This window comes from Papio anubis, chromosome 12 (genome assembly GCF_008728515.1).
Source record: "Papio anubis isolate 15944 chromosome 12, Panubis1.0, whole genome shotgun sequence".
NCBI classification, from domain to species: domain Eukaryota; kingdom Metazoa; phylum Chordata; class Mammalia; order Primates; family Cercopithecidae; genus Papio; species Papio anubis.
Window position 1 is genome coordinate 78,365,954 of NC_044987.1, and position 72,089 is coordinate 78,438,042.

Genomic DNA, 72,089 nt, shown 5'->3' on the forward strand with positions numbered 1-72,089 from the left:
TTGTCAAGTCTGGCAGGGCAGTGTTTACTGTCAAAGTCACATCCGACTGATCAAGGCAGAGGCTTTTCCTCACTGCCTCAGTCTGCTTCCCGACAGCTTCAGGGTTTCCTGAACAAGTCTGCCTCCGCCTTCATCTACCTCAGCAGTGTCCTGCAGAGCCCTCTGGAGAACCAGCTTGAGGGTCTTCCCATATTGATACTGCCTAAAGGAGCCAACAAAGAAAGCAAATAATAGGGTTGGTGCAGCTGCTAGCAGGTCAAGATAAACACAATGCAATCAAAACAAAAGAATGAATTGACACAAATAAGAATATCAGCTACATCGTAATGAAATAAAGTGCCTGACACCAAACAAAATTAGAGTACCCCAAAAGAAGCTACAGTAGTTCCTTTCAAGGATGCTCAGCAGCAGGGACAGGACCAAGATGACACATATGGCAGCTGACTTCTGTCTCAGGTGTGGTAGCAGTATACCAGATGCACCACAGTGTGGACTGCAGTGCTTGGTGTTAATGGCACTGAGCAGAGATAGACTCATAATGTAGAAAGAGGTTATAGTGACATAGAAGTAGGGGATGGAGATGGAGATGGGGTGGAAGGAGCTGATGAGTTTCAGCAGGGAATTTATAATCTGGCAGCAGGAAAGAGGAAGTCTATGCTGGTTTTCATTTTCCTTCCAATTGACACAGATGTGTGTCAAATAAAAGGTGAAAGTCTTTTGGTTTATCTTTCCGTAAGTTATTGGGTTACAGGTGGTATTTGGTTACATGACTAAGTTATTTAATGGTGATTCGTGAGATCCTGGTGCACCCATCACCCAAGCAGTATACACTGCACTAAATTTGTTGTCTTTTATCCCTTGCCTGCCCCCACCAACTCTTCCCCGCAAGTCCCCAAAGTCCATTGTGTCATTCTTATGCTTTTGTATCCTCATAGCTTAGCTCCCACATATCAGTGAGAACATACGATGTTTGGTTTTTCATTCCTGAGTTACTTCACTTAGGATAATAGTCTCATTCAGGTCACTGCAAATGCTGTTAATTCATTCAAAAGGTGAAAGTCTTAATGAATCCTAGTCTCCAGAACCAACAACTTGCTTCAGTTCTTTTATTATGTTAAACTATCTTATTCTGATTATAGATTAATAATGTTATATATGAATGTATATTTTACTAGTTAATATAAATATTTGTATAGATTGTTAATATAGGTTATGTAAATATAGATTGTAAATATAGATAATTATAAATTTGAGCAGTACATTTTTTATTTCTATTTTTAAAGTTTACCAGCATTAATAACAGGATCAACTGACTCCCTGTATAAGATGTAAAGTGTTTAGGATATGATAGAGAATTTTGAATTATCAGATTGGAAATTTAAAATAACTGATTAATGTGCTAAGGATGCTAAGGGAAAGCGAACATTATGCAAGAGCAGATGAATAATATAAGCAGAGAGATGAAAATTCTAAGAGGAAATGCTAGAAATTTTAAAAAAAAATGCTGTATCAGAAATGTAGAAGTCTTTGATGGGCTCATGAGTAGACTGGACCCAACCTAGAAAAGAATAAGCCTGAAGATATGTCAATAGAAACTTCCCAAAAATGAAAAGCAAAGAGGAAAAAAACAAAAAAAATCTAAAATGAAACAGAATGTTCACAAGTAGGGGACAAATATTTAAAAAGGATAGCAACATACATATAATAGAAATACTGAAGAAGAAATTAAGAAAGAACAGAAAAAATATATGAAGTAGTAATGTCCAAGGATTTTTCTAAAATTATTGACAGACACCAAACCACAGAACAGGAAACTCAGAAAACACCAAGCAGGATAAATACCAAACAATCTATACCTCAGCATATGGTATTCAAACTGCAGAAAATCAAAGAAAATCTTGAATGAAGGCAGAGAGGAAATACCTTACCTATAGAGGAGCAAGGATAAGAATAACACTAGAGTTCTCTTCAGGATTCTGGCATGCAAAAAGGGCATGGCATGAAATATTTAAAGTGTTGAAAGAAAACAACCACCAACTTAAAACTGTACCTAGTGAAATCATCCTTTAAAAGTGAGGAATAAAAAGGGCTGTTTCAAAGGAACAAAAATTGAAGACATTTGTTTCAGTAGACCTGCCATGCAAGAAAGGTTAAAGAAATTCTTTAGAGAAAAGGAAACGGATACTGATCAGAAACGCAGCCCTACATAAAGGCAGAACTTTCAAGAAGGAATAAATGAAGGTAAAGTATTTTTGTATCTTCTGTTCTTAACTAGCAAGTAACAGTTTGTTCAAAATAATAGTAACAATATTGGATGATTGTAGTTTGTGCACTATGTAAGTGAAAAATGTATGACAGGAATGTTATAAGACAGCAGAGAGAGGAATTGAAAATATTCTATCATATGGTACCCACACTATTCATGAAGTAAAAGTGGACTTAGAGTCGTTGTGAATATATATTATAAATTCTAATGCAATCACTAAAATAAACTTTTAAAAGAAGTATAATTGATATGCCAAGAGAGAAAAGAAAATGGAATCATAAACTGCTCAGTTAAAACAAGAGAGGGCAAAAAAGTGGAAGTGGGGAGAGAAAGAGAACAGGGGCAATGAATATAATTCAATTACATATATGGTAGATATAATTCCAACTGTATCAATAATCACTTTAAATGTGAATGGTTTAAATATATCAATTTAAAGAAAGAGTCTATAAGAGTGGAAAAAGAGCAATACCTAACTCTATGTTGTGTACAGAAACCCACTTCAAATATAATGATACAATGGATTAAAATAAAAGATGAAGAAAGTGATGTCATACTAATACTAATCAAAAGAAGCTTATAGTAGCTATATTTATTTCAGATGAAGACTTCAGAGCAAGGAAAACTATCAGGGATAAATAAGGGCATTGGCCCCACAATAAAGGGATCAATTCTCCAATAAGATATAATAGTCCTAAATTCATATGTGCCTAACAGCATAGCAACAAAATATCTGTGGCAAAAAACTGATAGGAAGGTAAGGGAAAATAGATAAGTCCACTATTAGCATTGGAGCCTTAACACCTCTCTCTCAGTAATTGAGAGATCCAGTAGGCAGGAAATCATTAAGTATATATATAATTGAATTGAACAGCACCAACAAGCAACTGGATCTTGTTGACTTCCAACAGATTGATCCAATAACAGTAGAATGCATAGTTTCAAGTTTACATGGAACATTCAAGATAAATCATATCCTGGGCCATGAAACATACCTTAACAAAATAAAGAATATAAATCATACAGCATATGTTTTCATACAATAATACAATTAACCCAGAGATCAATAGCAGAAAGACAGAAAATCCTCACATTTGGAGGATTTGAGATTAAACAACACACTTCTAAAAATCACGTGGGTGGCTGCATGCAGTGACTCATGCCTGTAATCCCAGCACTTTGGGAGGCTGAGGTGGGTGAACCACCTGAGATCAGCAGTTTAAGACTACCCTGGCCAATATGGTAAAACCCCGTCTCTACTAAAAATACAAAAATTAGCTGGGCATGGTGGTGTGCACCTGTAATCCTAGCTACTCGGGAAGCTGAGGCAGGAGAATCGCTTGAACTCAGGAGGCAGAGCTTGCAGTGAGCCGAGATTGCGCCACTGTACTCCAGCCTGGCGGACAGAGTGACACTCTGTCTCAAAAAATAAAAATAAAAAAAATCACATGAATTGAAGAATTCTCAATAAAAATTTTAAAATATGATCAACTACATAAAAATAAAACATCAAAATGTGTGGAATGCAGCAAAAGCAGTTAATGAGTAAAATTGATAGCAGTGAAATCATGTAATTACAAAAAAAGAAAGAACTAAAATCAATAATCTAAGCTTCTACCTTAGGCAACTTTAAAAAAAAAAAAGAGCAGGCTGGGCGCGGTGGCTCAAGCCTGTAATCCCAGCACTTTGGGAGGCCGAGACGGGCGGATCACGAGGTCAGGAGATCGAGACCATCCTGGCTAACACGGTGAAACCCCGTCTCTACTAAAAAATACAAAAAACTAGCCGGGCGAGGTGGCGGGCGCCTGCAGTCCCAGCTACTCGGGAGGCTGAGGCAGGAGAATGGCGTGAACCCGGGAGGCGGAGCTTGCAGTGAGCTGAGATCCGGCCACTGCACTTCAGCCTGGGCGACAGAGCGAGACTCCGTCTCAAAAAAAAAAAAAAAAAAAAAAAAAAAAAAGAGCAAATTAACTGCAAAGTAAGCAGATGAAGAAAAAACAGATCAGAAATTAGTGAAATTAAAAATAGGAAATTGATAGAGAAAATCAATGTAACCAAAAGTTTTTCTTTGAAAATATAAATAAGATCGATATACCTTTTGCCAGCATAACCAAAGGGAAAAAAAGACACAGATTATTAATATCAGAAAGGAAAGAGGAGAGTATCACAAGTGATCCCATGGACATTAAAAGGACAATAAAGGAATACAATGAATGATTTTATGCCCACAAATTGGATAACTTGGATGAAATATAATTCATGAAACATGCATCTACTAAAATTCACACAGAAGAAATAGATACCGTGAGTAGACCTATATCTAGTTTTAAAATTGACTCAATAATAAACAACTTCCCAAAACATAAAGCCCCAGGTCCAGATGTTTTCACTGGTCAATTCCATCAAATATTCAAAGAAGAAATGATACTATTCTCTATAATCTCTCCCAGAAAATAGAAACAGAGTAAGTATTTCCTGTCTCATTCTGTGAGGCCAGCATTACCTGAATACCAAAACCCGAAAGAGACATTACTAGAAAGAGCATCTGGCTTTTCATCTTTATGTGTGATGTTAGTTGCTGATTAATCATGTTTTAAAATTTTTTCCTTCCTTTATTATGCTTTGACATCTCAAAACCATGCTGACCTGGGAGATACTGCCCCTCCCCAGGTTAGGTAATTCTTAGGTATAGAAAACTACTCCCATGAGAGCATTATTTTTATTTGTAAACCAACCAATCCTAAGCCTGTATCCCCAACCATCTCCTTTAAGAAGCTCCCACCCTTGAAGACAATATTCTTCTGCCTTAATCAACCAAGTCTAGATATTGGACAACATTACTAAAACTAAAATATTTGCTCTGCAAAAGACACTACACTCTTAACAGAATGAAAACGTAAGCCATGAACTGGAGGAAAATGTTTGCAAAATATATATCTGAAAAGGACTAGTATCCAGATATACAAATAACATTTAAAATTCAACAATAAGAAAATAGACAACACAATTTAAAATGTGCAAAATATCTCAATAGACTTATTACCAAAGAAGTTACAAAGATGGCAAATAAGCATGTGAAAAAATGCATACTATGATATGTCATTAGAGAGTTATAAACAAACAAATGAGATACTACTACATACCTATTAGTGTTTGAACCTGAAATTTGAAACACTGACAACACTAAATTCTGGGGAAGATGTGGCACAAGAGGCATTCTTACACATAGCTGGTTGGAATACAAAATAGTAAAGCCACTTAGGAAAACAGTCTAGAAGTTTTTAATAAAGACAAAGTTAGGCTTGTTATAAGATCTAGCAATCATGCTCCTAGATATTTATTCAAATGAGTTGAAAATTTATATCCACACAAAACTTACACAAAAATGTTTATGGCAACTTTTGTCATAATTATCAAAATTTGGGAGCAATCAAGATATCATTTAATAGTGAATAGAAAAACAAACTGTGGAATATTTATAAATGAAGTATTATTCATCAATAGAAGCTATCAAGCTATGACAACGTAAGGAAGCACTTTAAATGCCTATTGCTAAGTGAAAGAAGTTAGTTTGAAAGAGCTACATACTGCATAATTCCAGCTATGTGACATCTAGAAAAGGCAAAACTATGGAAATAGTAAATAGAACAATGATTGCCAGTGGTTTGAGGATGGCGTGGTGGGGAAGAATGAATAAGTGGAGTAAAAGTTGTTTTTAGGGCAGTGAAACTATTATGTACATTACTGTAATAGTAGATGCACGACATTCTGGATTTGTCAAAACTCATCAAACTGTACAACATAAAGAATAATCCATAATGTAAACTATGGATTTAAACTTATAGTAATACATCAGTCTTGGTTTATCAATGTTAACAAATATACCACACTAATTCAATCTGTTAAACATAGAAGAATGTATGGGAGTGGGGATAGGAAGAGGGAGTTTATGGAAACCATTTGTATTTTCTGTGCGTTTTCTTGAAAACCTAAACGTATTATAAAAAATACTGCATTAAAAATAACGGGTGGCCAGGTGCAATGGCTCACTGCTGTAATCCCAGCACTTTATGAGGCCAAGGTGGCCAGATCACTTGAGGTCAGGAGTTTGAGACCAGCCTGGGCAATGAGGTGAGACTCCATCTCTACAAAAAAATAGAAAAATTAACCTGGTGTGGTAGTGTGCACCTGTAATCCCAGTAATCCCAGCTACTTGGGAGGCTGAGGTGGGAGGACGGTTTGAGCCCAGGAGGCAGAGGTTGCATTGAGCCAAGATTGTGCCACTGCACTACAGCCTGGGCCACAGAGCTGGATCTTTTGGAAAAAAAACAAAAAAAGACAAAAGACATCATCAACAACATGCAACACGTTGGAATAGGAGGCTCTTGACTATCTCTCCTCCCACTGACATACTGAGTAAACACCTACATATGGATCAGTTCAGTTCAAGAGAAAGACAGAATTTAGTTGAAAGACTGCTACACACCAGAATACTGAGAAAATTCCCACATCAAATTTGATAGGAGAAGCAGAGATACACTTGTACACTAGCCCCACCTTGAGCACAGCACCTTACAATCAGGAAAGAATCTCCAACTCTTAGCTTCTTTCTGAGGGGCATGTGGTTGTACCACACATATGCTATACAACTTTTACAGTTCCTGTCTAAGGACTTGGCCTTTAAATCTCCTTGCTTGAGGAACAGTATGGAGGAAGATTTTCCTCAAACACAAAAAACAAAGCAGGGCTTTGAACCATGAAAACATTCCCAGCACCTGTAGTCCCCAGGACCAACACATTTTCCAAAATCCCCTAGAAAGAGTTGACTTCACACTTTTCTGGTAGTTCCCTGTGGTTCTGGCCTCTAACAAGCCAGTATCTTGGGGATTATGTAGCAAATAAAGAATAAACCTACTCCAGCCTAAATGGCAAGGATGGCAACTTGCACCTTCTTCCCTGGCTTGCTTCAGTGATAATTCCCTGCAATTCCTCATTGCAAGGAGACAGAGGGAATATCACCATGGCCTAAGGGGAAAGTGAGCACTCCCTACACCTTCTTCCCTGGATTACTCCAGCAATAATTCCAGCCCTGCAATCTCTCTGTGGAAAGAGAGACTCCGCCAACAAGAATGGGAAGGACAGGACTGCCTGTGCTTTCTTCCTCAGCTTGCTCCAGAAATATATCCCTGCAATCTCTCATTGGAAGAAGGCTAGGGAACCTCCCCATGCCTAAAAAGGAAAGTGGGCACCCCTTGTGTCTTCTTCCTTGGCTTACTTCAGCAATAACTGCAATTCAGAAGTCTCTCTCTGAAAGGAGGGTGGGAGCCTTCTGCTTGCTTAACCAGGAGAGTGGGCACTCCCTATGCCTTCTCCAGCTTGCTTCACTGATAACTTCCAGCCCTACAGTCTCTTCCTAGAAAGAGGTCGGAGGTCTCCACCAGCAGGAACAAGAGAGATGGCACTTTCCTTGCTTGCTCCAGCAAAATATCTAGATGTTCAGACTATCTCTGGTAGTATTTTCTGTGTGCATTCAGTGCCCCAAGTTTTATAGCTCCTAACCAAGGGACTGGATCCTAAATCACCTAGCCCTGGGAGTTGATGAGGCTCACACTCAGTCTCCTAGACCACAGAGAACAAAAAGGTATTTTCTAAACTACAAACATTCAGCATCTGTCTCCCCATGTTCAAAGTGAGCATTTTGAACAAGAGTTTTCGCATCTGCCACAGATCCTCTTTTTGGTGTACAGCAGAACAAGTGGAAGGTAAACTCTGGCACTCAGCTTCTCCACAGGAAAGAAGGAACTGGAACACACATCTAACACTCCAGCTTCTCCAGCTGCATCCTGAGGGACTGGATTTTAACCCACCTATCTCAAGGCAATAGAACCATTGGCACTCTGCAGTCTCTTGGGGCCACTAAGAACGAAGAGTGTGTTAGACAATCCCAAACAGTTTAGAGGCACTTAGAATCTCTGGCAGAGCTTACTGGGGAGGAACATACACATGAGACCAGTTTAACAAGACTGAGGGGAGCATCTACATGAGACCAGTTTAACAAGTCTAAAGAAGGTTATTGTCTTATCTAATGTGCAGACACCAACATAAAAAGTAAAGGAAAATGAAGAAACATGAAAATAGGTTCCAAATAAAAGAACAAGCTGAATCTCCAAAAGCCAACCCCAATGAAATAGAGATATATTCTTTACCCGGTAGGGAATTCCAAAGAGCAATCATAAAGATGTTTACTGAGGTAAGGAGAGCAATGCATGAACAAACAGAAAATTTCAACAATAAGAAAACCTAAAAAGGTGCCAAACAGAAATCAAGCTAAACAATACAATAACCAAATTCGAAACTTCAACACAAGGATTCAATAACAGACTAGATCAAGCAGAAGAAAAGATTAACAAACTTGAAGGCTGGTACTTATAAATCATCCAATATAAGGGGCAGAAAGGAAACAAATGAAAAAGTCACTTGTTTTGTACAAGGGAACATGTGAGACTATCAGTGGATTTTTGAGCAGAAACTTTGCAGGTCAGAAGGAAGTAGGATGATATATTTAAAAAACTTAAAGAAAAAAAATACCCCTGTCAATAAAAAATACTACACTCAGCAATTCTGTCATTAGAAAATGAAGAGGAGGCAAAAACTTCCTAAGGCAAACAAAAGCTGAGGGAATTTATCACCATGAGAACTACCTTATAAGAAATGTTGGGTGGAACTGAGACGGCTGAATCGAGGCAGCTCCTCTCTGCTTCTCCCACCAAGAAGGACAAAAACCGGGAGTGAACGCTGCATCTTCAATTGAGGTACCAATGTTCTCTTATTGGGACTGACTAGATGGTTGGTGTAACCCACGGAGGGCCAGCAAAAACAGGGTGGAGCAAGATCCTACCCAGGAGCTGCAGGTGGCAAAGGGAACTCATTCCCTCAGCCAAGGAAGATAGTGAGGGACTGTGCTTCCCCTCCCTGAAAACCAGGCTTTTCCCATGGATCCTGGCAACCTGCAGATTAGTAGGTCCCCTCCTGAGCCCCCGCTACCAGAGCCTTGGGTCCCAAGCATAAAGCTGTGAAGAATCATGGTGGCTAATTGGGTGGGCGGCGCTTTGAGCGGATACTGAGACACTGGAGTATTTGCATACTCTGGCTCTGGGAACTCCCGTGAGGCAGATCTGTTCACTCTCTTGGGGAGGGGGTTGAAGCCAGGGAGTCAAATGGCCTCACTCCCACGGAGGTCCACAAGCTAAAACCCACTGGTTTGGCATCACTGCCGGCCAGTGCACCCAGCTAGAAACTGCCTAAGAAGACTGAGGTACCGAAGGGAAGGGTGGCCGCCATCATTGCAGCTCCAGTCAGCCACTTTCTTTTGCCTGTGAGATAGGGAGGGACCTGGATTCACTCCTTCTCACTGGGAGGGGATTCCCTGTGGGAATCTCAGCATCCCCAGTCAGGGGTTTATGGATAGAACACTGATACCCCTAAGAAGAGCCCCTAAGAGGAGGAGGAGCAGCTGCGTATTCTGGATAAGCGATCTTTGTCTTTTCTGCCTGCTGGCTCTGAAGAGCCAGGGAAGCCCAGGTGAGGGAGATTTCCCCACAGCGCAGCGTGCCTGCCCTGCCAAGGGGCAGATAGACTGTTTATTTAAGTGGGTCTCTGAACCTCCTCCTTCAGACTGAGTGAGACCTCCCAACAGGAGTCTCAGACACCTTATACAAGAGCCTTCCTGCCTGCATCAGGCCAGTGCCCCTCTGGGACAGAGCTCCCAGAGGAAGGAACAGGCTGCCATACTTGCTGGCCTGCAGCCTCCACTGGCAATATCCCCAGGGCAGGAGGGACTCGGGTGACTAGGGGCTGGAGTAGACCCCAAGCAAACCACAGCAACCCTACAAGAAGAGAGGCCTGACTGCTAAAAGAAAAACAAACTGAATGCAACAACATCATGAAAAATAAACCACAAAAACCCATCCAAAAGTCAGCAGCCTCAAAGATTAAAGGTAAATAACCCATGAAGATGAGAAAGAATAAATGCAAAAATGCTAAAAACTAAAAAAGCCAGAGTGCCTCTTCTCCTGCAAAAGATCACAACATGTCTCCAGCAAGGGCACAGAACTGGGCTGAGGCTGAGATGGATGAATTGACAGAAGTAGGTTTTGGAAGATGGGTAATAACAAACTTCACCAAGCTAAAGGATTATGTTCTAACCCACTGCAAAGAAGCTAAGAACCATAATAAAACATTATAGGAGCTGTTAACCAGAATAATCAGTTTAGAGAGGAACATAAATGACCTGATGGAGCTGAAAAGCACAAGAACTTCATAATGCAAACACAAGTGTCAATAGTCAAATAGACAAAGTGGAAGAAAGGATATCAGAGCTTGAAGACTGTCTTGCTTAAATAAGGCAGGCAGACAAGATTAGAGAAAAAAGAATGAAAAGGAATGAACAAAACCTCCAAGAACTATGGGATTATGTTAAAAGACCAAACCTATGACTGATAGGGGTACCTGAAAGAGATGGGGAGAATGGAACCAAGTTGGAAAACATATTTCAGGATATCATCCAGGAGAACTTCCTTAACCTAGCAAGACAGGCCAATAGTCAAAATCAGGAAATCCAGAGAACCCCAGTAAAATACACTATGGGAAGATCAACCCCAAGACACATAATCATCAGATATCCAAGGCCAAAATGAAAGAAAAAAATGTTAAGGGCAGCCAAAGAGAAGGGTCAGGTCACCTACAAAGGGAGCCCATCGGACTAACACCAGACCTTCAAGCAGGAACTCTGCAAGCCAGAAGAGATTGGGGCCAATTTTCAACATTCTTAAAGAAAAGAATTTCCAACCTAGAATTTCATATCTGGCCAAACTAAGCTTCATAAGTGAAGGAAACAAAATTTTTTTAGATAAGCAAATGCTGAGGGAATTCAGCATCACCAGGCCTGCCTTGTAAGAGCCCCTGAAGGAAGCACTAAATATGCAAAGGAAAAACCGTTACCAGCCACTGCAAAAAATACACTGAATACACAGACCACTGACACTATGAAGCAAATACGTAAACAAATCTGCAAAATAACCAACTAGCATCATAATGTCAGGATCAAATTCACACATAACAATATTGACCTTAAATGTAAATGGGCTAAATGCCCCAATTAAAAGACATGGAGTAACAAGCTGGGTAAAGTAAAAATCCATCAGTGTGCTGTATTCAAGAGACCCATCTCACATGCAAAGACACACATAGACTCAAAATAAAAGTATAGAAGAAAATTTACCTAGCAAATGGGAAGCAGAAAAAAGCAGGAGATGCAATCCTAGTTTCTGATAAAATAGACTTTAAACCAACAAAAATCAAACAAGACAAAGAAGGGCATTACCTATTGATAAAGGGATCAATTCAACAAGAATAGCTAACTATCCTAAATATATATGCACCTAATACCCACATCCAGATTCATAAAACAGCTTGTTAGAGACCTACAAAGAGAGACTCTCACACATCAATAGTGGGAGATCTTAACACCCCAGTATCAATATTAGACATCATCAAGACAGAAAATTAACAAAGATATTCAGGACTTGAATTCAGCTCTGGATCAAGTAGACCTGATAGATACCTATAGATCTTTCCACCCCAAAGCAACAGAATATACATTCTTCTCAGTGCCACATGTCACTTACTCTTAAATTGATCACGTAATTGAAAGTAAATCACACTTCAGCAAATGCAAAAGAACTAAAATCATAACAGTCTCTCAGACCACAGCGCAATCAAATTAGAACTCAAGAGTAAGAAAATAACTCAAAACCACACGACTACATGGAAATTGAACAATCTGCTTTTGAATGACTACTGGGTAAATAATGAAATTAAGGCAGAAATCAAAAAGTTCTTTGAAATCAGTGAAAACAAAGAGATAACATACCAGAATCTCTGGGATACAGCTAAAGCAGTCTTGACAGGGAACTTTATAGCACTAAATGCCCACATCAAAAAGCTAGAAAGATCTCAAATTGACACCCTAGTGTTACAACTGAAAGAACTAGAGAACCAAAAGCAAACAAACCCCAAGGCTAGCAGAAGACAAGAAATATAAATAACCAAGATCAGAGTGGAACTGAGGGAGATAGAGACTTAAAAAATCCTTCAAAAAAATCAATCCAGGAGCTGTTTTTTGGAAAATATTAATAAAATAGACCACTATTTTATTAATAAATAGGCCACTAGCTAGACTAATGAAGAAAAGAAAGAAGAATCAAATACATACCATAAAAATGGTAAAGGAGATATCACCACTTACCCCCAAAATATGCAAACAACTATTACAGAATTCTATAAACAGCTCTATGTAAATAAAGGAGAAAATCTAGAAGAAATGGATAAATTCCTGGACACATATACCCTCCCAAGAGTGAACCCAGAAGAAGTTGAATCCCTGAATAGAGCAATAACAAGTTCCAAAATTGAAGCAGTAATAAATGGCCTACCAATCAAAAAAAGCCAATAACCAGATAGATTTACAGCTGAATTCTGTCAGAAATACAAACAGGGGCTGATTCCATTTCTTCTGAAATTATTCCAAACAACTGAAAAGGAGAGACTCCTCCCTAACGCATTCTATGAGGCCAGCATTATCCTTCTACCAAAACTGGTGGAGATACAAAAAAAAAAAAAGAAAAGAAAAGAAAAGAAAACTTCAGGCCAATATCCCTGATGAACATCAATGCAAAAATTCTCAATAAAATACTGGCAAACCAAATCCAGCAGCACATCAAAAAGCTTATCCACCACAATCAAGTTGCCTTCATTCCTGGGATGCAAGGCTGGTTCAACATATGCAAATCAATAAGCGTAATCCATCACGTAAACAGATCTAAAGACAAAAACCACATGACTATCTCAATAGACAAAGAAAAGGCCTTTGATAAAATTCAACACCTCTTCATGTTAAAAACTCTCAATAAACGAGGTATTGAAGGAACATACCTCAAAATAATAAGAGCCATTTATGACAAAACCAAAACCAATATTATACTGAATGAACAAAAGCTAGAAGCATTCCCCTTGAAAACCAGCACAAGACAAGGATGCCTTCTGTCACCACTCTGATTCAACATAGTTTTGGAAGTTCTGGCCAGAGCAATAGGGCAAGAGAAAGAAATAAAAGGTATTTAAACAGGAAAGGATGAAGTCAAATTGTCTTTGTTTGCAGATAACATGATCCTATATCTAGAAAACCCCATTGTCTCAGCCCCAAAGCTCCTTAAGCCAATTAGCAACTTTAGCAAAGTCTCAGAATACAAAATCAATGTGCAGAAGTCACAAGCATTTGTATACAGCAACAACACGCAAGCAGAGAGCCAAATCATGAATGAACTCCCATTCATAATTGTTACAGAGAGAATAAAATACCTCAGAATACAGCTAACAAGAGAAGTGAAGGACCTCTTTAAAGAGAACTACAAACCACAGCTCAAGGAAACCAGAGAGCACATAAACAAATGGAAAAGTATTATATGTTCATTTATAGGAAGAATTAATATTTTGAAAATGGCCATACTGCTCAAAGTAATTTATAGATTCAATGCTATTCCCATCAAACTACCATTGACATTCTTCACATAATTAGAAAAAACTATATTAAAATTCATATGGAGCCAAAAAAGAGCTTGTAAAGCTGAGACAATCCTAAGAAAAAAGAACAAAGCTGGAGGCATCACGCTACTGACTTTATTCTATAAGGCTACAATAACCAAAACTGCATGGTATTGGTACAAAAACAGACACATAGGCCAATAGAACAAAACAGAGAACTCAGAAATAAGATCGCACATCCACAACCATCTGATCTTCAACAAACCTGACAAAAACAAGCAATGAGGAAAAGATTCCCTATCTAATAAATAGTGCTGGGAGAACTTGCCATCCATTTGTAGAAAATTGAAACTGAGACCCTTCCTCCCACCTTATACAAAAATTAACTAAAGATGGATTAAGACTTAAATGTAAAACCCAGAAGTATAAAAACCCTAGAAGAAAATCTAGGCAATACCATTCAGGACTTTGGCATGGATAAAGATGATAAAATCACTAAAGGCAATTGCAACAAAAGTAAAAATTGACAAATGGGATCTAATTAATGAGCTTTTGCACAGCAAAGAAACTATCATCAGAGTGATATGCAAACCTACAGAGTCAGAGAAAAACTTTGCAGTCTATCCATCCAACAAAGGTCTAATATCCAGAATCTACAAGGGGCTCAAATTTGCACAAAAAAACCCAACAACCCCATTAAAAAGTAGGCAAAGGACATGAACAGACACTTGTCAAAAGAATACATTCATACATCCAACAAACGTGAAAAAAAGTTCAACATCACTGATCATTAGGGAAATGCAAATCAAAACCACAGTGAGATACCATCTCACACCAGTCAGAACAGCCATTATTAAAGTCAAGAAACAACAGATACTTGATATCAAAAACATAAATTGTGTGGTAGGAGTAAAAGTGTAGACATTGTGCAAATGATCAAAGTTAAGTAGTTATCAGGTTAAAATAAAATAACCTCTTATTAGTTAAGATGTTTTATGTAAGTCTCATGGTAACCAGTAAAGCAAAAATCTTTACTAGATACAAAAAAAGATATAAAGAAAGAATTCAAAGTATACAACTACAGAAAATCATCAGACTACAAAGGAAGACAGCAAGAAAGAAAAAGAGAAACAAAGAATTTATAAATTAAAAAATTAACAAAATGGAAGCAATAAGTCCTTATGAATAGTTACTTTGAATGTAAATGGATTAAATTATTCAATCAAAATGGCTAGAATGGCTGAATGGATTTTTTTTTTTTTAAAGATCAAACCATATGCTACCCATGAGAGACTCACTTTACCTTTAAGGACATACATATACTGAAAATAAGGGATGGAAAAAATATTCCATGCAAATGGAAACCAAAAGAGAGCAGGGTGTTGCTATACTTACATCAAAAAAAATATACTTTAAGTCAAAAACTTGTTTTTACTTAAAAACAAGTTTGTTTAATAATGCTCAAGTGGTCAATCCATCAAGAGGATATAACAGTTGTAGATAATCTATATTCAACATCAGCTCACCTAAATATATAAAGCAAAGTAAAAGATCTTATTGGAAACATAGACTGTAATATAATAATAGAAAACTGCAATACCGTACTTTCAACACTGGACAGATCAAACAGACAGAAAATCATTAAGGAAACAGCAGACTTGAACTACACTTTAGGCCAAATGGACCTAACAGTAATTTACAGAACATTTCATCCAACAGCAGCAGAATATACTTTCCGCTGGAGCATACCAGGAATATTCTCCCAGGATAAATGATGTATGTTAAGCTGCAAAGAAAATCTTAGTAAATTAAAGAAGATTGAAATCATGTCAAATATCTTTTCCAATTACAATGGCATGAAACTAGAAATCTGTAACAGGAAGTACCTTGGAAAATTCATAAATATGTGGAAATTAATGGGCTTCTGAACGGTCAATGAATCAAAAGAAAAAAGGAAAATTTAAAATATTTTGAGGCAAATGAAAATGAAAACACAATATTCCAAAACTTATGGGATGCAGCAAAAGTACTCTTGAGAGAAAATTTTATAGAAATAAATACCTATCAAAAAAGAAGAATGACCTCAAATGAACAAGCTAATGTTATACCTCAAATAACTAAAAAAAGAAGAAAGTAAACTCCAACTTAGCAAAAGGAATCATATAACAAAGATCAGTGCAGAAATAAATAGACTACAAAACAATAGAAAATATAAAAAACTAAAGTTTTTTGAAAAGATAAGCAAAATTGTTATATCGTTACCAAGACTAAAAGAAAAAAGGAAAGAATAATCAAAATAAATCACAAATAAAAGAGTAGACATTACAACAGATACCACAAAAATATAAAAGATCAGAGATGACCATAAACAATGATACATCAACACATTGAATAACCTAAAATAAATGGGTGTATTTCTAGAAACATACATCTACCAAGACTGAATCATGAAGACAGAAAAATCTGAACAAACCAATAATGGATAAGAAAATTGAATCAGTAATCACCTAAACCTCTCAACAAAGTCCAAAGACTTCACTACTAAATTCTACCCACTATTTGAAGAACTAACACTAATCTTTCTTAAACTCTTCCAAAAAATTAAAGATGAGAAAATACTTCCAAACTCATTTTACAAGGCCTGCATTACTCGGATATAATAGCCAGACAAGGACAGTACAGGAAAACAAAACTACAAGCCAATATTTCTGATGGACATAGATTGAAAAATTCTCGTAAAATACTAGCAAAGCAAACTCAGCAACATATTAAAGAGATCATTCACCATGATCAAGTGAGATTTCTCCCTAGGATGCAAGGATGCTTCAACATATGCAAATTTATAAATGTGATACCATATTAACAAAATGAAGGCCAAAACCTCACAATTACCTGAATAGATGCAGAAAAGGTTTTTTATGAAATTCAACATCTGTTCATGATTAAAATTCCCAGTCAGATAGGTATAGAAGGAATGCACCTCAACACGATAAAGTACATACATGGCAAGCCCACAGCTAACATCGAACTCAATGGTAAAAAATTGAAAGCTTGTCCTCTAAGAACAGGAACAAGACAATGATTTCTTTCTTGCCACTTCTATTCCATATAGTACTGGAAGTCCTAGCCAGAGCAGTTAGGCAAGAAAAAGAAATAAAAGGTATCTAAATAGGAAAGGAAAAAGTGAAAATGTCTGTTTGCTAATGAAATGTAGAAAACCCTAAGGATTCCCCCAAAACTGGCTAGAACTGATTCAAGATCAAAGTTTCAGGTTACAAAATCAACATACAAAAATGAGTAGCAATGCTATGCACTAATAATGAAGTATCTGAAAAATAAGAAAACAGTTTCCATTTACAATAGCATCAAAATTTAAAAAATTAGAAATAAATTTAACGAAGGAGGTAAAATTTTGTACATGGAAAACTCTGAAACACTGATGAAAGAAACTGAAAATACATAAATGGAATGATATCTCATGTTCATGGATTAGAAGAATTAATATTGTTAAAATGTCCGTATTTGTAGATCACCCAAAGTGATCTACAAATTCAATGCAATCTCTATCAAAATTCCAATGTTGTTTGTTACATAAACAGAAAAAGTAACCTTAAAATTCTTATGAAACCACAAAAGCCCCAAATAGCCCAATAAATCTTGAGAAAAAGAACAAAGCTGAAGGTATCAGACCCTCTGACTTCAAAATATGTTATAAAGCTATTGTAATAAAAACAGCATGGTACTGGCATAAAAATAGACACATCAACCAATGAAACAGGATAGAAATCCCAGAAATAAACCCAAGTATTCACAGTCAATTGATTTTCAATAAAATTATGAAGAATACACAATGGGGAAAAATAGTCTTTTCAATAAATTGTTTGGGAATACTGGATATCCACATGCAGAAGATAAAATTAGACAATTATCTCTCACCACATACAAAAATTAAAATAGATTAAAGACTTAAATATAAGACCTGACACTGTAAAACTACTGGAAGAAAACATAGGAGAAAGTTTCGTGACATTGGTCTGGACAATAAGTTATTGGATATGACCCAAAAAACACAGACAACAAAAGCAAAAATATACAAATAAGATTACATCATACCAAAAGCTATTGCATAACAAAGGAAACAACAGAGTGAAAAGACAACCCATGAAATGGAAGCAAATATATGCAAACCTCTCTCTATTGCAGAGTAGGATAACTAGAGTAAACAATAATGTATTGTATATTTTAAAATAACTAGAAGATACATTTTTGAATGTTTTCATCACAAATGTGTTCAAGGTGATGGATATGTCAATTATCCTAATTTGATCATTACACAATTTATATAAGTATTGAAACATGATGTTGTATCCCATAAATGTGTACAATTATTATGTGTTAATCATATGTTGAAAAAAGAAAATATTTACAAACCATGCATACGATAAGGGCTTCTTAGCCAAAATGTATAAGGAACTCAAACATCTCATTGGCAAGAAAATGTATAACTATAAAAATGGGCAAAGGGCCTGAACAGGCATTTCTCAAAAGAGGACATACAAATAGCCAACAGATATATTTAAAAATGCTCAACATCTCTGATCATCAGGGAAATGCAAATTAAAACCGCAATAAGATGTCATCTCACATCTGTTAGAATGGCTATTATAAAAAAGATGAAACATAACAAGTGTTGGCAAGTATGTGGAGAAAAAAGAACCCTCGCATACTGTTGGTGGGAGTGTAAATTAGTATAACCATTTTGGAAAATGAAATGGAAGTTTCTCAAAATACTAAAAATGGAATTACCATATGATCCAGCAATCCCACTTCTGAGTTTATATCCAAAGGAATTGAAATCAATATGTTGAAGCGATATCAGCAACCTCATGTTTATTTCAGCATTATTTACAATAGCTAATATATGAAAGCAACCTAAGCATTTGTTAATGAAGGAATAGATAAAGAAAATGTAGTATATACAGTGGAATACTATACAGCTTTAGAAAGAAAGAAGTTTTGTCATTTGGACAACATAGATGAAACTGGAGGATATTATCCTAAGTGAAATAAGGCAGGCACAAAAAAACAAATACTGGGCCGGGCGTGGTGGCTCACACCTGTAATTCTAGCACTTTAGGAGGCCGAGGCCGGCGGATCACGAGGTCAGGAGATCGAGACCATCCTGGAGAACACAGTGAAACCCCGTCTCTACTAAAAATACAAAAAAATTAGCCAGGTGTGGTGGCGGGCGCCTGTAGTCCCAGCTTCTAGGGAGGCTGAGGCAGGAGAATGGCGTGAACCCGGGAGGCGGCAGAGCTTGCAGTGAGTGGAGATCACACCACTGCACTCCAGCCTGGGTGACAGAGCCAGACTCCATCTCAAAAAAAAAAAAAAAAAACAAAACAAAAAACAAAAAACAAATACTGTATGATCCCACTTACATGTGAAATGTAAAAACGTCGGTCTCAGAGTAGAAAGTTGGTAATGAGAGGCTAGAGAGGGACAGAGAAATGGAAAAGGGAAGATGATTATCAAAGGATACAAAGTTGCAGTTAAACTGGAGGAATAAGTTTTTGTGATCCATTGCATTACATTGTGACCACAATTGATAACAATGAATTGTGTATTTCAACATTGCTATAAGAATAGATTTTTTGCTATTCTTATCAAACTACCAATGACATTCTTCATAGAACTAGAAAAAACTGTTTAAAAATTCATGTAGAACCAAAAAAGAGCCCGAATAGCCAAGGCAATCCTAAGCAAAAAGAACAAAGCTGGAGGAATCACATTACCTGACTTCAAACTATACTACAAGGTTACAGTAACCAAAACAGCATGATACTGGTACAAAAACAAGCACATAGACCAATGGAACAGAATAGACAGCCCAGAAATAAGGCCATACATCTACAACCCATCTGATCTTTGACAAAGCTGACCAAAACAAGTGATGGGGAAAAGACTTCCTATTCAATAAATGGTGCTGGGATTACTGACTAGCCATATGCAAAATATTGAAGCTGGACCCCTTTCTTATACCACATACAAAAATCAACTCAAGATGAATTAAAGACTTAAGTGTAAAACACAAAACTATAAAAACGCTGGAAGACAGGCTAGGCAATACTATCCTGGACCTAGGAATGGGCAAAGATTTCATGACAAAGACACCAAAAGCAATTGCAACAAAAGCAACAATTTACGAATGGAATCTAATTAAGCTTTTGCACAGCAAAAGAAACTATTAACAGAGTAAACAGACAACCTACAAAATGGGAGACAATATTTGCAAATTATCTGACAAAGGTCTAATATCCAGTTTCTGTTAAAAACTTAGACAAGTTTACAAGAGAGAAACAACCTCATTAAAAGTGGGCAAAGGACACTTACAGATACTTCTCAAAAGAAGACATACATGCTGCCAACAAGCATATGAAAAAAGCTCAATATCACTGATCATTAAGGAAATTCAAATCAAAACCATAATGGGATATCATCTCACACCAGTCAGAATGGCTACTATTAAAAAATCAAAAAAGAACAGATGCTAGCGAGGTTGCAGAGAAACGAAAATACTTGTACACTGTTGGTGGGAGTGTAAATTAGTTCAATCATTGTGGAAAGTAGTATGGTGATTCCTCAAAGAGCTAAAAGCAGAACTACCATTCAGCTGAGCAGTCCCATTACTGGGTATATACCCAGGGGAATATAAAGCATTGTATCATAAAGACACATGCATGTAAATGTTCACTGCAGCACTATTCACAACAGCAAAGGCATAGAATCAACCTACGTGCCCATCAATGACATTGAATAAAGAAAATGTGGTACATATACACCATGGAATACTATGCAGCCATAAAAAGAATGAGGTCATATCTTTTGTGGGAACGTGAATTAAGCTGGAGGCTATCATCCTTAGCAAATGAACACAGGAACATATAAGCAAATACCACATGTTTTCACTTACAAGTGAAAGCTAAATGATGATAACTTATGAACATAAAGAAGGAAACAAGAGATATCAGGGTCTACTTAATGGGGAGTGGGAGGTGGAAGGGGAGCAGAAAAGATAACTATTGGGTACCCGGCTTAATACCTGGGTGATGAAATAATTTATACAGCAAATCCCCATAACACATGTTTACCGATGTACCAAATGTTCACATGTACCCCCAAACCTAAAATAAAAGTTTTAAAAAATGAGGAACATATGCACCATGGAATACTATTCAACCATAAAAAAGAATGAGATCATGTCTTTTGTGGGAACATGGATGGAGCTGGAGACTATTATCCTCAGCAAACTAATTCAGGAACAGAAAACCAAATGCCACATGTTCTCACTTACAAATGGGAGCTAAATGATGAGAACTCACAACACAAAGAAAGGAACAACAACACTGGGGTCTACTCGAGGGCACTGGGTGGAAGGAGGGAGAGGATCACAAAAGATAGCTATTGGATACTGAGCTTAATACCTTGGTGTTGAAATAATCTGTACAATAAACCCCCACAACATGAGTTTATCTATGTAACAAACCTTCACATGTACCCCCTGAACCTAAAATAAAAGGTTTTTTTGTTTTTTTTTGTTTTTTTTAAAGAAGAAGAAGAAGAGATTCGTCCATGTGCAGTGGCTTATGCCTGTAATCCCAGCACTTTGAGAGGCTGAGGCAGGTGGAGCACTTGAGGCCAGGAGTCCAAGACCAGCCAGGTCAACAAGGTGAAAATTTTTAAAAATTAGCCGGGCGTGGTAGTGCATACCTGTAATCCCAGCTACTTGAGAGGCTGAGGCATGAGAATCACTTGAACTCAGGAGGCAGAAGTTGCAGTGAGCCAAGATTGTGCCACCGCATTCCAGCCTGGGAGACAGAGTGAGACTATGTCTCAAAAAAAAAAAATAGATGTTAAAATTTATTTTTATTTTTATTTTAAGTTATGGGGTACATGTGCAGGATATGAAGGTTTGTTATATAGGTAAACGTGTGCCATGGTGGTTTGTGTACCTATCAACCCATCACCTAGGTATTAAGCCCAGCATGCATTACTTAGTTTTCCTAATGCTCTCCCTCCCCCCACCCCACCCCACCCCCCGACAGACCCCAGTGTGTGTTCTTCACCTCCCTGTATTCACGTGTTCTCATTGTTCAGTTCCCACTTATAAGTGAGAACATGCAGTGTTTGGTTTAAAGAATAAATTTTTAACCTTCACATTACACACACACAAATAAGTTGGTAAGGTGATGGATATGTTAATTAGTTTGATTTAGTCTTTCTACAAGGTATACGTTGATCAAAACATCACATGGTGCCCCATAAATATATGTAATTGTTAATTAAAAATAAATAAATATGTAAAAATGAATAGGCAAACCACCAACTGGATAAGTATAATACACATAGCCACCAAATAAATCATTCAGCATATGAAAAAATATATACAAATTAATAATGAAAAGCAAATACTTAATAAAAATAGGCAAAACTTAAGCAGACACTGCCAAAAAAAAAGAGTAGCTAAAAACACATAAAAGATGCTCAATTTAATAAGTCATTATGGAAATTAAAACACAATTAGATACTACTTAACACTCATTACAATGACTAAAATTCAAACACTGGCAAAACTATGTTTGTTGGGAGCATGTGGAGCAACTGGAGCTCTCATACATTGCTGGTGAGTATGTGAAATGGTACAACCATTTTAGAAAATAGCTTGATAATTTCTTATAGAGTTAAACATACATCTTTCCATCATTCTACAATTTCATCCCAGGTTGTCTATACAAGAGAAACGAAAACATATATCTACAAAAAGACTTGAATAAGAATGCTTACAGCAGCTTTATTTAAAATAGCCAAAAAATTCATAAAACATCACACATGTCTGTCCATATGAAAATAGCTACACCATAGTACACTCACACAATTAAATAGTGCTCAGCTTTATGAAAGGAACAAACTACTGATATATGAGATACAATAACATAGGTAAATCTTGAAAATATTATGTTGAGCGCAAGAGCCAGAAACCAAAAATACACATATTATGATTCTAAAAAGATACAGTTAAAGGTCAGGCAAAACTAATACTTGTTGATGGAAATAGAAACAATGGTTGCCTCTAGGGGCAGGAGGAATGACTGGGAGGAGCACAGGGGAACTTTCAGAGATAATGAAAATATTTTGTCTTGAATAAAGTTTGAGTCACATAGGTGTATTCATTTAACAAAACTCATTAAGCTGTACATTTATGATCTGTGCATATCATTCTCTTAATTATACCTCAATTAAAAATAATAAAAACTTATTAAAAGATGCAGCATTTATAATTAGTATTTGATTTTGTGGAACACATAACTTTTAAAAATATGTGCAATTTAATTAATAAAATATATGCTCCGAGCTCTTTGGAATAAAAGGTAAATCTGACATAGAGCCTGTCCTCCAACAACATAGAGTCTATAAGACCATTGGAAACTTCCAGGACGAATTAGAGAGCCCCCGGAGAGGGAGGATTAGGGCGAAGGCAAAGGGGAAGGGATGGGAAGGCATGTAGCTGGGATTTTAAGGGATGGCATGTGAAAGGAAACCACAGGAAGACAGTCTACCTCAAACTTTAAATATGTGTTGACATTGATTTATCTAATTATAAAACTTAATTTCATGTTTGCAAAATTCAAAAGTAGTGAAAGCAATAAATTTAGACAGTTACTCAGATCTGGTAAAAAAAAAAAACTTTTCAGAGGTTTAACATAAAAATTAACCAGTTTGTTCATTTATTAAGCCATTTACTCAACAAAGATTTATTAAGCTAGGGGGATATTCTAAGGTCTACCAAAATGAAAGACGGCTGCTCTTTTGGAGCTAGATTTAAATTTAATTCTAATTTTGTTGAGACAGGAATTGTATGGAAGAGAAAAAGAAACTTATTAAAAATATAACATTCTTTGAGTCCCTATCAAGTGCAGTGACCAAAGAAATGTAGACCTTTTCTGCATTGCTTTCAGCCTTCTGTCAAAGGTAGGATTCATTAAAAGTGGGAACAGTTCTGGACCCCAGAGTTGGCAAGGCTCTCATGGGGATGTGGTGGAGGCCGGTGAGTAAGGCAGTTCCAGAGACACTGCACTTAGTGTTTGTTTCGTAGGCACAGTCTCACTTAATCCTCACAAGGACTATCTCAACTGTTTTAAGATCAGAGCTGAGAAAGTTTAGCAAATCAGACAGACAGGGGCAAAGTTGCCTCTCAAAGCCACATATATCTGATGGAAGTAGAGGCTGTCCATCTCTAAACCAGACTGCTTCTGGACATCTCCAGGGTGCCCTGACTGAAGCATCCTTCACTGTGATCCACCTCAGCAGTGTCCTGCAGAGCCCTCTGGAGAGCCAGCTTGAGGATCGGCTGCCGCAGCCGCCACTGCTTCCTAAAGGAGCCCACGAAGAAGTAAATGATGGGGTTGGCACTGCTGTTAAAAGATGACAGGACAACTGAAACTGGATGAATATGACAAAATAACACATCAGAATTCTTCCAGATCCATAATATTAGGAACCACTGAATGCCCAAGGGCAGGCCGCAGAGGAGGAAGATCAGCACGGTGAGCAGGATGGTCAGGTACAGTCTGGTCAGTGGCAGACCCCGGGAGCCACAGAGGATCCTGACCAGCAGGGCCAGGCTGGACCCACAGAGAACCACAAATAAAAACATCAGCCACGCTGCTGTGATGAAATCAAATGTCTGACACCAACCAGAGTCACCATCACTAAATAAGAAGCCACAGAACTTCCCTTCCAAGATGCTCAGCAGCAGGGACAGGGCCCAGAGCAGGACACACATGACCGCTGACAGGTGTCTGGGGCGGCGGCAGCGGTACCAGATGGGCCACAGGACGGACAGGCAGCGCTCGGTGCTGATGGCGCTCAGCATGCTCAGGCCTGCAAGGTAGGCACAGGTCATCACAGTGGTGAAGAAGCTAGGGAAATTGATGGAGATGAAACGGAAGAAGTTAATGAAGTACTCCAGGCAATTTATTATCTGGAAGCAGAGGAAGAGGAAGTCGGCCCCGGCCAGGCTGAGGACGTAGACAGAGAAGGCGTTCCTGCGCATGCGGAAGCCCAGGAGCCAGAGCACAAACGCGTTTCCTACCAGCCCTACCAGGGCAATGAAGAGGCTCAGGAAGACCGAGATCATGGTCTCCTTGCCACAAAACAGAAGAAGGGCTTGATCATTTCCATTCATTGTTGTACTTTCGGTTCCCCAGGCCGGGGTGGTTGGATCCATGCTCAGAAAACCTCCACTGGCACCCCTGGAAACAAAAACAAGACTTGAACACCTGCTGCATGTTCACTGATTACTACATAACAGGCTGATTATGACAATTACCTCCCCTGTTTTACAGGAGAGGAAATCAGAGGCTTGAAGAGATTAAGTCATTTATTAAAGGCCAGGGAGTCCTAGCACCTGGATTCAAACTCATTTCTTGCTGACTCTAAATCCTGGGCTCTTTCTATTACAAGATAGATCCTCTACTGATATGGGAATATTCTAAGGCCCAAACACCTGCACTCACTGTCACCATGTCATGTCTCCTAGAGGCAGGAGGAGAAAAGTCTAGGCAGAATATGTGGGACAGCAAGAGACAGGACTCTGAGTTCAGCATCCTTTTTATCCTGGCATACAGATTTCCTCTCAGGGGCCAGAAGAAATGACCCAGGCCATGACCCATGGCCACCCTTAATGACTGAGAGGGGTTCATCAACAGTTAGAATGGAGATCATGATTTAGGTCATAAAGGAGATGTGACTTCTTACTAAGTCAGGTCTGAGGATGGCCAGGCCTGTCAAGCTAGAAATGGCTCAGTGGGTCAGCTTTATGAAAACAGGAAGAATTTTTCTCTTATCCATTTCTGTGTCCTCAGTGCCTAGTTCAATGTGAGGGCATAGTGGACAGTCAAGAAGTTTTTACCACATAATGAATGAATGAATGAATGAATGAATGAATGCATAGGGAGCCAAGAGTAGTTGAAAATTTGGGCTAAATGGAACACCAACATTTTAAAATGAAATTAGTCACTAAAAAACACACATGTAAAGAAATGAAGAAAACATCACTCCTCATGTTTCCTTCTGGGAAAGCTCTGGTGTATTTGAAGGCATTGCTTTTGCCTGCACAGACAGTGAATAATGGCCACTGTCATATCTTCAATCCAGGAAGGGCTAGTATATGGCTTTTGCTCAGCACCCAAAAGAGTTTTAACTTCCAGTTTATGGAAAGGATTCAGGATTTATCTGAATTTCTCTGTATCTTGGAGGAAAAGGGGGCAATTTGGGAAAAGGAGAGAGAGGCGGCAATTCAGAGTGTCTAGTGTCTAGAGGTGACTAGAGGGTGTTGAGGTATGAATACATCTAAGGGGGGGACCCATTATTCCCACCAGATGATTTTGAGCTTTCTTTGCGAATTAAAGCATTTGTGAAAAAGGATCATTTGGGGAAGGGAGTGGGAAATTAGGAAAAAAGAACCACGTCTACACTGTGCAGGGCTTTGGGGGAAAAGGCAGGTGCTTATGTCAATTACACTTGGGAAGGAGCCCTTACTCACAGTGGGGTGCACAACAGCAGCTGGCTGAGCGCTCCTCAGGTATAGCCTCTTTAAATCCTCTTCAGAGCCCGGAGAAGTCAGTACTATTATTAGTCCCATTTTACATATAAGTAGATTAAAGCACAAATATATTGAGTACTATGCTCCAGGTGTCACAAACAAGTGGTAGAGCCTGCATTTGAACCCACAGATCTGTGTCAGCGGGCTTGTTCTTAACCAGCCTTGCAGCCCCATTGCAAGGGTTCAGTGCCGACTACACATTAAGAAAGGAGAAAAGCAACAAATAATGCTCATATCAAATCCAAAATGGAATGTCAAAATTGCAGTTTTTTTAAGCCTAGATTAAGCAACTTTAAGAAACAGGAAGAGAAATTAATCAAATAAGGAGATGAGAATAGAAGCCAACTGAGAATAAGCAACTGAGAATAAGCAACTGAATGCAAGAGCTCTTTCTTGCTTCAGAAAAACAGCTGTCAATCACTCCACACTGCAGAAAACTCTCATGGGTTGGAGGCCTCAAAGGGGAAAGTGAATGAGTCCTCCATGGGGGTACAGAATTGGCATCAAGGACTGAATGCATCCATCACATGCTGTCTTAGTTCCTGTAGCCCTGGTTGGCCTGATGAGGATATGGAGGAAAACCACTTCTGTTGTTGTCCCTCAGTGCAGGTTGGCCCTTTTATTTGTGGCACTGAACACAGTCTGCACCTGTATTTTTAAGTGTATGTCTGTTTTTTCTTTTATCTCCCTCATTAAACTCAACATTTTTGTTGTGGTTGTTCACTATTGCATCCCCAGCCTCCAGCACATGTCCCTTGGAGGCCATCGATTGTAATATGCTCTTGTAACAAAGAAAGAAAGACAGGCTTAATGTGTACAAAACCGTTTTCTGAATCCCATGATGAAAAGCAGGTCCAATACCAACTCCAGTCTCCTGGGGCCCTGTCCTGGGTTTATTTCTGTTCCATGCCTACATCATTCACTATTTGTGAGGCAGTCTTGAGAAAAATCTCCATTTGAGCACAGATGCTAAAAGAGAATCAGGGGCTATAGAGACTGCTAGTTGCCCCAAAAGCCATTCTCCTTTTCTCACACATAATAATTCTGAGTCTTAAATCAGAAAAAAGTCCATTTCTCACTTCCCTTTATGCTGATGGCACCACGTAACCATATGTGATGGTCAAGGGGAGGTGAGAGAAAGTGATATAACCAGCTCCTCCTGTACTCTTTCTTTCTTTCTTTCTCTTCTCTCAGGCTGGAATGCTGCTGCGTTTGGGAGCCAGGTAGGACCACGAGGGTAAGGGTATCTCTTTAGGGATGGGGAAATAGAAATTGGAAGGAACCTTGATGTTTGATGTCTTGGAGTCATCAGCCCAAATCTAATAAACATTCTTTTTGATTATCACTATAATAGGTTTCTTTTTAAATAAGCCAAAATCATAAACTTAAATTACTTATACCTGTGTATTTATACCTGGGAGTACCTATGTATTCCCAATCCCTTTTTTTCCAACCACATTCCATTCTCAAGGCATTTATGATGATGGTGAGAGACTAGTCCAAAGAAGTGACACTAGATGGGAAGGTCAAACAATTAAAAAAAAAAGGGAGGTGATAGAATGAGAAATTGATTCAATCACATTAATAGAGAAAGTCTCAGGAAATACAAACTGAGAAGAGGCTATGGGAAGAAATGGATTTTTCCTATTTGCCATTAGGATCTCATGTCCACCCTTCTCTACCTGCCTTTGCATCCTGGGAGGAGACATGTCTGTGCCTCATCAATGGGCTACCTGGCACTCAGGCTCCAAAGGGACACCTTGACAGGACATTGAAGGGTGATTTTTAAAAAATGTCCTGACTCTCTCCCTGCTCCATGAAGGGCTGTGAGTTGGCAGTGGCGGTGTTCTTCTACCTAAGGACATAGCCCTGTCTGGTGGCCGTTTCCTGTAGCCGCAGCTACAGTTACAGTTACAGCTACAGCTACCACTACAGTACATTCTGAGTTCTCAGAACCTCTCTTTCTCCTTATCACTTCAAACCTAGCAATGGTAACAGCCCTCCACTATCACTTGCCTTTGAGGGCTTCAACATTCTTTAAATATTTCCTTAATCCCTATTCACACCTTTGTAAACAGTCTCTTCACTAAACTCTTCTAAACTACCCCTTTAGAGTGTGTGATGTGTGTTTTCTGCTGAGACAATGACAGATATGAAGAAAAAACCTTTTGAATAACAAGAAAATCGGTGCAACCTGAGGTTATTAATAACAATTTAGCTTAGGGAAGAAATGCCTTCATCCTACCCTGCCCCTAAATTAAAATTAGCAAATTTTTCTCTCCATAGTTGCAGATTTGAATGGTTGAAGAAAAGGGGAGAATATAGGTAGATAGAACAGAAGTGGGACGAATCTCTGCCTGACCCCATTCGGATCTCCCACCATCTAAGCTGCCAGCATCCAAAGCTCCCTCAAAGGCGCTTCCTGTCTCCTTTTCCTGATGAATTCATCAGGATGTGGACCAAGGTAAAAACCAAAACTGCCTTTGAAAGAAGATGGTTCTTGAACAAACTCTTACCTTAACACCCTTCTTTCTACTGGAGTTGGTGAGTTGAGAAGTGCTTTCCTGGGACTGGCAAACAGCTGAGGATGGGGAGATGCCTGCAGGAGCTGGAGTGAAAACTGATGACTAAGTAAAGCTTATCAAGACGCTCAACAACCCTGTGATTTCCTGTGCAGAGGGTGCTGGAAAATAAGAGTACGACACATGAAACCACATGAGATGTTTCTCAGCATTTGCCCTGACTCCAATCACTTCTCTTGGTTTCTCCCCTACCCTCTCTGGCCCCACTCCCTGCAAGGAATCACCATCCTGAAGTCTTTTGTTGCCCACAAGGAGCCTCTGCAGGAAGCAGATCAATCAAGCAACATGAGCTTTCATAGCTAAAGAATAGTCTGCCCTCTTCTGGTTGGCATTCAAGGCCCTGGGGCTCACTTGATCTTTTAAAATCAGGTTTATTTCAAATGACACTAAGGTGTATAAAATGAAACGTAAAGTCTCTCCAAGTCTCATTCCCCAAAAGCAACCACTGCATACTGTTTCCATTCTTTTTTTTTTTAAAAAAAAGCTTTGCATAATAAAACAATGTTTCTATTTTTGATTTATCAATGTTAACAACTGGATATATTGAGTCTCCTTATAAATATAGGGGATTTAGTACATCACATGCACCATCTGTCACGTTTCTCCCTCTACATCATGATATTTATTAGCTAGATTATTTTTAGATCATCTAGAGCCAACCAATATTTTCAGCCTTATCTCCTATGACTTCCTTTCATGTGCCTATGCTGCAGCCAAATTGAGTTATAAGTAACAATTATGAAGCATTTAAGACAATCAGAAGAAACTATTCACTCATTTATTGATTCATTCAACACTGTTTATTGTTTGCCTATGATATGCCAGGTACCGTTGCAGGCAATGAAGACACAATGATGAACACCATACAAGATCATGCCCCTTTGCATTCCAGAGCAGCTGGGTGACCTCAGACAGGGAACATGTGTTGATTGAAGAGAGTTCTGAGACTCAGCATTTTCTTGTATTATACTCTGGTGCAGTGGGCAAAGCATGCATTTGTCCCCAGAAATCTGCTCTCCTCACGAGTAACACCAGGACCTTAGTAAGCTTTAACCTCTGTTACCGTCTAACCTACTGTGCTCTATTATTTTATTTTGATTCTGTTTCCCTCCAACAAATGATACACTTATTATTGTTTTAAATAGTCAATGTTTGTACAGGTTTATCCACATAATCACCAATGCTTTTGCTCATCCTCCCATTTTACATCTCATATCTTCCATTTCTCAAAACACATTCTTCAGGAGTTCCTCTTGTGAGAGTCTCTGCATGGTAAATGCCTCCTTTTATCTGTCTGAAAATGTTATTGTTTCACCCTCATCTTCTAAAGATGGTTTTTCCACTCATGACATTGTAGGGTGATAGTTACTTTCTTCCAGCACACTGAAGATCCACCTTCCAACTGCCAGTGTTACTGCTGTGGCCATCAGTATGGTTACTGTTGCAGCCGTCAGTCAGGTTGCCATTCACTTGTGGTGATCTGCTTTTTTTTTCTCTAAGAGCTTTTATTTTTCTCTGCTATGGTACAGTCCCACCAAAATGTATCTAGTGACTCTTTTTCAAATCTTGTTTGGGATTTGTGGAGTTTCTGAGATTTTACAATTATCATTTAACATTTTTAGACAATTTAATGCTGTAATCTCTTAAAATATTACATAATGGTGAAGAACACAAGACCAGGCTACTTGGCATTTCTCCTGTGGGAACTTAGCCAAATTTTCTAACTCTTGTGTTTGTTTCCTCATCGGTAAAATGGGATAACATTATTAGTCTATAGGTTTGCTGTGAAAATTAATAATTTAATGTATATAAATGATTTACAATAGGAGCACGTAGTAAGTACTATATAATTATTACCTCTTATGATCACTTTTAGTATTATCTCTTTCTGGAAGTCTAATTCAACATATGTTAGACCTCTTCTTCTATCATTCTTATTTCTTAACCTCTTCCTTATGTCTCATCTCTTTGTCTCTAAGGCTGCTTTCTGGGTAATTTCTTCAGATATATCTTACAGTTAACTAGATTCTTTCCATTCTGTCTAATCATCTGTTTAATCTATCCACTGAAGTTTAAATCCAATTTTTATATTACTGATTTCTAGAAGATCTATTTGATGTTTTAAAAATTATACTTTAAGTTCTGGGATACATGTGCAGACATGCAGGTTTGTTACCTATGTATACACACGCCATGGTGGTTTGCGACACCCATCAACCCGTTATCTACATTAAGTATTTCTCCTAATGCTATCCCTCTCCTCACTCCCCACTCCACAACAGGCATGGGTGTGTGATGTTCCCCTCCCTGTATCCATATGTTCTCATTGTTCAGCTACCACATGAGTGAGAACATGCAGTGTTTGGTTTTCTGTTACTGTGTTAGTTTGCTGAAAATGGTGCTCTCCAGTTTCATCCATGTCTCTGCAAAGAACATGAACTCAGCCTTTTTTATGGCTCCATAGTATTCCATGGTATATATGTACCACATTTTCTTTATCCAATCTATCATTGATGGGCATTTGGGTTGGTTCCAGGTCTTTGCTATTGTGAATAGTGCTGCAACAAACATACGTGTGCATGTGCCTTTATAGTAGAATGATTTATAATCCTTTGGGTATACACCCAGTAATGGGATTGCTGGGTCAAATGATATTTCTGGTTCTAGATCCTTGAGGAACTGCCACTGTCTTCCACAATGGTTGAACTAGTTTACAGTCCCACCAACAGTGTAAAAGCATTCCTATTTCTCTACATCCTCTCCAGCACCTGTTGTTTCCTGACTTTTTAATGATAGCCATTCTAACTGGTGTGAGGTAGTATTTCATTGGGTTTTAATTTGCATTTCTCTAATGATCAGTGATGATGAGCATTTTTTCATGTTTGTTGGCTGCATAAATGTCTTCTTTTGAGAAGTGTCTGTTCATATTCTTCACCCACTTTTTGATGGGTTGTTAATTTTTTCCTCGTAAATTTGTTTAAGTTTCTTGTAAATTCTGGATATTAGCCCTTTGTCAGATGGATAGACTGCAAAAATTTTCTCCCATTCCTTAGGTTGCCTGTTCACTCTGATGATAGTTTCTTTTGCTGTGCAGAAGCTCTTTAGTTTAATTAGATCCCATTTGTCAATTTTGGCTTTTGTCGCATTGCTTTTGGTGTTTTAGTCATGAAGTCTTTGTGCATGCCTATGTCCTGAATGGTATTGTCTAGGTTTTCTTCTAGGTTTTTTATGGTTTTAGGTCTTACGTTTAAGCCTTTAATCCATTTTGAGTTAATTTTTGTATAAGGTGTAAGGAAGGGGTCTAGTTTCAGTTTTCTGCATATGGCTAGCCAGTTTTCCCAACACCATTTATTAAATAGGGAATCGTTTCCCCATTGCTTGTTTTTGTCAGGTTTGTCAAAGATCAGATGGTTGTACATGTGTGGCATTATTTCTGAGGTCTCTGTTCTGTTCCACTGGTCTATATATCTATTTTAGTACCAGTACCATGTTGTTTTGGTTGCTGTAGCCTTGTAATATAGTTTGAGGTCAGGTAGCATGATGTCTCCAGCTTTGTTCTTTTTGCTTAGGATTGTCTTGGCTATACAAGCTCTTTTTTGTTTCCATATGAAATTTAAAGTACTTTTATCTACTTCTGTGAAGAAAGTCAATGGTAGCTTGATGTGGATAGCGTTAAATCTATAAATTGCTTTGGGCAGTATGGACATTTTCACAATATTGATTCTTCCTATCCATGAGCCTGGAATTTTTTCCGTTTTTTTGTGTCCTCTCTTATTTCCTTGGGCAGTGGCTTGTAGTTCTCCTTGAAGAGGTCCTTCACATCTTTTGTAAGTTGTATTCCTAGGTATTTTATTCTCTTTATAGCAATTGTAAATGGGAGTTAGCTCATGATTTGGCTCTCTGTCTGTTATTGGTGTATAGGAATGCTTGTGATTTTTGCACATTGATTTTGTATCCTGAGACTTGTAGAAGTTGCTTATCGGCTTAAGGAGATTTTGGGCTGAGACGATGGAGTTTTCTAAACATATAATCATGTCATCTGTAAACAGAGACAGTTTGACTTCCTTTCCTCCTATTTGAATACCCCTTATTTCTTTCTCTTGTCTGATTTCCCTGGGCAGAACTTCCAATACTGTGTTGAATAGGAGTGGTGAGAGAGGGCATCCTTGTCTTGTGGCATTTTTTAAAGGGAATGCTTCCAGCTTTTCCCATTCAGTGTGATATTTGCTGTGGGTTTGTCAAAAATAGCTCTTATGATTTTGAGATACGTCCCATCAATACCTAGTTTTTTAGCATGAAGGGGTGTTGAATTTTATCAAAGGCCTTTTCTGCATCTATTGAGATAATCGTGGTTTTTGTCACTGGTTCTACTTATGCAATGGATTACATTTACTGATTTGTGTATGTTGAGCCAGCTTCACATCCCAGGGATGAAGCCGAGTTGATCACGGTGGATAAGTTTTTGGATGTGCTGCTGTATTCAGTTTGCCAGTGTTTTATTGAGGATTTTCACTTCGATGTTCATCAGGGATATTGGCCTGAAATTTTCTTTTTCTTTCTTTTTTTTTGTCTCTGCAAGGTTTTGGTATCAGGATAAGGTTGGCCTCATAAAATGAATTAGGGAGGAGTCCTTCTTTTTCTATTGATTGGAATAGTTTCAGAAGAAATGGTTTTAGCTCCTCTTTGTACCTCTGGTAGAATTTGGCTGTGAATCTGTCTAGTCCTGGGCTTTTTTTGGTTGGTAGGCTATTAATTACTGCCTCAATTTCAGAAGTTGTTATTGGTTTATTCAGGGATTCAGCTTCTTCCTGGTTTAGTCTTGGGAGGGTGTATGTGTCCAGGAATTTATGCACTTCTTCCAGATTTTCTAGTTTATTTGCATAGAGGTGTTAATAGTACTGTCTGATGGTAGTTTGTATTTCTGTGGGCTCAGTGGTGATATTATTATGTCTTTTTGATTATTCTCCTTTTTCTTCTTTATTAGTCTCGCTAGTGGGCTATGTATTTTGTTAATCTTTTCCCAAAACCAGCTCCTGGATTTATTGATTTTTTGAAGGGTTTTTCATGTCTCTATCTCCTTCACTTCTGCTCTGATCTTAATTATTTCTTGTCTTCTGCTAGCTTTTCAATTTGTTTGCTTTTGCTTTTCTAGTTCTTGTAATTGTGATGTTAGGGTGTTGATTTTAGATCTTTCGTGCTTTCTCCTGTGGGCATTTACTGCTATAAACTTATCTCTAAACACTGCTTTAGCTGTGTCCCAGAGAATCTGGTATGTTCTGTCTTTGTTCTTATTGGTTTCAAATAACTTATTTATTTCTGCCTTAATTTTGTTATTTACCCAGTAGTCATTCAGGAGCAAGTTGTTCAGTTTCCATGTAGTTGTGTGGTTCTAAGTGAGTTTTTAAATCATGAGTTCTAATTTGATTGCACTGCAGTTTGAGAGACAGTTATTATTTCCATTCTTTTGCATTTGTTGAAGAGTGTTTTACTTCCAATTATGTGGTCAATTTTAGAATAAGTGCAATGTGGTACTGAGAAGAATGTATATTCTGTTGATTTGGGGTGGAGAGTTCTGGAGATGTCTATTAGGTCCATTTGGTCCGGAGCTGAGTTCAAGTGCTGAATATCTTTGTTAATTTTCTGTGTCGTTGATCTGTCTATTACTGACAGTGGGGTGTTAAGGTCTCCCACTATTATTGTGCGGGAATCTAAGTCTCCTTATAGGTCTCTAAGAACTTGCTTTATGAATCTGGGTGCTCCCATATTGGGTGCATACATATTTAGGATAGTGAGCTCTTCTTGTTGCATTGATCCCTTTACCATTATGTAATGGCCTTCTTTGTCTCTTTTGATCATTGTTGGTTTAAGGTCTGTTTTATCAGCGACTAGGATTGCAATCCCTCTTTTTTTTTTTTTTTGCTTTCCATTTGCTTGGTAAATATTCCTCTGCCCCTTTATTTTGAGCCTATGTGTGTCTTTGCACATGAGATGGGTCTCCTGAATATAGCACACCGATTGTTCTTAACTCTTTATCTAATTTACCAGTCTGTGTCTTTTAATTGGGGGCATTTAGCGCATTTACATTTAAGGATAATCTATTTGATATTTTGTTTTTCAACTTTCTTAGTCATTTTTTCATTTCTTGATGCTGGTTTGTATTGTCAATTCTTTCTTTTATGTCTTTAATCCTATTAAGCATGGCAATATTATAATTATCTGATAATTCTGGTGCTAAAGTCTATGTGTGTCTGACTTTACTCTCTGTGATTTCTTCTGGCACTTTCATGTGGTGCTTTATTTTTATAGGTTTGTGATTTTTGACTGTGAGTTGCCACTTTCCTTGGGAGTTTATTTGTGGAAATTCTTTAAGGCCTGAATTGTAGCTGAGTTCGTTTAGAGAGATCTTGGGTTTTCTTTTTCTGATTGACTGGAGGAACTCCGCAGTGTGCTTTCGTATATCAGGTTGGACTCAGAAACCCCACTTGTCTTTTGAAATTTTAGGAAGACCACAGGTTGTATGAATTTGGATCACACTGTGATACTGACTTATGGTTATAAATTCTCAAGAAAAGCTTTATGTTTTGTTTTGGTTTGGTTTTTGTTTTGTTTTGTTTTGTTTTTGTCCCAGAGCCAAGTGTGCATCAGGCAGTTTCTTGGCAGTTGTATTTCTCATGAATGAGAATACACTAAAGTTTCGGTCTTTTGAAGTCCTGCATTTTCATGAGGTTTTCCTGTTAAACTTCCCACCATGAGTTGTTCTAAACTCTTTCATTCCTTTTAGGCTTGTAGCCATAATACGAAATGAGAATCTCCTTCTGAGAGGAAAAGATAACCATTTAGGAAATGAAGTGATCAGGTCTGTGCTTCAGAAAAGTCTTATCAGACTGCTTAGTGTACAAGATACAGAATATAGATGAAAGCATAAATCACTGGTTATACTTCTACACAGAAACAGCTGCATAAATACTTTAGTATATGCATACAAAATATACAATTGATATTGTTTTATAATATGTGGTTTATTTCTAATTTGATAATTAATGATTGTGGGACCTCCAACATAAATGACAACTCTTTTGATCTCAGTTCCCCATCTGTAACATGGGATGCCTTACAGTTGTGATGAATCTGAAACTAAGAGAACCCTGGAGCCTATGGAGGTTTCTCTCATCCAAGTGCCGAAGGTAGTAGAGACCTCAAATAGGCCTCTCTCTGAGGCCAAACTTGGGTTCCAGGATGACTCTCATCTTTTAGATCCTTAGTGACTTCCAGAGTTTTCATAACTGTGATGAAGTCATCAACCTAGGCCCCTCTCCATGGCTTACAATGTGATATTTCAATATATGTATACAATGTATAATGATCAAATCGGGTTTATTAACATATCCATCACCACAAACATTTACCATTTCTTTGTATTGGGAATATCCAAAATATACTCTTCTAGCTATTTAAAAATATACAGTAAATTGTCATTAATTATAATCACCCTACAATGCCATAGAACTCTAGAACTTATTTCTCCTATGTAGCTGTAATTTTGTATCTGTTAACCACAATTAGGCTATCTACCTCTCCATCCTTCCCAGCTTCTAGTAACCTCTATTCTACTCTCTATTTCTATGACATCAACTTTTTTAGCTTTCACATGTGTGAGAACATATGGTATCTGTCCTTCTGTTCCTGAATTATTCCACTTAAAATAATATCCTCCAGACTCATCCACGTTGCTGCAAATGACAAGATTCGTTCTTTCTTGTGGCTGAATAGTACTCCCTTGTGTCTATGTACCACATTGTCTTTATCCATTTGTCTGTTGATGGACAGTTTGAGTCTGTATCTTGGCTATTGTGAATAGTGCTGCACTAAGCATGAGAGTGCAGGCATCTCTCAACATACTGATTTCCTTCCCTTCGGGTATATGTCCAGTAGTGGGATTGCTGGATCATGTGGTAGTTTGATTTGTAGCTTTCTGAGGAAGCGCCATATTATTTTCCATAATGGCTGCACTAATTTCCATTCTCACCAACTGTGTATAAGAGTTCTCTTTCTCTGCATCCCCACCAGCATTTATTTACTTTTTGTCTTTTTGATAACAATCATTCTAACTGCATTAAGATGATATTGTAGTTTTGATTTGCATTTCTCTGACGATTAGTGATTTTGAGCATGTTTTTTCATATACCTGTTGTCTATTCCTGTGTATTCTTTTAAGAGACGTCTATTCAGCTCATTTGCTCATTTTTAAATTGGATTGTTGGTGGGTGTTTTTGTTTGGTTGGTTGGTTTTTGCTTTTGAATTGTTTGAGTTCCTTGTATATTCCAGATAGTACTCCCTTGTTGAATAAATAGTTTGCAAATGTTTTCTCCCATTCTGCTAGTTGTCTCTTCACTCTGATGATTGTTTCCTTCAATGTGCAGGAATTTTGTAGTTTGATACAATCCTATTTGTCTAGTTTTGCTTTTGATTCATGTGCTTTTGAGGTCCTCTTCACAAAGTCTTTGCCCACACAATGTTCTGATACAGTGTTTTTGTTTTCTTCCAATAGTTTTGTAGTTTCAGGTCTTGTATTTGAGTCATTAATTCATTCAGAGTTGACTTTTGTATATAAGAGATAGGGATCTAGTTTAATTCTTCTGCATGTGGATATCCAGTGTTTCCAGCACCATACTATTAATATTTGTTCTCTTAATAGTGTCCCATAAGTCTTATAGGCTTTCTTCACTATTTTTCATTCTTTTTTTTTTCTCAGACTGGATAATTTCAAATGATCTATCTTTGAATTTAGAGTTCTTTCTTCTGCTTGATCAAGTCTGTTGTTCAATTTCTCTATTATATTATTTATTTTATTCATTGAATTATTCAGCTTCAGGATTTGTTTATTTTTGAAAATAATATCTACCTTTTGTTAAATTTCTCATTCATATCATGAATTGTTTTCCTGATTTTGCTAAATTGTCTATCTGCATTTTTTTGTATCTCACTGAGTTTCCTTAAAATCATTATTTTGAACTCCTTTTCCAGAAACTTTTAAATTTCATTTTTGGCAGGATCTGTTACTAGAGAGTTATTGTATTCCTTTAGTGGTGTCATATTTCCTTGCTTGTTTATGTTTCTTCTGTCTCTGCATGATGTTTCTTGTATCTGTGCATCTTATGGAACATCTATCTCTTCCAAACTTCTAGAATCGTCTTTGTAGAGAAAGACTTTCACCAGCAGTTTGGTCTTAGTGTGCTGGTTGGTAAGGACAATTCTGTTTTTGGGTAAGTTGAGTGATATAATCTCTATGCAGCTTCCTCAGCTGTATTCATCATTGGCTCATTGAATAACTGTGGGTGCCTCAGTGACTTAGGTTGTAGAAGTTTGTGGCAGTGGCAGTAGTGGTGGAGGTTGTTAAAGTCTTCATGGGCGAGGGCTTTTGGGGTTCTCTTATTCTTATTTCCCCCACTATGTGGAGACTTAACTGAGAGAATCCCTCTTAGTATCAGGTCAGACATGGCCTACATGCAGCTGCAGTGGTACTAGGTTCCAGGTGAAGGTGCTTAGAGCATTTGTGGGGCTGGGGCCCTAGACTCAGGGTACCACAAACCTATTGTGTCACCTGGGTCTTGTGGTGCAGTTTTGCTGTCTGTGTTTATTGGATGTAGGTTGTCCAGAGAGCCATGATATGGGACACTGAGGCACCATTAGCAGTTTGGGCTCAGGGGGCTGGGTTGTAGCTGCAATTCTACTTCTGGGGGCCAGGGCAAAGAACTGATCTGACTCAGGAGAAGAAGGAGGGCTCTGGAGGTTTGGGCCCGGGAAGCAGAATATGGCTGCAATTCAGGAACCTGAGACAATAGGGCTTGGTGGCAACTCAGGCATCAGGGATGCAGCACCACGTGGTGACTCTAGATCCTGGGGATGGTGAGGTGTGTTTTAGATTCTGTGAGGCCAGGTACAATGGCAGCAAGGACCCTAAAATGGCAGATCACAACTGTGGTCTTGGCCCTGCAGGGCAAGGAGCAGCACAGCAAAGACTCCACCTCCTGGGGAGTGAGGTCTGACACTTAACTTTTTGCAATACTCATTGTGTGACCTTTAAGAAGCTCCTTAACTTTCCTGGATCTCTATTACTCATTCCTAAAATAGGACTATTCCTGTAGTTCTCCAAGGGTGTTTTGAGGGTCATTTGGTTAACTTTTGAACGCTTCATAAATGAAGGTATTGATTAGTTCTGAGTCTTCTGCATAATAACTGTTTGATATTGAATAAACCATTTTCCCCCTCAGATCCCCAATTTTGAAATCTGTTAGATAAGTATAAGATATGCCTTATAGAAGTATTGAATTAAATTGTAAATTAAACAATATACTGCAACTGGTACAATGCCTAGCTTATAAATGCTCGATAAATAGTATCTGTTATTCTAGTTCAAATTTCACTGTCGTTTCGAGTTAAATTTAGAGCTTCAACTTCATCAATATTTTACTGTTATAAACTTTAGTGAGGAATTTTTTTAGGGATTCTGAAGCAGGGAGCAACAAAGAGCAAGCTCAACATTTTGGCTTCTGGTTACTGAAATATTTAACATCGCATCGGATTCAGAAGGGATAGAAATGTAACATTACCACATTACGCCACTAGGTGGTAGTCAAGGATCATTGCTTTGTTAGTATGCGGTAACCCTTGACTGGCCAGCAGGGGGCGCATGCCAATGACATTGCTGGAAAAAGCCTGGGATCTCAAGCCCACAAGTATTTGTGCGTGGTGTGTGTGCATGCGCGCAAGAGGGAATGGGGAGGGAGGGCAAAGACAGAGGGAGGGGACAGGAGGATGAATCCAAGTGAGAAGAATGCCCTGTGAAGTTTGGGAACCGGTCTCTACCCGTTTCTTTTTTCTCTTTTCTCTTCTTCTCTTCTTTTTTTTTTTTTTTTGGACAACGTTTCCCCCTGCACCCAGGCTGAAGTGCAGTGGCAGGATCATAGCTCGTATCTCCAAACTCCTGGGCTCAAGCTGTCCTCCCACCTCAGCCTCCCAAGTAGCCAAGATTACCCATCCCAATTTAAAGTAGAGCAATGAAGGGGACCCATGTAATTTTTGCAACCTGAGCATTCATGGATGGCAGCATGTACAGCAGCTGCTGCGAGCGTCTATTAAATCAACCACTGAAATGCTGGTCTCAAATCCTGATCTACTAAGTCTATGAATCCTAGTTAGGGTTACTAATTTAATCTTATTAACTGTCACGTTGCTTAGCCTCACCAGTCAGTCCTTGGCTTCCTCATCAGTCAGGTGGCTGTTGTGAGGTATTTAGGGTGCACACAGGAGTGATTAGCACATGCTTAAAGCTCTGTGATGTCAGAATGTGCTTTCTGTCATCGTCAGGACCATCGTTATTATTTCACCGACTTTCCCAGTCTTCCACAGGGTCTCTGAAACTTGCTCCTAAAATCCCAGTCCTCAAGGCTAGCAGGGTCTAAAACTGCTCAGCACACGCCTGCCACGTTAGGCTTTGGGGCAGGGCAGTAGCCTGAGGACAGCAGATGGAAGCACTGGGTAAAGACGTGGTGCCTGCACCTGCTGCTATGCGATGGAGGGAGGGATGCCCCAGGTTCCCTTCTGTTCCTGCTTCTCTGTTAGAGTGGATACCTCATGTGACCATGGGCTGGAGACTGGAAAGCCCTCTAATGATGGAAAGGGTTATTACCTCTGGTATCATTCTCTCATTTCTTGGGAAACAAAAAGAGTAAGACTTACTGCCCATTAGGTCTCAGTAACAACAACTTATCTCCACGTCTTTCTGACTTTCAGGGAGCCCTAGTGACCTTCATGTCACCCTCTTCTCCCCAGGTTCCTTCAGGCCTGGCTGCCATCTGGCAAGGCCAGTCCGTCTGGTTTTCCCGGGCTTCCCTGCCAGTGTTTGACCAGGGTGGATCAGGGAGAGGCTGTGGGGACCAGCTGCCAGGGGTGGGCAGGGTGTGTCTGACCCCACGGTAGAGGGTTGGGCAGCCGGGGAAGAGGGCAGAGGGTGGAGCTCTGAGTCAGTGAAAACTTGGATCCAGTGAAGGCCTATAGGATCCAGTGAAGGCCTATAGCTCAGGAGGCTGAGGGCGACTCCCTGAAGGCTGGGCTGGTCTCAGGCTTTGCTTGTTGGATTGAGGAGACCTGTGGGGCCTCTGTGTCCAGCCCAACTTTAGAAAATCAGTGTGGGAGAGCCAAGCTTACCCCAATCCATAGATAACTGCAGTTTGGAGTTATGCTTTGAGAGAGTGAAGGGAAGGGCTTGTGTTCAGAATATAAGGATCCAAACAGTGCGAGCCGTTTCTCACATTCCCCTCAAGTGCTAACCTGCTCAGCCTCCAAGCCCATGTTTCACAGGCCTCCGTGCTCTGCACTCCTCTCTCCTCTCTGCCTTCTGGAGTCCCCTTTACCTGTCAGGCCCCAGAAGGCTCCCCTTTTGGGGTGTAACCCAGCTCCTAGGGCACTCCCCTCATCTGAACTCTGTAGCTGCTGCACCTGTCTCCCCTGTTCCTCTAGGCTGAAAGCTCCCTGAGAGCAGGGCCTATGTTATTCATTCATGGATTCACTCATCCATTTCTTCAATGAATATTGACTGTGCACTCCTTGTTACTTGATAGGCCTTGTTTTAGGTGCTGGAACTGGCACACTGAGTGAGGTCTGAAATTCAGCTCCTGACTCCTGGCCCAGTGCTCCTCCCAACAGATTCCCATCCCCACCTACCTCACCCAGAGCCCAGCCTCCTGGAGGTAGGTCAGGGAAGCAGTGCCCAGAGCCCCACCTTCCCCTCAGAGTCCTGATAGGATATTGCCTGCAGCATTTTCCAGCAGGCACAAAGGGCTGAGAGGTACATCTTTGCAGTTTCCTTCTTCCCCTAGGACATTCTGGGAACCAGAGGGATATGCGTTACCCTTTCCTTCCTTTTGCAGGGTCGTGACAGAGACCAGGGCCACACTTACTGAGCCTAGGGGGAACCCTGGTTCAGACACTGCAGGCTACATGACCTCAGATGACTCCTGTAACCCCTTTAAGCCTTGGTTTTCTCACCTCTAAAAAGGTGATAGCGATACAGGAACTAGAAATAAATTATTTAGGCAGATAGTGAGGGTAAGAGAGTCCTCAGTAAGGTTTCCTTTTAATAAAAAGCAGCCCCTAACTCATTTCTTTTCTAACAGAAAGCAGCCTGAAAAATCAAGCCATAAGCATAGATAAGCAAGCTAAAAGCTTACATAGGTAAATACTGGTAGCTGTGCCAATAGAAAAGGGGTATCTGGAAGCCAGGTATATTCAACATGGAGGTTTCCTCTTCCCTTTTCTTTGTCACCACATGTGCAGTAAAAAGCACACCACATGGCACCAGCCAGGGAGAAACCCCATCTGCATAATAAAAGATTAGGATGGGATGACCAGCTTCTTTGCATGCTATGCAAACAGCACACCTGCTTCGGCCAATCTCTCATGCCCTATGTCAGTCAGACACTCCCTCCTCAAGCTCATCTATAAAATGCCCCCATGCATTTCACCATGGGACTGGAAGACCCACCCCGGAGCCCCTCTCTCTGCAGGAGAGAGGTTTTCTCTTTTCTCTTTCTTTCGCCTATTAAACCTCTCTCTTAAACTCACTCCTTGTGTGTGTCCGCGTCCTCGATTTCCTTGGCATGAGGCAATGAACCTTGGGTATTGCCCCAGACAAATGACACCGCTTCGATACCAAGAGTATCTTCTCCCTAAAGTGTTTTGAGAATTCTTCAATTCTGTGCCTTCAGTAAATGGTAGCTCCTGTCCTCCCTGCCCCCACCCCACAAGCCTGAGGACTGAAGTCAACTCCCATCCATGGCAAATCAGGCTCCAACTTAGCAGACTCGGAGCTATAGAAAGTCCCATCTCCCTCTTTTGGCACTCAGCCCTAGCGAGAGTAACAACAATGATAATGGTTATTATAACAATGTTGATCTTTTTGATAGCACTTGCTTTGTACCAGGCACTGTTGTAAGCACTTTACATTTATTAACTCATTTACTCTTTGGTACAATCATATGAAGTGGTATCATTATCATCCCCCTTTTTCAGATAATGAAACCTAGAGAGATTAAGCAACTTGCCCAAGATCACACAGCTGATAAGTAGCCATTAGAAATCAAGAGACGTGGCTGGGCACGGTGGTTCATGCCTGTAATCCCAGCACTTTGGAAGGCCAAGGCAATCGCTTCTCGGCCTTTTGGCTAAGATCAAGTGTGGAAGGCCAAGGCAGGTGGATCACCTGAGGTCAGGAGTTCGAGACCAGCCTGGGCAACATGGTGAAACCCCGTCTCCACTAAAAATACAAAAATTAGCCAGGCATGGTAGTGCGTGCCTGTAATCCCAGCTACTCAGGAGGCTGAGGCAGGAGAATTGCTTGAACCTGGCAGGCAGAGGTTGCAGTGAGCCAAGATCGCACCATTGCACTCCAGCCTAGGTGACAGAGCGAAATTCTGTCTCAAACAAACGAACAAACAAAACAAAACAACAACAACAAAACACGAAATAAAGAGCTATTCTGGACAGTTGTCAGGCTACATTTGCATACAGTTGGTTGCCACATCAATGGCCAAGGTAAAAAGGTGAGTTGAGAATATACGAACTGGGGCATAAATGATGTGAACACAGCTAAGGACTTTCCCAGGACAGTTGGACACCAGGCCTCTGCCGACTCACCCTCTTTTTGTGCCCACTGAGTTGTGCTGCCTGGCACCTGAAGGGGGCGCATCAATGTTCTGGAGAAGGAAAAGGGTGGCAGGAGAGTGACTGGTCTCTGCTCCCTCCTTGGGGCACACAGGGCTTCCAGAAATTCTCCCAAATGTGCCTGAGCCCACAAAGGTGCTCTAAAGTAAAAACCACAGAGCTCACTCACACCCCAGGAGTGTTCCCAAATACATTTCCCCATGAAAATTTTCTCTAATACATTTAACTCTACCCGCCCCACTTCTCAATTGCTGATAACAATTTAAAATGCTATTTTCCATTCTGCCTCTGTTCTCATTTGTAGAACAGGGGAAGCCAGAGAAACATGGGCTGAGGGAAAATTCATGAGGACTCAGCTACCCGGGAGGTGTTTCTCAAGAGCTGCCAGCGTCGTTGGCTCAGTCAGGGCTCTTGGTGACACGGAGACAGAGCCAGGAGGGCAGGGCTCATGTCTGCTATGTCTTGCTTCATTCTTAGGTTCTGTGTAAGAGTCCATTTGGAAACAGTTTCTGTGCTAAAAACAGAATTTGAGGGCTGTTGGGCTAGATAATCCCTAGATTCCATCTTGACTTCTACCTCCTAGGGCTCATTCATTCATTTGTCAAATATCATGCAAATGCCAGGAGCTCTGCAGACACTGAGGATCCAGCGGTGAATAAGAGTTAAGTCCCTGCCCTCGTGGACCTCAAATCCCATGTGAAAAAAGATGAAAAATAAGAAAATAATGAATAAATGGAATAATGGCACATTATCATAGCTGCCACAAAGGAAATCAATAGGACAAGGTGATGGAGAGTCACTTGGGGTCTCCTTTGGATAGAGTGGTCAAGGAAGGATTCCCTGAAAAGTTTAAGCTGAGCCCAGGAAGATGAAAAGGAACCAGATTTGTCAAAAACCAAGGAAAAAACTTTCCTGGTGTAGGGAACTACGAGTGCAAATGTCCTGAGGCAGGAAAGGGATTAGAGTTTACTGTGGCTGGAGCAGAGGGAGGGAGAAACCAGACCCAAGAGGAGGTTTATTCTAAGTGCAAAGCCATTGAAGAGTTCTAAGCAAGGAAGAGACACTATGATTTTCTCATTTACATTAAGCAGATCACTTTTCTGTGGAGAGGAGAATGCCTTGCAAGGGGCAAGGAGATCCACTAGGAAGCTATCGCAGAAGAGGGTGATAACTCAGGCTGGGAGTGGCTAGGGGGATGAGGGAAGTGGATGGTTTGAGGCAGAGCCAACTGGATTTGCTGAAGAACTGGCTGTGGGAGGTGGGTGCAGGGCTGAGAAGTAAATTTCCTGAAAGTGTGAAACAGACCCTGTTTTCCCACTTGGATGAGATAGGTGCTCCCAGAGGTGCCTCACCCTCCATCCTCACTCACTGGATACTTCTGTTTGCTTTTGCCACTTGCCACACTGGCTTCTCTGTGCTGGACACCCCGAACTCATTCCTATCTCGAGGCTTTGGCACTGCCTGGGCTGGCTGCCCTGACCTTCCCATGGTTGGTAACTTCTTGACACTCGAGGCTCAGCTCAGTCATCTCCTCTCCCCTGAGCCAGCTGGCCTTTCTTGAACACATAACTTGTAGCCTGACCCACATCCTCCTCTACGCATTCCATTACATTACCTTGTTTTATGCTCTTTACTTTCATGATCTGGAAAGATCTTGTTCATTTATCTGCTTGGGATTTTCCCCATCTGCTTCCACTAGAATGTAAATTCCACAGGCAGGCGGCCCCTTGTCTGTCTCATTCAGCAGCTCTGAAGGGCAAGGCTGGCTGGGGGTGCAGTGCTAGGCCTCGCCCACAAGAGGGCGCCCACAAAGTTCCTTTTCTGCTTTTTTCTATAAAATCTCCCTAGGAGTAAAATGATCAGAAAACAGACTCAAATTGCACTCTTTACCTAGCTGGGTACACATGCTCTCATTTTCTTTTGTAGGATTTTAATGTTTTGCTTGAGAGTTTAAAAAATGTTTTTCTGTGGAACTTCAGATGTTCCCCTGAGACAAGGGAAGGGGGGATACATAGGGACTCTGTTCCCCTTGGGTACCTCTCCATCCTGTGCTATGCTTAGTCTGGCTTTTGCGCGAAAGAACCTGTACTTATGTCTCCACTAACTGTAGCCAGTGATCTCCAAACAATTGGGACATAAATTAACATTTCCTTGATCCTAAGACCATACTTGGCAATGACCCAAAGATTTCTCAACCAACTGGGTAACTCTGAAAACGTTTCAGTTCAGTTTGATGAAAACAGGTGAGGGTTTAACATATGCAATAATAAAGAACAGACAGTGCTGGTTGGTTATTAATCATTGCTCTAATTGGAGGTAGCTTGAATTAGTGGAAAGAGCACTGGGCCATGCCAGAAGATGTGGGTGTGAGTCTTCTTTTGAATCTTGGCTCTGTCCATTTCTAGCTGAATGACTATAACTCTGTGAGCCTGTCTCCTTCATTTGTGAGGATGACCAAGCTTCCATAGACATAAAAGTTATTTTGTAAAGAAGCATGCAGATGGTGGTGGTAGCACGTGGCGTGTTTATAACAATTGCTGCTAGCACGGTCATATTTGAGACCCCCCACACATGGGCTGAAGGTGCCCCATGAAATGTGGAGTTGAGAGGGGAGGTGAGGAGTGTCTGAATGTGTCACCTAGGTAAGGAGGAGGGCCAGAAGTTGGTGCCTGGAGCTGGAAAAGGGATCCAGGGAATCCCAGAGCTAGGAAAAGCAGCACAAGAAGGAATGGGTCAGGCAAAAACAATGATTCTGGAAGAATATTTATGACTGTTTCCTGCTGCTGGCACAGGATGCATTTAATAGCTAGGCGTGGACTGGATATTTTCTAAATTTTTGTCTAATAGGAAGTGTGTTGGCTTTCACAGAGGAAGCTTGGGATACTTGTTCATCATTAGTAGGCACTTGGATTGTTTTTCAAATCTGCCTGGTCATTTTTATATTCTCTTGCTCTTGACTCATTTTTTATTCTTTCTTTCTTGAATTAGTGGAAAGAGCACTGGGCCATGCCAGAAGATGTGGGTGTGAGTCTTCTTTTGAGTCTTTCTTTAATATGTTTCTTTAAACATATTAAACGTAATTGTTCTATAGTCTATATTTTTCTCAATATCTGAAGTGTTTGTGGCCCTGGTTCTATAATTTGCTGTTTCTGCTGCCACTGGCTCATGGTGGTCTGTTTCCTTGCATGCATCATTTTGATTATGAGCCTCTAGTTTTTGGAATCTTATGACAATTCTCTAAGGCTTGGCTTGAGAGTACATTTCTGCAGGGAAGTTTCCTGATTGCTTCTGTCAGGCATCAGGACATACTGATAATAGAACAGAGTCCACTTTATTTTTTTCTTTTTCAAGGTCCACTTAAATTCAATTGATCATCTTGAGGGTTTTAAGACCATGTGTAAATTAGTGTCATTTCAGAATCCCTAGTTACGCAATGGTCAACCAGTAGCACTGAAACGTCAGGGCACTATTTTCTCCCCCAACTACCCTAAATCAAGGTGGACACAGACACTTTTCCTTGCTGCTTAGTTATACTGTGCAGGTTTTATGTTTTGTTCGTTTTATTTTTCATCAATCAGCCTTTTTCTCAGAGAGTATAGCTCTTTCTGAGTCCTGGCTTTATGCAGAGGGCTCTCCAATATGACTCCCTGCATGGATACAAGGATTAGTGCAGAGTCACCCCTTCATTCCTAGTAAAGTTCTGTGTGTATCAGGTCTAGGCCACCAGACTGTACAGAATTCCCCAGAGTGTGTGATAGTTTCTTTCCATTTATTCACTTGGGTCTGACTTCACTTCTGGCCTTAGGTTCCTCTTCCTTTATATGTTAGATCCTCACAACAATCCCCAAAGTTATTTGTTTTAAAGAAAGTACACTAAGGATCAGAGATGTTGAGTAAATTTCCAAAAGTCACAAAGCTAATGAGTTGTTAAGCTGAGATTTGAATTCAAGCCTTCTGATGCCTCAAGGTGTATATTTTCAGCTACATCCATCTCTTTAACTTGGAGGACTTAGTCTTGCGAAGGGTTGTCTCAGGGTTGATGCATTACCAGTGGTGGTGGAGAGGGCTGTACATGGCCCTGTGGCTCCAGAGGACGGACCCTTGAGCAGTGGGTGAGAATCACACAGAGATAAATGGAGGCTGGAGATCTGGAGCAGCTTCCAGCAAGTGTCTGACAATGAGAGGGAGTGAGTTCCCCATCGCTGGGGGTGTGAGATGACCATCTCTTCAGAAGGCCCCAAGAAACCCCTGCCTGGAGCGGCTGCAGAGAGCAACCTCTGCGTTTCCTTTGGCTCTGATAGCCTTAGCCACTGTCGTTCTCTTGGTCAGCCCTGGACATCCCTGGAGAGGATGACTCAGCCATCCATTTTAAACAGGGTGGTTCAGAAGAATACGTTCCTGGTTATTCGAGTTTCTAGGGAGTCCTTGAGAAAGGCTCGGTTGATGAGGAAATCGTTGGGGAGTGATTAACAACTCTTGGATCAGCTCCTTCCTCCTTTGCCAGCCTCACCCAGCAGCCTTTCACAGGGGCCTGTTTTCTTCTAAACACACAGAATGAAAGAATGTGACACATCAGGTTTTAATCTTGGGTCTCAGCCCAGAAAAAAATTTGAAACCTGAAACAAGTGAAACCCATTAATTTACAATTAAATTTCAAAGGGCTGTTCCCCTAAAATGCCCTCTTCCAACCAAATAATTTGAGCTCAGAGCTGTAAATTATGTGATGTGTTTTGTCACCAGCCTGCAAAGTGTGCTGGGTTAGTAGCCAGCCCGGGGCTTCCAGCTATCTCCTCCTTCAGACTGAAAATCTTCTAAACCATGAATGGTACCAGTAATGATTCCCATTTGTACAGAAGTTGCAATTGACAGAGCACTTCTGTGTTACTCACATTTGAGCCTCCACAGACTCCATGTGGGATAAGGCATTACATAGATGAGGAACACAAGTCTTGGGGAGATGGAAAGGTTGAGGGACTTGAGCAAGGCACACAGTTTCTAAGGAGCAGATCCACAACCTGAATCCAGATTTCTTGATTCTCTTTTCCAAGAAGATAATTTAACTACTTTCATCAGTGCAGCCTCCTCAGAATAATTAAATCTTATACAGGAGAAGAGTTTAATGTGTATAACTGGAAACAAAAATGCTTCAGTGGATCCTCTTAGGCTACAACCATTCCCAATCTCCCTCCATCACTCCTCCGCTGTATCCCAGCAGAAAACTCTTTTAGGGCTCTGCTCTGGTTATAACAATGTGCATTCCTCTTCTCACAAGTGACGACAGTGTTGCGTGGTGGCTAAGTGCACAGGGCCAAGTCCTGCCTCCTCTTCAGCTGTGGCCTTGGACAAGTTAGCTAACCAACCTGAAGCTCAACTTCACACTGCTGACCGTGAGGGGATGTGGTGAGGACTAAATGACATAAAGTGCTGGAGAGCTTAGCACGGTCTGCAGCATGTAAGTGCCCCATAAGTGCAGATTGAACATAGCTATACAAAACAAGGATTGTAGGTCAAACCCTAGGACTGCAAAGACTCCATTCATTCCAGCAGCTTTGACTGAACACATGCTTTGTGCCAGATGCTTCCGTGCCATTACTCATTGACTCCTCACAACAACCCTATGAGGCAGGTGTTATTATTCCCATTATACACCTAGAGAAACTGAGGCTTACTTGCCAGCTACTTTGCTTTCATCTGTGTCAGAGCTGGGATTTGAATTCAGCTCTGTGTGACTCTTGTTCCAGTACTCTACTGTGCAGTATGCCGAGATTTGGATAGCGTATATAGATTAGGAGTGGTGACAGGAACCCCTAAATTGGGGTGTCTAGGGATCGGACCTGAGCTGTGGCTCTCCCACGCTTGCTCTGCAGTTTTAAGCCAGACGCATCAGTTCTCTGGGCCTTGCTGGCTTCATCCGTAATGCAAAGAGGTTGGAAAGATCATCTCAAAGATCTTTTCCAGCTCTGGCCTGCTAAGAAGCTCCTCAGACTTCAGAAAAGACTCAGGGATATGACGCTGGAACAGAGGAAGCGTATCAGTGGCCCCTGAAGTTTCAAATCAGTTTTGCCTTTTGAACTCATGCGTTTCTGCATGAATTCAGAATCTGCCAGAGGAAAACTCTCTAATTATCCTATGGAGATTAGCCCAGCTAGTAATTACCCACATTATTTTTAATTGTATTTTATAAGGTACCTTTCATCCAAGATCTCAAAGGGCTTCTCAAATGTTCATTAGCTGAGCCCCACCTCCTCCCTGTGTGGATATGACAGACAGAGACTGATTTTAATGTCAGAAAGAAGATGTGGCAGGGAGAGAAAAAGGGTCTGAGATCCTGGGAGTAATTTTACCTCTGAGTTTAAAGGAGTGAAGAGCAGAAATATGCCAGAGAAATGCTCACCTTTGGAAGGAGTTCATGGGATATTTAGTCAAGAGCAGATGGGTCAGGAAATGGTCCTCCTTTTTAAAAAATCCACTCTGCCAGGCATGGTGGCTCACACCTGTAATCTCAGCACTTTGGGCGGCTGAGGCAGGAGGAACGCTTCAGCCCAAGAGTTCATGCGATCAACTGGAACTCCTCTTTTGTTTTGTTCTGTAGAGATGGGGTCTCACTACTATGTTGCCTAGGACATAGTGAGACTTTATCTCTATAAAACAAAACAAAAACAAAAACAAAAAATTAGCCAGATGTGGTGGCATGTGCCTATAGTCCCAGCTATTTGAGAGGCTGAGGCAGAAGGATCACTTGAGTCCAGGAGTTGGAGGCTGCTATGAGCCATGATGATGCCACTGCACTCCAGCCTGGGCAACAGAGTAAGACCCTAACAACAAAACAAAGCAAAACAAAACAAAAAAAACCAAAACCAAACAAACAAAAACTTGTGTCTGTAAGTGCTTAAGAGAGGGTCATTTGGTTTATTGCAGTTCAATTCCATTGGATCATTGGCCTTATTTCACTTTAGACTTATTCATCATCAGCTCTCCTTTGAGCAGTCACCAGCATTCAGACCTGTGCTACATAATGTGAAGGATGTAAGTGAAGCAAGATTGCAGATTTGGGCACATTGGTGTAAGCAGCAAATGCCACAGGAACCTCCCAGGAGAGCCCAAATAGGCTTCCTTAAATATATGACTGAAGTCAAGGCCAAGATGTTCAGCATGTGGCCAATGGTTGCCACAATACTTCCCTGGAAGTAGGTAGAGAAAAAGTAAATCTGGGCACATATGCTAAGTCCAGGAACCCGACTGACAAATGACATCTGAAGATCATTTTGAGTAGCTCATCATGGGGCCACTCCTCTCCTTCACTCCCAACTTCCCTCCACCAAGGACCTAGGGTACTGTTACTAAGTTCCCATCATTCTTGTTCCAATGAGTGGATAGAGGGTGTCACTATGGAGTCCGACAAGCTTCACTCGGGTTGGATGAGGAGCCAGCAGTCTTCTCACCTAGTCTGTGAGTTCCTGAAAGATAGGACTCTGCCTATCTACTCACCATTCTTTCCGCAGCACACTAGCTGTGTGCAGAAGGGCAGATGTTCAGGACATATTTGCTGGCTAAAGGAAGGGATCATGAAGCTGCCACCCTATTTCTGGCCTTGCAAGGTGGTCTGAAATAGCTCGAGGAGGATCCTTTCCTTCCTCAGCTTGGAGATGTCTAGATCCAAAGGACAGCCAGGGCCACACAGCTCCAGTGACTTCAGAAGCCAAAGATGGAAGTCATTGCTAAACTAGGTCCCAGTGACGCAGTGACTGAGGTGGTGTGGAAGGCAAGGCAGGTGCTGTGAGGTAGCAAAGAGGAAGACTGTCCTGGATATTGGGTCCTTTAGCAGGAAGGTTGGGACCAGTGGGGTAGGACTTTCAACTATTTCACTGTTGGGGGCACTAAGGACCCTAGTCTCTTGTTGGTGCTCTTGGGATAAAATGGCCTAGAGGGATATGGGTGACAGAGAGAAAGATGCGTCATGGTCTTGCCCCTGAAGAGCCAGTAGTTTTATTTTGGAGATTAGACTCACACAGAGAGCAGTTAGAGCACAATGCAAGAAGGATATTTGTCTCTGACTAAACTGGGAGTTCCCTGTGTGGAGAGAGAGGGTCTTATTCATTGCAGTATTTCTTGTTGGGCCTAACAAAGGCCTGGGCACTTTTTCTGCTCCAAATACACCTAATGGTTAGTTGTCAGGTTGCGTGGCCTGAAAAGTTAAATGGCATAAGTCAGAAAGTCAGCATTTGGAAGCCAAATGTTGGCGAAGGCTTGGAGAAGGAGGAAGAGCCACAGATGGGTGCTGAATAAGGGACAAGTGAAAAGCATAAGCCTCACTTTGTCAAAAAACTTCCACATCACAAGAAATCTATGCAGTGAGGACCGCTGTGGGAGGGAGTTGAGAGGCTCCAAGTGGCAAAGGAACTGCCTTGTAGTCACCCAGCAAGAGGACTTCTGAGGTTTTTGCCTGCCCAGCATCCATTCCTTTCTCTTCTGGGAATGCCATCCTGTCTTCACTCTGAATCTATGCGTTTCATTGTACAAGACATCACCTCTGGACTTTGTGGGTGGGTCCAGGGCAGACCTGACCAGTTGGAGAACTGTACCCTCTGCCACAGGGTTTGTTCAAATTGCCACAGGATTTGTTCAGGGATGAGCAAATGACTTAAGCTGGGCCAATGAGAACCCTCTCAAGAACTTTTTCTAGGACTCTTAGGGGAAAGACACTCCTTTGGAGGTTGCAAAGCTGGAAGAATGTAAGGCTGGAGCTGCTGGTGGTAAATCTGGCCACTGGATGGGGAAAGACTATGTAAGGATGATGTTAACATGAAAGAAATCAGAGCTGCAAGACAAAGAGAGACCTTTGTAAACTCATGATAATTTTTCAGATATATTAGTCAATACATTTCTTTTTTATTTGCCTGTTTGCTACTTTAAGTTTCTGTAACTTGTAACTGAAAAAATCTTTGCTTATATGTTTAGCTGATAAATGATGTTGCAGACCAGATCCTGGGTCTCCTAGTTCTTTGTCAAGCTCCCTCCTGATGATTTTACCCATTCATCATCCATCCATCCATCCATCCATCTTTCACCCACTCATCCGTCCATTCTAGTCATCCATCCATTTACTAAATTATCCTTCCACTTATCCATCCTTCCATTTATTCATTCATCATCCATCCATCCATCTTATATACATTTAATGTATATAGAAGTTGCTCAATGCACATTTTTGAATGAATTAATGAATAACTAATTTGTCATGATTTAATGGCAAAGATACATCTACCTGCCTTTTAATCCTATGTGGAAATTGGTTGACAAAGGGCAAACCAAGTTATAAACTCAGAACTTGGAACTCAGTCAGGAAATCAGTCTCCCAAGGCAATACTGAATTTCATCAATGTCACCAGCACACAGCCAGACATGAGCCTTCCTTTACCAACATGATTTGGTCATGCTGATGCCACAGACCAAACGGGGGGGTCTGAAATGTCACTGACAAACATGTGGGTTTTCCTGTTGGAGGTCATGCCAATACTGTGAGCTGTCTAGTGACATGAGTAAGAATTGCCAAGGAGGACTTACTACCTATTTTGCTCTTTGTATCTCAGTGGCCACATTAGGCACAGAGCTGCCCAAGAACCACAGAGATGAGAGCCAACTCTTTCAGGATGACTCTGTAACACTTCAATCAGAGCATGTAGAAATAAACCAGTCATCTATTTCAAACTCCTGTGTTTCCAAGGAAAACTGCAGCTCCCAAAGAAAAAGGGATATGGCCAAGGGCACATAAAGAATTACAAGGAGAGACTAGATCTGAACTCCTGACTTCCAACCTAGTGCTTTTCCTACTATGCTACTCTCTATCCTTGGACCACATTCCCAAACAGGTGGAGTACATCTCAAATGGTTCATTTCCTCTTTGGAAATGTGGTCCAGGGTAAGCTGCAGGCACTAGACTATATTTCAAAGATGTTCTTCACATTGCTGTCATCTGCTTGTGAACCACATGCCACAGTAAGGATGCATGAACATCGAGGTCATAGGATTGGTAAGATGGGACCTCAAGAGTCACCCTTCCCAATTTCTTTCTGATGTTTGGATTTCCTCTATAGCACCCAGCGATCTGCTTGTTAGATTTATAGGTGACAGAGATAAGGGGGGAAAACTGTGCTCTTGGTCCCCTTTGTCTCCTGACTCCTCCAGGATGTTAATCCATCAGTTGCCTCCTCTCTCCCTCTATACAATTTTCTGCCTTTTCCTCCTTCAATCTTTCCTCTTGGTTAACAAATATTGTGGGTCTTCTTCTCTTCTTTTTCATTTTATTTTATTTATTGAAATTTTCAATTCAGAGGTACACGTGCAGGTTTGTTATATATGTACATTGCGTGATGCTGAGGTTTGGGCCTCTAATGATCTCATCGCCCAAGCAGCAAACATAATACCTGATAGGTAGTTTTTCAATCCTTATTCCTCTTTCTCCCTTCCCCCTTTTGGTATCCCCAGTGTCTACTGTTTCTATATTTGTGCCTGTGTGTACCCAATGTTTAGCTCCCACTTATAAGTGAGAACATACATTATTTGGTTTTCTATTTCTGTGATAATTCACTTAGGATAATGTCCTCCAGCTGCATCCATGTTGTGCAAAGGACATGATGTTATTCTTTTTATGGCTGTATAGTATTTCAGGTGTGTATGTACCAAATTTTCTTTATCCAATTCACCACTGATGGGCACCTGGGTTGATTCCATGTCTTTGCTATTCCAAATAGTACTGTGATAAACACACAGGTATCCTCTTAAAGAAAATAAATTGATAAACAATAATTCTTTTGATTTTGCATGTGCCCAGTTACCTTCTCATCACTCTCATTGTTTCCAACAAATTTTTTGAAATAGTCATTTATGCCTGTTGTCCCCTTCCTTATGATCTACCTGTTCCTTAACTTTTGGTATCTTCTTTTCTCTCAGGGGTCACTAATGACCTCCCCATTGTGAAATCTTTTTGCCTTTTGTGTGTGTCTGTGTGAGACAGAGTCTCACTCTCACCCATCTTGTGAGATCTGTGTGTGATCTTGGCTCACTGCAACTTCAGCCTCCCGGGTTCAAGCAATTCTCCTAACTTAGATTCCCAAGTAGTTAGGATTACAGGCGTGTGCCACCACGCCCAGCTATTTTTTATATTATCAGTAGAAACAGGCTTTCACCATGTTGGCCAGGCTGGTCTCGAACTCCGGACCTCAAGTGATCCTCCCTCCTTGGCCTCCCAAAATACTGGGATTACAGGTGTGAGCCACTGTGACCAGCCCTTTTTGTCTTTTTTTAGCCTTAAATTTTGTTGTTGCCTTTGTATCTTTTCAGATGTTGATCACCCAGTACTCAATCTCCCTTGACAGGTGGTTGCCCCAATTCTCTTTCTTTGCCTTGGGTTTTGCTCTTTATTACATCTCTGTGTTCACTTCCTTGGATCATTTGTTTTAAGGCTCTTCCAGAGACCCTGTCCATCCATTGATAGATTTGTCTATTCTGTTCTTAACTGATCGTGAGGTACTGTGCCAGGAACTGGAGATTTAGAGTGAATCACACATCATTCTTGACCTCAGTGAGCTTACCTTCTATTGACAGAGACAGCTAAGTTCATCCCAATACCAGGTGATGCTATATGCCGGACCAGTTACTTCATAGATTCAAAGAAATGCAGAAATGGGAGCTGAAAGGGACATAGAAGAGATCTCTAGTCCAGGTCTCCATTTTACAGAAGAGGAAATTGAGGCACAGAGAGAGGGCATCAGTTGCGTGTGGGCCTACAAAGAGTTGGTGAGGAGGTAAGAAAAGACCTGAAATCTCTTCAAATAAATTCTTCAGAGAATGGCCAGTGATTACTTTTCTAGTGAAATAAGAAGGGATTGGGATGCAAAAAAGTATCTGGAGTTTGCTCTGACTTACAAATACATTTCACTGAGTTCCTTCTGTAACCAAAGACCCATCATCAGACCCGTGTCTTCCTCCAAATACTCCAGCAAGAGGTCATGTGGTAGAGATCCCAGAATTGGGCCTTTTTTTATCGAAAGGAAGAGAAACAATACTTACTCAACATGTAATCTGGGGCAAGGAAATTAAGGCCCTAAAGTGAGGCGACTCACATCAATTTAAAGCAAAACCAGGACTGGAACTCAGATTTCCTGTTCATTGCCTCTTGTTCCTTTCATGAGGTCAAGAGCCATGAGCTGACTGTGTGCGCTGGAATGCTGGGCTACCATCTGCCCAGGGAAGAGGCTGTGAGCCTGCTGAGTGTGGCAGCCCCGCTGAAGATGCTATGTGTGCATTTGGATAAGAACCTGCCCCAATCCTTACCCCTAGACAGAGCCAGTATCATGGGCATGCAACCTGTGATGCTGCATGGGACCACATGCTTAGAAGGACTCTGTGGTTGGCTTAATGTTGCCATCTTAAAATTCTTGATGATTTGTAAAAAATGAGGTCCTGCAAATTATGTAGACATTTCTGCTCCCAGATTCTGGCTTTTATTATTGCCACTCGAAGCACTTTCTAGGTCTTATACCTGAATAGTTCAATCCTCTCTGCCCATATCCCTCTAGGAAGGGCAATTGGAAAGATCACCTGAAAGTGAGCTAATGCTAGGCCAGCCAGGTTGCTGTCTGGATTCCCTGGACTACTTCCTGGAAGGGTTTTAGCCTTCCCATGTTACCGGAAAGGGGTCTCAGTCCAGACCCCAAGAGAGGATTCTTGGATTTTGCACAAGAAAACATTTGAGGTGAATCCATAAAGTGAAAGCAAGTTTATTAAGAAAGTAAAGGAATAGAAAATGGCTACTCCATAGGCAGAGCAGTGGCAGAGCCCACTCAGCTGCTTATACTTATTGTTACTTCTTGATTATATGCTAAACAAGGGATGGATTATTTATGAGTTTTCCAGGAAAGGAGTGGGCAATTCCCAGAACTGAGGGTTCCCCCGCTTTTTAGACCATAAGGTAACTTCCTGATGTTGCCATGGGATTTATAAACCGTCGTGGTGCTGATGGCAGTGTCTTTTAGCATGCTAATGTATTGTAATTAGCATATAATGAGCAGTGAGGACAACCAGAGGTCACTTTTATCACCATCTCTGTTTTGGTGCATTTTGGCCAGCTTCTTCACTGCGTCCTGTTATATCAGCAAGGTCTTTATGAGCTGTATCCCGTGCTGACCTGCTGTGTCATCCTGTGACTATGAATGCCTTAACCTCCTGGAAATGCAGCCCAGTAGGTCTCAGCCTTATTTTACCCAGCCCCTTTCAAGATGGAGTCACTCTAGTTCAAACGCCTCTGGCACATAGACATTATGAAACTCTGGACCAGGGTGTAGAGTGTAGAATTCATCTATTTAGCTTCACCAGACCAAAAACCAAGCCATCTATCACTTCACTCCTTTTCTTTGGTTCAAGAGCTCTTGGTGGCTCCCAGCCTATAGGACAGTCCAGCCTCCAAAACTGTTGTTCCAATATGGTTTCAATCTACCTTTGCAGCATTTTCTCTCAGTACTCACATATAGAGTCTCTTCTCTGACCACAGTTTCTTCTTTTCTTTTCCCAGGTCCACCTTAGACATTGTGACCTCTGCACAAGGAAAAAGCTTTCCTCTTCCATTGTGGTGCACCATCCCCATCCTTCTCACCAGCTGATATTCCTCCTGTCCTTCAAGGCCCTGCTGTGTTCTCATTTCCTCTGGAAAGGGCCTTCTGTGACCACCCCTTCTATATCCTCTCTCCCAACAAGACTGCACACTTATTGAAGACAGAGCCAGTGTCCCACTCCATACCTGCCCCTTCAAGCCACACATCCAGCAATGTTCAGTGAATAGTTTCTAGTGCCTTCTCACTGGAGGGGAAAAGGCAAGAACCCCATTTCCTTGCGAGGGTTGATTACATGCTTCCAGACCCAGCTCACCTGCTGTTGGAGGATGAGTCAGGGAGGGCCTTGTCAAACCTGTTTCCCCAGCTAAGACTCTGGGTTCAGGCCTGTCTCCACTGCTCAGGGGACAGTGGGGGATGATGCTTGGCTGAAACATTCAGAGAAGGGAGGCAGGTTCCCTAACAAGGCCAAAAGTATGTGTGGATGCTAGGGATAGAATTTCCAGGCTCCAGGAAGGATTACTATTCTCTGGCTGATCAGGTTTTATCCAGTTTGGACTTCACATAATTACATTAAAAGTAGGAGGTAGAAGGGGTATCAGGAAGAGGAGGGAGAGGAAAGTCATACTAAATGGGAATTGGCTATAGGAACTTGGAGTTAGTGAGTTGAAGAAAAGAAAGCTTGAGAGAAGGGAGAATCCTTTAATGTCTTAGACAAGGTGATCCATGTCTTTAAGACTGTTGAAGGCTGCCTGGACTAGCAGAGGTGAATCAATTCTGTGTGGTCTCTCAGGACCGAAGTTGGTCCAAGGCAGCAAAGTTACAGGAAACAGAGTTTTGTTCAAGAAGGGCTGTCAAACCTGGAAGAGTAACAAGAAGGAAGGAATGAGTTGGCTCTTCCTCATTAGGAATGTCCAAGTGAAGCTTCCAACCACAATGGTTCCTGCAACACAGCCCTCAATTCTGTTTCTCTCCATGATTCCCTTACTCCATTTCTCAAAGCCATCTTTAAAACTGTGTCTTCCTCCTTAAGCCTCAGATTCTACCCCATTTAAAATGCATCAACCATGTTCCACCACCACAGCCCCCATTCTGGTTCTGTCATCTCTGGCAACAGTCTCTAACAGTCTAACCAGTGCTCCGGCCTGCCACCTAGAATCCCACCAATCTGCCTCTATGCTTCCAGAATGAGATTACTAAAATACAAATCTAGATCAGTTACACACCTGCTCAAAGCCTCCAGTGGATTCTGGATGTCCTTAAGAAGTGGATGAATTCCTTACAGTGACCTTCAAGGTCCTTCATGGCCTGACCTGGCCAGCCTATCCCATGCCCTTTTCCTTTCACCTTACACACCAGCTATACTGGAGACTCTAGATCACATGCCCACCATGCTCACACTCACCTCTGAGCCTATGTGTGCTGTTTCTCCCTGCCTGGAAGACTATTTCTTACCACTCCCCCCACCCCACCCACTCCACTCTACCTAGCTCTTTGCTATTTATCTATTAGGTCTTAAGTTCAGTGTCACTTCTTCTGGGAAGCATTCCTGGATTTCCAAAGTCTGAGTTATGTGTCCTTGTAGTATATTCCCTCAGCAACCTATCACTAACTTTTGGTGTACAGTATTATATGTGCCCATATTATTACCTGTACTCCACCCTTCCTCTCCCACTAGAGGTCAGGGACCATGTCTGTTTCGTTCACTCTCATCTTCATTGCCTAGTTTCTGACACATAGTAACTACTCAACATATATTTGTTGAATAAAAGATTGTTCTTCTTTGCAGAGAGGCTGTATAAGTGACTCCTGCTTTGGGCCCTTTCTACCTCCAGGTCCCTGAGGCTAAGGACACCTGAGGTAAGACACACCTTTTCCTACCTTAAATGATATGTTACCATGTGTAACAGGAATTTCCCATGTTCACTTCCTGCTTCAGAGATTCGCTCCAGGCTATGATGCAAGGGGCAGTAGGAGCTTCCTCGAGGATCCAGTATGAATCCTGTGTTTGGTTGAACAATATGATTACAGAAGAAAGACTCACTGGTGAAATATTTGGTTTCCATAGCATGAAGCTCATTCTAGATACACATGGGAAGGTAATTAATTTCCTGCAAGGGGCTGGACAGACGTCCTGCCTCCCTGTATGTCACCTTACTTCTGTGATTCCTATAGAACCTGGTGTTACCTCATTTGGCAGAAACAACGAACAGAACATCAACAGCCAACAAAATGCACATTTACCTGCCCCTCACACTTTGTACACGAACTCAAAATGGATCACAGATCTAAATGTAAAATGTAAAACCGTAAAACTTTTAGAGGAGACCATAGGTGAAAATGTTTGTGATCTAATGTTAGGAGAAGAGTTCTTAGACATGGCACTAAAAGAACAATCCAAAAAATAATTTTAAAAAATTAATTCACTGAACTTCTAAAAACCTTTGCTCTGTGAGTCAGTTAAGAGAACTAAATGAAAAGTACCAACTGAGAGAAAATATTTACAAATTACATATCTGACAAAGGACTTGTTTTCAGAAGAAATAATTCTCTAAACTCAACAATCAAATTAGAAAATGAACAGAAGACTTCATTTTCTAATTTGAAAGTGGCTATAGTTTTTCTGTATATGGTGGCTGCCACCATACACAGATGGCAAAATAAACACATGAAAGGTGTTCAACTTTACCAGTTTTTATGGAAAACTAGTGATGATGCTATATACCCATCAAAATGGTCAAAATAAAAAAAAACGAATAAAACAAATGCTAGCAAGAATGCAGAAACTTGATCTTGTATATGTTTTTGGTAGGCATGTAAAATGGTACAGTCACTCTGGAAATCTGGCAATTTATTTAAAACTTAAACATGAATGTACTATTAGGTTGGTGCAAAAGTAATTGTGGTTTTGCATTAAAAGTAATGGCAAAACCACAATTACTTTTGCACCAGGCTAATATATGACCCATCAATCAAAATCCTGAGCATTTCTGTCCACACAAAAACCTGTATGCAAATGTTCATAGCTGCTTTATTTGTAATAACCAAAAACTGGAAACAACCCAAGTGTCCTCCAATGGGTGAAGGTTCAACAAACTGGTACATCCATACCATGGAACCAGAAGTAAAAAGGGAATGAATTATTGATACAATGAAACAAGTTGGATGGATCCTAAGAGTATTGTGCTGAGTGGAAAAAGCCGATCTCAAAAAATTAGATATTAAAAAGATTTCATGTATAAGATAGTCTCAAAATTATAGAGATGGAAAAGAGATACGGTGTTGCCAGGGGTGTGGGAAGAGGAAGGGGCTGTGACTGTAAAGTGGCAGCACCAGAGAGATCCTTTGTGGTGATGGACAGTTCTGTGTCTTGACTATGGTGGTGGTTCTACCAACCTATGCATGTGTAGATATATAAAACACATGAGTGCATTCAGCAGCTGGTGAAACTGTATTGTGCCAATTGATTGGTGATGCATTACACCTGTAGGGTGATGGGTCCATGGGACTTCTCAATACTCTTTTTATAATTTCTCGTGAGCATAAAATTATTTTAAAATAAAACCTTTAAAAAGTAGTCTGGGATAGAGGCGGTGAAGGAAGCTCTTACTTATTATATGTTTAACTTGTGCTAGGTGTCTTAAGTGTTTTCATTTATTCAGTGCATTTATTGAGTGCCTTCTGTATACCAAGTGCTATACCTAAGAATACAAAAGTAAGCAAAATGTTACCACCTTTTTGATATTTACAGTCTATCTCAGAAAGGTTAAGTAGCTTGTTGAAAATCACACACCGGTAAGTGAAGAAGTTGAATTCAAACCTACACAAAGCCAATGCTACCTCTAGAATTTAAGTACCATGTGGCCCTGTGGCCCTCCTCCCCCTGTTCTCTTTGAGCCCCTGCTAACTCCATGTCCCCAGAATGTCCTAGAGCAATTAGTAATCCTTTTTCTAAGGCCAAGATTTTGACCCTGTCAGAGTTTTTGTTTCATTTTTGGTTTTTTTCTGTCAGATTGTCCCAGCGTTTTTGTCACTGAAGCAGAAGGCATCAAGGAAAGGCGTTGGAACAAGAAGTGATTTTTGGCCAGGCACCGTGACATGAGCCTGTAGCCCCAGCTACTTGGGAGGCTGAAGCAGGAAGACCTTTTCTGCCTAAGAGTTTGAGTCCAGCCTGGGCAACCTGGCAAGACCCCTTCTCCAAAAAGCAACAACAAAAGCCTGATTTTTGTTTCCATTTGTTTCTTTACATAAGACTTTGGACAGCTTTATTAAAATTTTAAAATTGCTTGTTAGAGTTAAAAGTTGGTTTTCAACAAATATTTCTATTGTTAAGTCAAGAATGAATACTTATTTTAAAGCTTCCATGAAAGGAAAGTTATATTTGTAAAACATAAAGACATTCTTGGCATTTTGCTGCAATCTCTGTGGAATGAGAGTAATTAGAGGTACTCATAAGAGTTCCTCTTCGTTTTGTATGGGGATTGTGGTCTGTCTGACTCATGGTCCCGACAGCTTGTGCTGTCAACTGGGAGGTGTCTATCTCTCCTCCCTTGAGAGTTAACCTGCTCCAGTCCTATACCCTCTTCCCATAGTAATTACGTGTGTTGCAATGTCTATGTGCAGACGTCACCTGACCCTCAGGATGGGGTGGAACCAAGGAGCCAAACTCATGATCACTATTAGTATGTGTAACAAAATAATCCAAACAGTGCCAGTCATCAAGGAAAGATAGACAGTGCCTTTCCAGAGCACCCTTAAAGCATCAGCACACCATTCCTTTAATCCTGAAGTTTCTCTTTCTGTTTTCCCTTCCCCAAACGGCAATGGCTTTGTGTTTTCTGATTATAAAAGTAATAGACACACTTATTTTCTTAAAGCATATAAAGATATAGAAAAGAGAGTAAAAATCAACCAGAATCTCACTATATCCTTCCAGATATTTCACTATTATGTTTCCCTTTTCCAGACCTATAATGTATCTGTAAGTACAGAGGCCAATATTTAGCAGGTTAAGCAAAAAGTTAGTTTAAATAAGAAATGATGATAATAATAAAATAGAAGTGTACTTTAAATATTTTATTTTAACTTAAAATATGTCAGTGTTTTAATACACTCTTTAATATAGACTCAGTCTGCTGAAGGGAGTTCACCTTTGTATTTCTTACAAAGATATCATAATATTTTGTTTTCAAGTTCTTGTTTTGGCTTCTTTCAATAAGAAAGAGAACTTAAAAACATTTGTGAAGCACTCTGAGAGGGGAAACTTGAATTTTTATTATCTTACCTCCATCCTTTTTAGCCACCTTACCTACTACCCACAAGATAATAGCTATTGAGTTTAGTTCTTCAAAACATTCAACTTAGTTTTTTTTTTAATAGCTTTTTTGCTCTTAACTCCTTTTTTCAGTGTATATAATATTTAACTATGTAATTACAGTAGCAAGTAAATTGGCATAAGGAGAACTTCATAGAGAACTATACAACTGACTCCTACTAAGCACACAAGCTCCCTGCTGGGAGCAAAAGTGGGTAGGTGCGAAAGCTCACAGCCTTCCCTCCAGAGCCGTCCATGGGCCTAAGCATCAGGCTTTCCAGGTGGAATGGAGAAGACTGACTCAACTGTTGAGTCAACGAAGTGGTTGGAGGTCAATTAGGAGAGTTCACATCTATATAAATACATATACACCCAAAATAATTTATTTACAAAAGATGGGATTGCATGTTACATGTAGCCCATTTTTGTTTATTATGTTATTGACATAACCATGACTATAACTGACATAATCACTTTAAATGATTGCATATATTCCATTGTGTGAATATGGCATCTTTACCTAGTCTCCAACTAAGATCTGTTAGACTTTTTGTTTTGTTTTGTGCTTGTTTGTATTTTTATATACTTGTTGGATTATTTCCTCAGGATAAATTTCTAGTAGTGGAGCTGCTGCATTAAAAGTTATTCATGTTACAGCCAGGCACAGTGACTCATGCCTATAACCCCAGCACTTTGGGAGGCTGAGGCGGGTGGATCACTTGAGATCAGGAGTTCGAGACCAGCCTGGTCAACATGGTGAAACCCCATCTCTGTGAAACATACAAAAATTATCCAGGCTTAGTGGTGCATACCTGTAACTGCAGATACTCAGGAGGCTGAGGCAGGATAATCACTTGAACCTAGGGGGTGGAGGTAGCAGTGAGCCGAGATCGTGCCACTGCATTCCACCCTGGGTGACAGAGCAAGACCCTGTCTCAAACAACAAAAAAGAAGTTAATCATAGTATTAAGATTTTTGTTGCACATTGCTACCAATTCCCCAAGAAAATGTGTCCTAATTTACATACCTCCAGCAATAAAACCCCCAAATTTTCCTGTTAACCTCATGGCTGTTCCCCTCCTTGCCCAGCTTCCTGGTGAGTAATAAGGACTCTCCGTGGCAAAGGTTTGGAGGGTAAAGTGAGGCCCCCCCAATAGAGGTGCTAAATGGGCTGAACTGTGCTACTTAAATGGTAAACTCATTAGAGACAGAAAATACTGGGAGTGGGGAAGGAGTGGAGTGAGACTTACCTCTTTCTTTCCTGGAATCTCAGTGCAGCATGGTGTGGCAGAGAGGGCCAAGGATGAAATTCAAAGAGACCTGGGTGTGATGGATGGCTCTGTCATTTATATATAAATTACCTTCGGGCAAGTCATTTAACTTCTTGGAGCCTCAGTTTCTTCACCTATAAAATAAAGTTATCCTCTGTTAGAGCATTTATCCCAGTTGGCCTCACATTACAGCAATACATGTTCTAGCCTGACCCTCAGCATGGAATTGTTGTCTTAATGTGGGGAAGAAGCTGACCTTGGACTTTGTTCTTACAACCTGGGTCTTGTCTAGTTCTTAACAACAAGTCCTTGATTGCTATTACAGTTTGGGTTTCTGCCTTGCGCTTGATAACCACATTGCCCAAATTGTCCTATCAAGTGGGTCTAGAATCACAGCTGGAGACTGTGCTCTTCCACCAATGGCAGGGAAAGAACAAGTGATGAACACCTGTTCTGTATCCAGCATGGTCCTAGAAACATTATATGTACCATTTTTACTTTGCACTTAAGAGCAAGAGCTATGATAACAGACAGGGAAATGGAGAGAATCATGCCCTAGTATGAAGGTACTATGTTGACAAGATGGTGGTTAAAATTGGGTTGACAAGATGGTGATTAAAATGGAAGCACACCGTATGAAAGCATGACTGAGACACAGAGGTGTTAATCAAAGGGCAGAGCCTCTCAAAAGTGTATCTTCCTCCACAAATGATAACTCCTTTGATCATGCAGTCTCAATTCACACCTCATTCTCTGAATGCCAGTGGTTCCTTGCCACATCAGTTATGGTCCCTGGTAAGCGCACAACTTCCAATCTTATCTATCCTCTTTGGTCCCTATCCCTTAGAAACTTGTGCATCGGTGGAAGTCATCTTCCTGACCTCTCAAAAACCTGGAATTTGAGGAAGTGGTTCCTGCACACTTTCTTCCTGGCCTTCCCCAGCTCCCTTCAGTATCCTTTTTCCAAATATGATAGCACTAGAGCAGGCAAGCAAATCTGAGACCTAGTGAGTGTCCAGTCAAGGGATGGGATGTGAGTCTCCCCTTTTTAGTAGTCATCAAATATTTCTATTAGTCATTGCCTACAACCTCGAGAGGCAGAGGGGGCAAGTGTTCTACTCCCTTCTCATTTCACAGAGAAGGAAGCTGAGTCTCAGAACATGTCAAGATCACACAGCTGGTCTGTAGCAGGACAAGCTTGCAACCAGATTCCAGTAAAAGCAGCCAAGCCAGAGTCATTTCAGGCACCAAAATGTTGAGGGAGTATCTTCTGACTTCAAAGGCAGGAATGAAAAGAGGAGACACTTTGAAATCTGGGAGGGGAATTTATAGTATTCACTTAGAGTCTTTTTGGCAAGAGTCCATAAAATACCTGTGGAAACAGGGATGGAGTTGCCCCTGTTCCTATCCTAAGTTGTCCCTGTTCCTGCACATGCATTTGAAATGCATATGTAAAGTGTACTGAGGTTTAGAGTTGGGGAAATACACTTCCTATCAGGGAAGACTTTCTAGAGGGGTGCATTTTCAATAATCCTCAAAGGTTCAACACAAAATTGAACAGACAGAGTTGAGGGTGCCTGGATACCTGGCAAGTGTATAGTCCTGACATTAGGTCGACACATACTAGATGGCTATTATGAGCAAGGCAAGATAGTAGTGCACAATTTACATGCTTAGTGATGTGATTTTTAAGCTATCCTTACTGAATGTTTAGATTGTGTTTGCTTATGTTATTTTATTGGGTGAATAAAGGGAAGAATTATCATCTAGCAGGGGTGTCCAAGGGAGAGAATACAGTCATGGGTTCTTAGTTTCTGTTTCTGGTTGAGTCAGTAAAGTCCCTTCCTTAGTCCTCTTTTCTGCTTATCACTAAACACAGAAAATAAACACTATGGCTTCAGGCTGCTAAAAGCCTAAAACAAAACAAAACAGAACAACAACAACAACAACAACAAAATAAGGTAGGTTGGACAAGCTTGATAAAGTTCAGACCTAGCCTCACTCACCACTCTGAACCTGACCTTCACAATCTCCTTGCAATAGAAGCCCTCTAACTTTCTAAGCAGAGGTCTCCCAGACAGTCTCCCCATGAATTCCTGTTGGGAACATAGCTTCTTTATTTAGTTGTCTGCTTTAGGATTCACAAAGTGTTTTCCATCCATTATGTCATTTGATCCTCACACTGTCCCTAAGAGATAGATGTGCTTGTACTATTCTTATTTACAAATGAGGAGACTAAGAGTTCAAGATAGGGGTGTCAAATAGGGTTAAATTCACAATTACTTCCTGAAACACTATATTAAGGATTCTGGAGTCAAGTCCAGGGGTTTAGCAAAAGTTAGTGCTGTGACCAATTAGCAATGTCTTCCTTAGGCACAGAAAAGGAGGAGAATGGCACGCATGCTGGCAAGTTAAGGGACTCAGGTTTTCTGATTCCCTGCCCAAGGTCTTTTTCTCACTGCATGTTCCTCACAGAAGGCTTGTGGGAGGAGGCACGGCTATGTAGATCAAGGTGAGGACATGGCACAGAGTAAATGCTCAGTGTGGTGGAGTAAAAAATGGCCCTCCAAAATACATCCATGTTCTAATCCTGGAATCTGAGCATTGCTTTATATGGCAAAAGAAAGGGGATGAGTCTTTGTGGATGTGGTTAAATTAAGATTCTTGAGGTGGGGACATGATTCTGGATTAACCAAGTGGGCCCTAAATACAATCATGTGTATACATAGAAGAAGGAGGCAGAGAGGGATTTCACACACAGAAAAGCCGATTTGATTTGAAGATGGAGCAGAGGGATTTGGAGATGCATCCATACGCTAAGAAATATGGACAGCCTCTAACTAAAAGTAGGAAAAGACAAGGAACAGAGTTACCCCAGAGCTTTTGGCGGGTGCACAACCCTGCTGACACCTTGATCTTGGCCCAGTGCTACTGATATCCGACTTCTGGATGCCAGAACTGTGAGATAGTATATTTCTGTTGTTTTAAGTCACCAACTTTGTGGTCATTTGTTATAGCAGCCACAAGAAACTAATACACTCTGTAAATATTAATTTTCCCTCCTTTCACAATCTTTCTGAGTTCCATAAAACACACACTCATACACAAACATATTGTATTAGGCCATTCTTGCATTGCTACAAAGAAATACCTAAGACTGGGTAATTTGCAAAGAAAAGAGGTTTAATTGGCTTATAGTTCTGTGGGCTGTACAGGAAGCTGGCATCTGCTTGGCTTCTAGCAAGACCTCAGGAAGCTTACAGTCATGGCATAGGGCAAAGGGGGAGCAGGCATATTGCACAGCAAAAATAGGAGCAAGCAAGAGAGTGGGGGCAGGGTGCACACACACATAAATAACCAGATCTTGTGAAAACTCACTCAACACTATGAAGACAGCATCAAGCCATGAAGAATCTGTCCCCATGACCCAGACACCTTCCACCAGGCCCCATCTCCAGCACTGGGGATTACAATTCAACGTGAGATTTTGGTGGGGACAAATATCTAAACTATCACACCTTATATAACAAATAATATGTATTTCCATATATATTCCATTAATGATAAGAAAAACCTCTATGATGAGTCGATATGTTTTAAGTAGAAACCAATGCTTACTAAGAATGTGCTTAGATGCTTGCTACATGAAGATGTTTACTCTACATGGGTACTAATTAAGAATCAATCTGTCTGCTCCATTTCCTCCAAGTACAGTTATTTGTCCAATGCTTTCTTCAGTCCATTTTCAAGCCAACGGATAGAATAGCAGCATCATGAACAAATGCGAGCCTTTCATTCTAAGAGAAAGGCTTTGTCTCCATATCCTGGAGGAGGTTTTTTGTTTATTCATTTGCTTGTTTTCATTTTGAAGGTGTCAGGGCTGCAGTTTTCTTCCTCTAGGAAGAAGCTGGTAAATAAGCAGCAGTTTAGTGTGCCATAAAATTAGTACACAGGTAGAACAGTCCAAGGCCAACAAACTGAAAGCAATAAATCATGTAACCTCAGCTCATTGCCTGTGGAGCCTGAGTTAGAAAAGAAAATCCATTATGAAAAATGACATTCTTAATAATGATATCTTATTCATGGATGGATGGATGTTGGGGAAGCTATGAAATGTGGCTTCAGAGAGGCTTGGAATGTTAATATCTGAGGATTCAGGAGATGGCTGTCGTAGATAATCACAATACAAATATTAGATTGTGAGTCACTGGGCCACTTGGAAAAAAATATTCTACACACGCATTACTCAGTAGAAAACACCCGTTGCAAAAAGTCACAGAAGACATGGAGCTGTCAGAAAAAAAATCATTGTCAGAAGAGCTTCAGTGAAGATTTTTACCAGTCTAGACATGCTCGATAGCTAGTAGTTCTTGGTGCTCTATTTGAACTGGAAGAGATGTTAAAATGTATTTAACCCAACTCTTCCTCACCCCCCACCCCACTTCACAGATGAGGAGACTGAGGCTCAGAGAACCTCAGTTCAGCAGTGTGTAATGAATTAGTGTGCGGTAGAAACTTTACTCCTGGACCCATGCCTCTTCCCATTCACCATGCTGCCTCCTAGAACATCCCTCAACACACACACACACACACACACACACACACACACACACCTGCTCACCTTGTCAGAGCCAGTATGGGCCTTGTCTCCAGCCTTCCTTGTGTACTTGCTGAATCAAGTTAATCTATACCAGGTATTTATTGTGTGGAATTGAGAAATCTAGCCAATTTACACTTGGCTGGATAAGAAAAAAGTGCCATTTAGAGTGTGTTTATCTGGTTTATTAGACTCTACCCATTACTCTTGGGAAACAAGCTTCAAGTTGAATTGGGGCACCAGGACATATGGAAATGAAAGGACTTCAGTAGTCCTTTGCTTGAACCAAGTCTTCTCTGGTCTAACGTAACTTCAAATCACTCTTGCCTTTATATACAGAAACCCTAAAGGAACCTCACTTGAGCTGAAGCATCACACACCTTCATTACTACCTCAACCTCAACATGATCAATCTCCTCAGTCCTAAGTAAATGCAATATTATATCCAACATGTGGGTGGGTATCCTGTTTTTGAGACTGGGTGACTTATTTCAGTAACTGCAAAGTCCTGAAAACAACGATGGCTACTTTTTCAATGTGGTACTGGCAAGTCCTGGGGTGAGTACAGCCGATGAAGTCCCTCAGGTGGGTACAGAGCAAGTGCTTAGCAAGGATCTCATGTAAGCAAATTAACATTTTGGCGGGGCAGGCGGTATCTCAGCAAGTGGTCACCAGTGTCCTCCCTGCACTAGGTGGTGGGCCTGGTGACGATGCTTATAGTGGAGAGCCTCTACCCTGCTGCAGCTCCAAACTCCCCAATAAATGATCAAGTGGTAGAGGAAGAATGAGCAGCATTAGTGACTTTTTATTTGTTGTTTCATTCATTCAACCAATCCTCCTGGGAATTCTCCTTTCTCCTGGCTTTGTGTTTTTTGTGGAGGGAGTTTGAAGTAACGCTTCTCTCCTCTCCACTCTCCACTTCCCCCTCCCCGTTTTTCTCCCTCACCCCAAAAAGAGGAGAAAAGACTTATAACAGAGTTTGGGAGACAAGCTTTCATACTCAAATCAGCCTTCTGTTTTTCCCTCTGAGATCTGCCTACCTTTTGCTCCATTCCATGCACTCAGATGCTTGCAGTGGTCCAAGACTGCTGGAAAATGTGATTGGGTAAGTCTCCAATTAAGGGGGTGAAGTATTAGAAGCCTATTGGCTAGAAGACCTAAAGCCCCTTCCCTGATATCAGTTTTCATCACTAATGAAGTTGGTATTTTTATCTCTTTGTGTCTGACTTGTGTGTGTGTGTATCCTAATGGGTTCTGAATTTGGGTGGAGAAAAGAAGATATTATTTCTTCACCCCCACAACTCCAAAAACAATGAAGCATGTGCTTCATGTAAGAACTGTGCAAGAACAAACATCAGATTGAGCAGAACAGGATCCCATATTTCCACCTCTCATTGAGGGACAAAGAAAAATAGGGTGACCATCTCGCTTCGGTTTTAGCATTGTAAGTCCAGTGTCCCGGCCAGGTGCAGCAGCTCACGCCTGTAATCCTAGCACTTTGGGAAGCTGAGATGGGTGGGTTGTCTGAGCCCAGGAGTTTGAGACCAGCCTGGCCAACATGGAGAAACCCCATCTCTACTAAAAATACCAAAAATTAGCTAAGCATGGTGGCGTGTGCCTGTAATCCCGGCTACTTGGGAGGCTGAGGCATGAGAATTGCTTGAATCTGGGAGGTGGAGATTGCGCCACTGCACTCCAGCCTGGGCGCCAGAGTGAGACTCTGTCTCAAAACAAACAAACAAACAAACAACAACAACAAAAAACCCTAGAAAGTTTGGTGTCCCCTGTTTCAGGAAAACTGTGATGGTTGGCCACCTACAAGGTGAAGAGTTCATTACAGAAAAATGCAATAATGTAATAAAGGAGCATGCAGAACCTGAAGGGGGAACAGAGAAGGAAGTCATGACTTCTTGGAGAGATCAGGGAAGCTTCCAGATGAAGTCCTAATTTACCAGGGCAGGGATGTGGGGGTGTAAGTGGGAGAACTGGATTGAGTAGAACTAGTTACTACCCTGGCTAGCTCTCTGGTATACCCAACAGGTAAAGTTCAAAGAAGGTGGGCACTTTTTTTTTTAAGGTCACATGATGAGTTAACCAACCTGGAAATTAAATCCACACCGCCAATTCCATAAGCCAAGCCCTATAACTCTCAAGACCCAAAGCCAGTTTTCTAATTAAAGAAATTCCTTCTAATTTGTCAATGGATGATGAAGAAATCATACTTTATTCCTGTTATTCCTTCCAGGAGTATCTCTGACCCCCTGGAATTAAAATACCGTAGCCTTGAAAAAACAGAAAAAAAGAAATTCCCGATAGTCAAAGTATGTGTATAACCTGTCCCAGGGACTGACTGGTACAGATGTATGAAGCTCACCTCCTTTGCCTCAAGAACTGGCAAACTCTGTGGTTCAGCTGACACTCCAGAGCTTCCAGTGGCATCAGGCTGAGACTAGATTTGGCCTGAAATCACATCCTTGCTTTGGTTGTTTGTTCTCCCTTCCCTGTATTAGTCACGATTTTACAGAGAAACAGAACCAACGTGAAAGACAACAGATGTATTTTCAGAAATTGGTTCATGCAATTGTCAGGACTGGCAAGTCTGAAAGCCATAGGGTAAGTCAGTGGGCTGGAGGCCGAATATTCAGGTAAGAGTTGATGTTGCAGTCTTGAATATGAAGGCTGGAATTTCTGTGGTGCCCTCTGAAGGCAGAATTCATTTCTCTCTGGGAAACTTCAGCCTTTGCTGTTAAAGCTGTCGACTGATTGGATAAGGCCCATCCATACCATATAAAGTATCTGCGTCACTTTAAGTCAATTGGTTTTAAATGTTGACTAAATCTCAACTAGTGTTTGACCAAGCAGCTGGTCACCATAATCTAGCCAACGTGACATAAAATTAACCATCACATTCCCTCACTTCCTAGCAGGTGTTCCTAAGAGCACTTCCTTAATAAGGCGTTTGCATAATAATCCTCATCTGGTGCTCAGCTTCTAGGGAGTCTGCACTGAGACAAATAGTGCTTGGTATCCTGGTTTGTACCTTGCTTGCCTATGGGCTTGCTTTTGTATTACTTCTCATTCCCTCTAGAAGCAAGCTGTTGGAGAGTGGATTTTTGTCTGTCTTGCTTACTACTATTCCTCCAGTCCCTAGAATGAGACCTAGCACATTGCACAGGGGGCTGTCTTTTGCCTGATTACTCTCAAATTTCATTTCCACTGCTTTGTTCTGCTATGGGTTTTAAGGAGGCTTGGACACTGGAATTACATTCCCTGGATTCTCTTGGCAACTGGCTTTCAGATAGAAAACCAGTGAGGCCTTCTATAAGCCTAATAAGGCACTGGTGGGAAACTGGAAGACAAGAGGAAGAGAGAAGAGGCTCTCTTCCTGCTTCAGACTTCTGTTAGCAACCTTCCGACAGGCACAGAGCACAGCGGGTGTTTTGGGCACTTCTAGCACCCACCAAT

The 72,089-nt window shown here is 40.6% G+C and overlaps 1 protein-coding gene across 1 annotated transcript; it reads right to left on the bottom strand.

The window, feature by feature from the left end:
• Nucleotides 1-23,632: 23,632 nt before the first annotated feature.
• MRGPRX2 (MAS related GPR family member X2) lies at nt 23,633-43,349 on the bottom strand. Its single transcript, XM_031653369.1, has 3 exons — nt 40,359-43,349; nt 25,444-29,214; nt 23,633-25,179 (listed from the first exon to the last, which is right to left on the bottom strand). Exon 3 carries the CDS (start codon nt 25,152-25,154, stop codon nt 24,162-24,164), a length of 993 nt encoding a protein of 330 aa, XP_031509229.1. The 5' UTR covers nt 25,155-25,179; nt 25,444-29,214; nt 40,359-43,349; the 3' UTR covers nt 23,633-24,161.
• Between the last annotated feature and the right edge of the window lie 28,740 nt (nt 43,350-72,089).

Coding starts and splice junctions, on each gene's coding strand:
- MRGPRX2 (XM_031653369.1), bottom strand. CDS start 25,154: ATGGATCCAACCACCCCGGCCTGGGGAACCGAAAGTACAACAATGAAT.